Source organism: Theobroma cacao, chromosome 2, assembly GCF_053813885.1.
Source record: "Theobroma cacao isolate CCN51 chromosome 2, ASM5381388v1, whole genome shotgun sequence".
NCBI lineage: Eukaryota > Viridiplantae > Streptophyta > Magnoliopsida > Malvales > Malvaceae > Theobroma > Theobroma cacao.
Window position 1 is genome coordinate 9279914 of NC_142640.1, and position 72089 is coordinate 9352002.

Here is a 72089-nt window from a genome sequence, read left to right on the forward strand (position 1 = left end):
TAAGTGATAAAATCCAAAAGGAAGTAGTAATAGATCTCCACCACAAAAAGTTGTAGCAAGAATATGGAGAATTATGCCCATATGCATATAAGCATACATGTTTTTATGGCTTCAATCTTTGTCCAGAGAATTCTTCCCTTCTATCAAAGCAATGGGGAAAAACTAAATTCAATGCAATGTTTAATCTAACAAAGACCAATGACAATGGCGGTGGCAATCCCAAATGTATTATTCTATGAAAATGGCTTAAAAGGCAATTATACGAATTTGAAGATGACAATGTGACAATCTCTCCTTTCATTATTACTAGCTAGTTCTCAAAACGTGACAAAAAATAGACCTGATTTGAAATCATCATTTATGATTTTGTTGATTTGGAGCAACCAATGTTAATTATCTTGTCAGTCCCTAATTGCACAATCCTAATCCTATTTCAATACAAAAGCCAATGATTAAAATGCCATTGTTATGTAATTAAAGGTGAACCAAAATTTATACAAGTTTCTTAATTAGGTCATTTTCCTAAGATTCCTAATAAAGTCTTACATTTTGTTCAAATGGCTCAGCCATCAAATAACCCCGTTAAATCCTTTGCTTAGTCATCGGTTTGAAAAAACTTTAGTTTTGAATTGAGGTTACTTAGATGTTAACTAATAAGTTATCATTAAATTCAATAACCAACAAGTTAACATACATTTTTAGATTAAATCATTCCAAACTATTATATTTTCAAAATTTGACTTACATTATCAAAATTAACACTTCCATCTGTGGAAAAATTCCGTTGAGAAAGGATAATTTCTATTAGTAAAAGTAATCACCAATAGAATTTTTTGTCAATATTTAGTCGAAAATACTGTAGTCAATAAAATTCATTATGTCAAAAATTGATTTTTTCATCGATAAATCTCTGACAAAATATTCTATTGGACATTTGGTCAATGAAGAATTCAATCTATCAGTAGCATTACTGGTTGGTGTTGTTTTGTTTTCCATAGGTGATTTTCGTTAGTATTTTAATGATGAAATTCTCGACGAAACTCCGTTGGAGATGGTTTGATTCCGTTGATGATAATGTTAATTTTATCAGTACCATTGCCAATAATTCAGTAAGTAAAGCGTTACAATAGTCGATAATTTTTTTGACAAAAAAAAAGACATAAAATAATTTTAAATATTGTAAAATATGTAAAAATATATATTTTTATTAATAAAAACATGAATAGAAAGTGTATTATTTTTATTACAATTAATACAAAATATAAATAAAAAAACGTACAAGTACATTAAAAGTACAAATGGAAAGAAAAATACAAGTATATCTACTAACATAATCTCATTCGTCGTGTATCCTCATTATTAGAAAGGCTCGTCGGCTGCTCTGATGAAGATTTGACATGGACAGCTGACCACATCATGCAATTAAGGACGCTACACTACATGTTCTTTAAATGGTTCTCCATCGGATGCACATTTCCATTCTGTGCCTCTTATGCCTCATGATTTTGTGGAGGATTGGTGTTTAACCTAATGATTGGCATGAGTCTACAACTTCATTGTCCTATGTTTATTATATTAGTATATAAGATCACTTCCGTAGTTGACTAAAAATCTTTCTTGACTGATTAGTTATTTTATCTCTGAATCTCCTTTATCAAATATGATTACATTAAAAACATTAATGGTTTTTTCAATATAATCATATTTGATAAGGGAGCTTGAGAAATAAAATACCCAATCAGCTGACAAGGAAGATCATCAGTCAAAAAGGAGGTGACCTTACATACTAGTACTATGAGAACACAGGAAATGAATTTGAAAACTCATGACAGTCACTACATTCGGTGTCGAAGAAAATGAAAACTAACTTTCTGTAGAAGCACTCATTTCGAATGGAAAACAGATAAAGACTACAAAACAAATCATAGGCTTAATTAGATGATTGTAGAACACCGTGCATAATCTAATTTATTAATGATAAATTATATAGACCTAACCTACCTACTCAATATCATTTAACAAAAAAGGAATTTGTATTGCTCCATAGCTTAAGTTGCTAATCATGTCATCAAGCATACAAATGTCCTCCTATATCAGTACAAAATCCCTATTTGCTAAATAATCCAAACAGGTCAGTCAAGTCTAGGAATCTACAAGTGATGGATTGTTGCGTACTCTCTGAATTCAAACTCCTTGGCCTTAACACAAAGAGAAAGAAGAAAGTTTAGTCTAGACAGCACTAAAAATTAAAAAAATATTATCAATTAATATATACTTAAGCTTTACTTTTCAAATACACACACACACACACACACACACACACACACACACACACACAAACACTTAAGTTTTTATATTCCATAGGAGACTTGGCTAGTTACAATACAAAGAAAATCAACAAAGGTCGTTATAACATCATATTACAACAACAATTGGTAGCCAATATAATTACCTTTTGGCCATTCATGTAGCAATACTAATTTTACCAACATATAGCTTATTTAACAAATTTATTTACCAATTCTACCTACATAAAGTAAACAATATATATCATTAATGAAACACATAACAAGTTCTTGCAAGGTTGAACATTCCATTTGTGTTTAAAATGAATGAACATTCCATTTGTGTACCAAAGCATATAATTTATTAATTTAATTTGGTGCATTGCTAGCTGTACCTATGGTTTTTATGGTGCAAAGAATATAAACATTAGAGGAAAAAAGATTACAAGTGTTAGTGAAACTTAACATTCAACCTAAAAGTACACAATTGAATTCAATTCTAGCTATATATCTAATTGGATAAGGAAGAATTGGATATAAGTTATGAACTAGTTGGCATCATTTGTTTGCAAATTTTGGTAAGTCATTCATATTTTTTCGACATCTCTTCCACATCTTAACTATTTCTTATAGTTTTTTTTGGATAATTTTTGACAATATTAAAAGAGAATCATTTCACAATATGAAAGTTTCTTTTCTTTAACTTCCATCTAGAAATGGCAAACTTATTGTTATTCAACTTACCATAGTGCTTGATAAAGTATATAAAAAGAGTTGACAATGAATGAACTTTTTCTATTGACATATTTTGGATGCATTGAACACCACTTATCTGTTTTAAGGTTGTAAGCTTCTGAATCTTGTTAAACCATCCTTAACCATTTGCAAACCTTTTTTATATATATAATAAGGTCTGGATAACCCTAAGTTTTGCTTAGATTTAATTTTTTCCTTAAATGATCTTAAAAGGGCACTCCTTCACATTGACTTGGTACATACAGGATTTTACTTCCATAGTGCTCCCCACAAATCATTTATTGAACATTGGAGAACAAATCCTATGTATAAACTTAAGTATATTTTACACATAACACTTTAACCCTTTTTTTAAAAAATTTCTTAATACAAATTGGACCATGAAACCAAATTACATAAGAGCAATTTTTCTTAGTGCATTTTAAAAAAGAAACCAAATGGAGTTTTTCTGAGTGCATGGATATTAAATCATGATAAAGAGGAAAAAAGGGCAAAATTATACTTCATAATGGTTGGTGAAGCAAAAAATAAAACCAAACAATTTTTTATTTTGTTGAAAGAATCTTAATTGCGACATGGGCCAGGTGTGCTTTCACACCAATGGACTGTTCCCTTGAGTGCTTGCTTGTGATTGTTTAGCGGCCCAAGCTTTTCAGTCGTGACCTTGGGCAACTAGGGAAGGGCAATTTTGTGATGGGGGGTGAAAAGGGAGGGTAGGGGGATCGGATTATGGCCAAAGTGGTCGGCAGCATCAAGGGTGGGGGAAAGAAAGAAAAGAGCAAGAAAAAAGCAGTTAGGGCAAAAATGGGAAAGGGATAGGGGGAGCCTAATCGAGCCCCTTTATATTTTCAACTTACCAACAAAATTACTAATGAAAATTTCATTGGTAAAACAATTAGTAACTCAAAAATTTCTAGAATAATTTAACCAATGGAATTACATCAATCATATCATCGGTAAAACAATTACTGATGAAAACTCCATCGGTAAACTAAGTCGATAATATTATTTACTTACAAACTGACAACTCCGTCAACAAAGTACGTCGGCATTAGTAAACATCAATGGAAATGGTTGGTTAGCAATTTTTAGACGTGTCCTACTTATTGCGCGCTATCACATTACCGACTAATTACACCTCCATTGGTAATTCTTTCGATTCATTCCGTCAACATTATTAAATACCAACAAAAACGGTTGGTCAACAATCTTCCTGCCTTTCCTACTTATTGCGGACTAACCAATTTCTAATGAAAAGTATTTCGACGGTAAATTTTGTTGCTAATACATTGGTATTTTATCAACTATGCACTTAACAAAGTTTGGTTGATAATTAGTCGATATAGCCGATGACACATTACTGATGAAACCCCAGTTTTGTAGTATTAATTTCAAAAAATATATTTTCATATGGCATATTGGAAAGCGGGGATCACTTTAATAATGTATATATGTGTACAATCTCCATAAATATTGTAAGTCAACATCTCTATGTTAAGTGATAATTAATATGATTTCTTTAAATAAATAAATCATGTTTGGCATATAAAAAATAAAAATAACTATTTTAGTGTTCAACAAACAAAGGTGATTAAGACTTAAAGAGTAATATTCTCATTAGTAGATTTAGAAGAGATAATAGTAATGGTGATTGATTAATGAAAATTCATCTCTTTTAATATAATTTTTGTGAGCATTTTAGTTTTTCTTTTTTTTTACCAATCTAAAATATATTCATGCATTTTTCTATTACCAATCTAAACTATATTTTTTGTATAATTGTTTATTGTTGTTTCATTTTATAATTTTATTCAAAATAGGCAGAAAAATTCTAGTCGCTCAATGCTTTGGTTAATTTATGCTGCTGAAGAATAATGTAGATATTTTTGCCTACAATTTCAGCTCCAAATATAGTTCTATTAAGTCACATCTAATCCATTTTGCTGACTAAAAAGTGTAGATTAATGTAGTGGTTACGATTGATTGGTTTTAATTATGGTTACTCTTATACCCATTTGAATAATTAAGCCATGATTACAAATTACAAAGAAAATGGAAATTCCACTTATACACTACCCTCTCTTAGTTATTCATGGAGGTAGTAAATTTTAAAAGCCTGATAAAAAACCTAATCAGGGCTGAAAACGGATGGGCCTGGACCTGAGCAAGGGTGTATAATTCGTAGAGGTCTGCATATTGGATCTGTCTGTGGCCCCATTAAGGGCCATGTCCAAAGCTACTTAGACTTGATATTGATGGGCCTTAATGGATCTGTTCAGCCCATTGCACTCATTTTCACTCTAATTTTCTGATGTTATATTTTAGAATTTGAAACCTGAAATCTGAACTTGCTTTTTATATAAATAAATTGCTATTATTATATCTCCAAAAATTCATCAGACACCAAATATTAATTTGAGTCATGACAGAAGATTAGATGAATGGTTGAATAATACACTACTCAAATATTTTATTTCTGCCAAAACAATTGATCAATGAGTCAGTCATTACAGTACTCAAATTAATGATTGGTTTCAAATTCAAATACTAATATCATTTGAAAATTGATGTCCGCCACTAAAAAGATGGGCTCAATACTTTATATTTGGTTTTATCAAATTATGTAATTAGTTCTTATATTTTTTATATAAAATTTAAATTATTTAGTTCTTGAATAATAATTTGTTTAAATTGAATCTTTATATTTTTTAATTTATTAATTTCTATCCAAATTATAATACCGTTAAATATGTTAATGTAGTGTTTCTTAGAAAAAAAAAATCAACTAGGGCTTTTCTAATCAACAAATATAAGCAGATTCCTAATTCTCACAAGCCTCCCAATGATACCTGCAAAAATGAGACATGTACACAAAGAAATCGGGAAACTTAAAGAACAAGAGACAAAAATATTGATAGATCAGTTTGCGTCTTTTGGTTTTTATCAGGTTTTAAGCACATATCCGAATTCCAATCCTTATAAAACTATAATTGATGTCAATCCCAATAGAGTGCTTCAACTATTGGACTCTGGCTTTTGTTTTTCATATAGGTAACAACATGAGATACAAAGGACAAACATTTAACTCCCACAAAAATGATCCAATATTACAATATATGATACTGTTCTACGTGCTACAGTATATATTGAAGCTTGTATGAGATTTTCTTGCTACAAAATAAATCAAAACCCTTCAAGATATTGTAACACTTTTTAGATTTTCTATATATATTGATTATGTATCAAGACAAGATTGTCTTTAAATTTTGATTTTGGGTGAAAATCACTATGCTCCTGATTTATACTTAAAAATTAATGGAAGGTCTGTTAGCTTATCATTGTTTTTGTGTGGCATCGCTGCTGTCATTGTCCACTTCAAAACTCAATTAAAGGCATTAAAATAGTTTAAATAATGCATGGATGATCCAACAACATCTGCTTTAATTCTATCCCACCACAAAACAAAAGAGTGTTCAAGGGCGTTGGGTCTTGTTCTTTTCATGCTTCCCATCTATTTGGATGAAAGCCAAGAGAGGAGGGCATTTCCATTCCGTCCGATGGATGAGGCTAGTTAAATAAAAACTTAAAATGAGTAAAGTTTCCAACAAAATCCCGCAGTTCCATTGTGCAATAAAAATCCCACCTAGCTATTGGTCTCACCAAAAAGCACAAATGGATGAATGATTTTTTGGGTTTTCCTTTTTTTGTTTCGTTGTATATCGTGTGAAATAAGTAAGTGGATAAGTGTTGGATCCCTAATCTTTGAATGGGTTGTAAAGAAGCTGGTTTCCGATAAACACTGTAGATTACTATGAATCAGGGAGACAAGACATTTGCACGAACATAGAAAAAACTTCCTTTTACCTGTAAAAGAATGGTAATGTCGAGATCACAAGATTTTGGTTGGATTGTCTCGGAAAAGTGACAGAGACTCGTCCCCGGGTGCAGCACAATCACAGCTCTGCAATGACAAATAATTCTGCAGAGATGTTTCTCACATTCATGAAGTTTCAAATCAGAATAATATCGCCTTCTGAATTTTTCTGCTTGTAAGTTTTTTCTTTCGGTATATATAAAGAATAAAAGATCATATTCTAGGATACTGAAAATGAACAACCCTCTTCATCGTATGCATGCTGCTTGCTAATTACTGTGTATTTAGGAAGACGAAATTAGTCACTGTATATTAGAAAATAAAGGAAATGAAAAACATATAGGGAGGTTTTGATTTCTGTGCTGCCTATTAGCAAAAGGCTAAGAAGCTTCGGATTGAGAACAATCCAGTATTTGCTATGGATATAGAGCTACAAGTATAATTCAAGGGTGAATTCTAGCACTTGATTTTTTGCAAATTAAAATCTATATAATTAAGCTTATCATATAATCTTGGACTTCGAAGATACATTGTGGTTAATGCTAGTGAAAGAAAATTCAAGAAGGACCGAGTAAATAATGTATGTGGTAATGCTAGACATACAAAGTTAAATATATTTATTAGGAAATAATGTGGGTAGTAGTTGGTGTCTATATATATAGACATACATTACCTTAATAATCCATTGACTTAGTTTCTCTATGGTTAATTTTTTTTTGTTTTTTTAACTTTGTACTATTTGTCGTTTGATTTTTTTGAAAGAATCAAATACCGGTATAAAATTAATTATTTTTACAAGCTTCCATAATGTCATGTATCATTAATATTTTAATGAACCAACTATTTATTTAACAACTTAATGTATGTAAAATTTGAAGTCAATCCGATATTCCTATTATATCGGTTGAGAATTTTGTCTTTTTTAATATATATTAAATTGTCAAAATTTATTGTATTAAATAAATAATTAAACATTTTTAATAAACTATAAAATATGGCATGAATGATCTACTTAATATATATTTTTAAGTATAATATATTTATTAGGAAATAATGTGAGTAAATAATTGATGTCGGTATATATATATATAGACACATAAATTACCTCAATAATCCATTAACTTAGTTTTTGTATGGTCAATTTTTTTGTTTTTTACTTTGTACTTTTTGTCTTTTGTTTTATTGAAAAAGAATCTAAGTTTATTTTTTTGAAAGGTATAAATTTCATTGCTATAACCAAGGAAAAGAATTTCCTTGTAATTACAACCCGCACTTGCATTTGGCTGTCTGTGACACAAACCAAACCAACCAAAGCAATAGTTACAAGCAAATCAAGAATCAACTCCCAAGAATACCAAAGAATCAAGTTATACCCGTATAAAATTAATTAATTTTACACCCTTCTATAATTTCATGTATCATTAATATTTTAGCAAACCAACTATTTATTTAAAAACTTACTTGTATTTGTTATGTTTGTAAAATTTCAACTCACTCCGATATCCTTATCATATCGGTTTGAGAATATTGCTTTTTTCAATAAACATTAAATGGTCAAAACTTTATTATAGTAAATAAGTAACTAAACATTTTTAATTAACTATAAATATGACATGCATGATCTAGTTGAATAGAGCATGAAATCTTACGATTGGATTAATCAAATATAAATTGTACAAAAGAAATGAAAGAGTATATAACATTAAATTAGTTTTATACTGGTGTTTATGGATCCCTCTTCTTGTTTTTTGTTTTTTCATTTCTATTCCTTTTTTTTTTTAAAAGAGAACAAAAATATCAAACTAAATTAAATATTATAATATTACTTTTAAATTTAACATGTATGAACGGTATATATTTGCCATTAGCGTAGGTTTGGCTTTTGATCTCCTCATGAACGATAATGCTATTACATTTATAGGTAGCTATCTAATTAATTGATTTGTTTTCTTATGAATAACAACAAGAGAGTATGATATTTCTCACGTGAATTTGCAATGTCAAAATCAAAGGGCACTTACTTAATTAGTATCATTGCTGCGATTATTCCTTCCCTATACTACAGCTTCTAAAATAATAAATTTTTGGCTAGAAATTCTTTTTTTTTTTTTAAAGGCAGATATAATGAATTATGAGATAGTGATGTAAATTCAAGTATCAATGAAATTTGGTTTATAAAATATATATATATATATAATGAATTGCTTAGTATTTTCACTTTATTAGAAAAGCAAGTGTAGCAAGGTCCATTTCCTGATGATTCACTAAATGTGCCATAGGAATTGGGATGGAAGGAAAGAAACAACAATTACTTTATGTAAGAAAAAAAAGGTATGCACATATTACAAAGCATGGAGTGAGATTAATTCTTTCTACTGAAATAGTATAGTTAGTTTGTCCAAGTGGGAACAGGTCTAATTTGTCTTTACTCGTGGCATCACGTGGCACAAGCAATCAAACTGATCACAAATATATATCCCTGTATGTGGAAGGATGGGAATGAAAGGTAGCCATCAATCGCAAAACTCAATGAAAAATACCAAATTAACTAAACTATAATTGTTGGGTTTGTCTTAATGGCTTTCCATTAGCACAAATTCGACAAGAAAATGGCCGGCTGAGACAGCTTTCTTAACCTATTCTTTACCCCTCCCTTATATACAGCCATTGCAATCAGTAGACGATGGAGGAATAATTAGCATCTGTCCAAAATAGCTTAGGAAAGCTCTATCAACACCAAAGGTACTCAAGACTCAAAAGAGTGATGGATATTTATTATTTAATTGTTTCCACTAATGCTAAGTTACAAAGAGGAGGAATATGATTCAAATGCAAATTTAGAAATATATATTCCTTCATTCCTAAATTTTGGCCAGCAAGATATATAGGCAAATTTTACAAAAATGTCGGAGAATTTATATTACTAGTACTATAAGGAACACTTTGCTCTCTGCCTCAAAGGATTAGATTTCAAAAGTAGAGCTCATACTACATATCTAATTAAGTCATATAGGTGATTTAATTTGAGGTGAAAATACAAATAGAAATCCCCTTAAAACTGAGATTATTTTGAGAAAATCATGTGCTTTTTTAGTAAAAATATAGAATTTTAGCCCTCAATTTAATCCATATGATAAAAGATTTCTTGCCTTTATTTAGATTCACCAACTTACTGACGCTCTAATTACTTAATTTTACCATTGGTACCATATGCATGCATTTTCAGGTAGCCATGACGTGTACCTAGGATAGAAAAATTCTTACTTACTCATGATCATAATTAATTCACGATGTATTACTTGTTCTTGTCTAGTAACCCAGGCTACTGAAATCACTATAATGCTAAGTTGCTAGCTAACTCTTCGTTCCTCAAAGTTTAATCTTTTTGGCTGCATGCTATATGGATAATCATTCAATAAGGACCCTTCCCTGCTATATATAGGCTTCAAGAAACAGATAACACTAGCTCTCACCTCTTTCTCTCTCAACACTTTGACGCATTAAATACACAAAGGAAATGTATAGATTTCTTTCTCCCAACACCTCATATTTGTTGAACTTGGCAACTCATACCTGCAACCAGATAAAACTCTAGCTCCTCAATTCCATCTTCCAATATCAGCCATACGCGTGTCCAACAAACAACAGAAAATTTGAAGAAAGTGAAGCCACCTTCTCTCGGCCATCATCTTTCTCTCTCTCTCTCTCTCTCTCTTTTTTTCTTTTCTTCATCATCACGGTCATCAAAATCTTCCATGCACGCTGATTCAACAAAACCCCAACTCTTTTTTGTCATCTTATTAGCTTTTCCCCCTTCATCAAAGCCATGAAAACTGAGGTGAGAGGAAACGGAGCATCCATTTCCCTTCAGAACCCTAGTCTTTTCAACACCCCTCAAAGTTCTATAACAGGAGCACTAAGAGGGTGCCTTGGTAGCCTGGACGGCGCATGTATAGAAAAGCTTCTACTTCACTGTGCCAGTGCCCTTGAAAGCAACGATGTGACTTTGGCTCAGCAAGTTATGTGGGTGCTCAACAACGTCGCTTCCTCGGTGGGCGACCCTAACCAAAGGCTCACCTCGTGGTTTTTAAAGGCACTCATCTCTAAGGCATCTAGGGTTTGCCCCACAACAATGAATTTCCATGGTGGCAGCACATTTCAGAGGAGGCTAATGACCGTGATCGAGCTAGCCGGGTATGTCGATCTACTACCTTGGCACCGGTTTGGGTTTTGTGCATCAAATAGTGCCATTTTTAAGGCAGTTCGAGGATACCCTAAAGTTCATATATTGGATTTTAGCATCACCCATTGTATGCAGTGGCCTACCTTAATAGACGCCCTAGCTAAAAGGCCAGAAGGGCCATCTTCGCTTCGAATCACAGTGCCCTCTTATAGGCCACCCGTACCTCCTATGCTTAACGTATCAACCGAGGAAGTTGGTCACCGTTTGGCAAATTTTGCAAAGTTTAGGGATGTACCTTTTGAATTCCATGTGATCGATGACCCTTCTTTCCCTTCATCGGGTGAAATTTTGTCCAAAGAATCCTCTGCTTTTCAGTTCGAATCACTGTTGAGTCACTTGACTCCTTCCGCACTAGACCTTAGGGAGGATGAGGCCTTGGTAATAAACTGTCAAAATTGGCTGCGCTATTTGTCTGATGAGAGAATAGGGAATACTGCACATGATTCTTCTTTGCGAGACGTTTTCCTTGACATAATTAAAGGCCTCAATCCTCGTATTATAGTTGTGGTCGATGAGGATTCTGATCTGAGTGCACCAAGTCTCACTTCGAGGATTACAACTTGCTTCAATTATCTTTGGATACCTTTTGATGCTTTGGAAACTTTCTTGCCCAAAGATAGTAGCCAGAGGTTAGAGTATGAATCCGATATTGGTCAAAAAATTGAAAACATCATCAGTTTTGAAGGGTTTCAAAGGATAGAGAGGTTAGAATCAGGTGCAAAATTGTCAGAAAGGATGAAGAACGCCAGTTTCTTTAGTGTTCCATTTTGCGAAGAGACCGTGACAGAAGTGAAATTCTTGCTAGATGAACATGCTAGCGGATGGGGCATGAAGGAAGAGGAAGACATGCTGATTCTCACATGGAAAGGTCACAAGTCAGTTTTTGCCACGGCCTGGACCTCAACCGGGCTAGAAGATTGAAACAGGGTGTAGACTTCAATGTCTTAAAGTGCTTACATTAAGTAGCTTATTCGGGGGCTACAATAAAAGGGGATGAGGGGGAGATTGATGTTTAGTGGTCCTCATGAATTGCAGCAGAGACAAAACATAGTTGCTTTTTCCATTTTTTTCCACATTGTCAAAAGGCTGCAAGCGGGCATAAGACAAGAAGGAAACGGCAGGATTTTGAGGATAACTTGATGTCATTTATCTTTGTGTTCGAGCTCTAGGCGCACCCTAGCTAGCTTTGGTTCACATGAAAGCTAGGAGAGAAATGTACATATTATCTTTGTATGAGACAAAAACCGTTCCCACTTTGTTTTTCTTTCTGTGCTGCCCCGCTGGCTTCTGTTTCTGGACGCTTGACAGTCACCAGCCAACTAGCCCTTTCTTAATCCCGTTATCATATTCCCTAATTGTCACCATTTTCCACATTCTCTTAAGTCACCTTATATTTATTGTACCTCTTAGTACGTTTTATAGTAATGAATTTTCTATTCATAATTTAGCTTTGCCCCTATCTCTCAATTTCACCGATCAAGAATTATATATATAATTTCCCAACAAGTTTTAATTACTTTGTTTGATTAAAATATAAAAGAAGTGCTTTCTTTGGGTCACAGCCAAAGCCAAGTCTAAAATTTCGCAGCTATGGGGAACTGTGGTTGAATTTGAAGGTGAACATAATCTTAAGGTTTCCATGGAGTTAGGAGGGTGAATCCTACTTTATTCTTTGTACACGAAAAATGAAAAGAATGGCACTCAACGACATTTACTTGTAAATTCTTCTTTTTAAAAAAATTGATTGAATGATATAATATTATAGGTGTAGGATATATATAGATTATATTAAATTACTTTTTATATCAAACTTTTAAGGAATATCTTAATAGATAAAATTTAATTGAGTCTAATTAACTTTGAATTTTAAAAACGAATAGGGGGAATTTGATGAGAGATCATATTATTTTTCATTATCTAATTGAAGATTTAATACAATGTAGGATGTGAGGGATGTTTTCAATGTGGTTAGTGTAAAGAAGGTGTCAATACTATTAACATAGTTATTAATGGGGGTATTAGGAGTTGGTTTTGTTTTGTAAACTAAGGTAAAATTATAATGTCGTATGAAGTTTACTGTTGAGTTGTTCATAATGGTAGATTTGAATCGACAATTACGTAACTATTATTCAATTTTTATATATAAATATTTTTTTTCAAAAAATTGAAGATTTAATAAGCTCATGAAAATATAAAGAGAAAGAAAAGTTATTTTATGGAAGAAATGGAGACAACATTGAAACTTGTGTTCATTGTTCTTTCATTATTATACACCTTAATGGGCAGAAAGTGCTCCTAAATCACAATCAATTAATGATGATAATGATTATCAAGTCCGAGTAACAAATTACATATTGAATTAAACATGTAAATTATTTCGGGCTGTGCGATGGTACCTATGAATCTGTTTTGTGTTGGGTTGAAAAGTTATTTAAGACTTCCTAGGAAACAAAATAGAAAGATGAGTAGAACCAATCAATAAATGTTCAAATATCGGGGGAACAAGCTAGGACCACATTACCTTAACTTGTATGAGCAGTCACCTTCATGCTCAAGTTGTCCAGCTAATAGGCTTTGGCTACACCAAATGTGGAATGTCATCTTACCTCCACATTTAACCAAAGTTTGGACTTTTGTTTTCTTCTGTTTTTATTTTGCTTTTTTCTAAAAAATGTGGTTACTTAATAAAAGATACCTAAAATGAAAAATTGATACACCCCCACAACATATATATATATATATATATATATATATAGAAGCTAAATGTGATACACCATCAATTAGTTCAAGGATTGTTATTTTGAAGTTGGAAAATGGTTAAGGACTTTTACTATCAATAATCTACTTTATTTATAAGTACCATTTACAGTAACTGGCTGGTTCAATGGTGTAGTGGTTCAGCACTCTGGACTTCTAATCCAGCGACCTGGGTTTGACTCCGGTGGGACCTTGTGATGGCACTTGGTCATTTTACATGACTAATAGATGTCTTCAACTCTGAAGATGAGAAATAAAATAAGCTTCTTTTTTGAGGCATTTGATTTTTTTTTTTGAAAGATGAGATTATATTCAAGAAGAATTAAGAATGTAAGTTCTCCTACACAATTCACAAAGTGAATTTGGGTCATACGCCTCTGCACACTTAAAAACCAGGCACATATGCTCAAAATCATAGTATCAAAAGTCGAAAAGGTTGCTTTACATTACCACATCCTTGCAGCTATAAATACCAGGAACAACAAATATAAAAAACTTAGGCTATCGTAACAGAAAAAAGATAGCCCTGCATATCTCATTTTTTCTCATCTGTACAACAATTAAAAGGCCATTCTATTGCATCACTCAAACAAAGGATTCTTTGACTCGGTATCATCCTGCTCAAAACAGTCATTGCCATCACACAACAAACTCCATCAAGCCTCCATTGTCCCGTTTACTTGTCCTTCTGGTGAATCCCTATTCTGTTGTGACTCCCCCAGCACACCTGATGTCTTGTCTTCACAGTAGTTGAGCAGGTTTGTTACTCTATTTATGCCATCTTTTGCTTAATTATCGATCAACAGCCTCGTTACCTTTTCTCAGAAAATGATTGATTTTCCAGTTTCTTACCCGTTTTTTTTTTTTTTTGAAAAGTGGTTGTTATTTATTTGAACTAAAGCAATTATGCCCAACCAAAGTCTTAGACTATGAGGGTCAAAGACTTTAGTGGCATAAAACTCAAGCTTTGACGGTGAAGTTCTTGTACAATTACAAAAAGCCTAACCTGCTCGCAGGAAAGACAGGCGGCTGTAGAACAAAGAAAGCCCCAAGAGCGTAACTCAGTGTCACAAACCAACATAGCACAGAGTTAAAGACAAACAAAAACCAAAGTCCCCGAAAACCTTAAGAACTCGCAGAACTAGACAATTAAACACAGTACGAAAAACTTCCAGCTCGAATCGTCAAAACTCCTATAGGGTCAAACATCATTTGGACTTCATACTTCAGGAGCAACAATCAAAAGCTTAAACAAAAAGGATGACAAAGCGTGTTAATGGGAGAGTAGCTTCAACCGGTACTGCCCTTTGCACCCACTTCATGACCATGAGTATACCTGTCAAAATGGGTTTGACCCATTGGATCGGTTCATTTTTTATCAAATATGAGGTGGGTTGGATTTAAAAATTTAAGTTCATATTTGAACTGAATTTAAATGGGTCAGCTCACCAAATCAGTAGGTTGGGATGAGCTGGGGCGGGCTAGCCCTATGGGTCAAAAAATAAATAATTTTTATTAATTTAATAATTTTATATATTTAATTATATAAGATTAATAATTTAATTATCAATAATAATATTTATTTTATATATTTTAATGCGTTTAATCTTTACTTATCAAATTAATAATTTTAATTTATAAATTAAATCATAAAATAATTTTATTATAAAATTATAAAAATGATTTTTTTGAAAAAAAATAAAAAATGGATTGGCCCAACCCAGCCCATGGGATAGCAAGGGGTGGGCTGGGTTGATGTTTTGATGACCCATATAAAAAATAGGTTAACCTGACTCGGCTTATATTTTTTTAGCCCATAAGGGTTTGGGTTAGGTTGGGCCAAGGCAACCCATATTGACAGGTCTAACCATGAGAAAGCTGAACCATGGTAAGCACACAAAAATTGACTTGAGGAAACCTAAAGCAAAACATATCATGGTAGAATCTTTGGACATTGTTGTTGATTTCTTAGGCAAATGCACATATCGTTAACAAGTAATATAATGATAAAATAAATTATCGTTTCCACAAAGAATTGTTTTAATTCTTACTGTTAATTATTAAAATTAACACACCTTAATTTTATCTAAATAATTAAAATTAAAATTAAAACTAATAAACTAATAACTAAAACTAATTTAAAATATATCAGTAAAATTATTTATTAACTTCTACTGATTATCAAACCTAAGATTATGATATCCCTCAATACTTCATTTGATTATTGTCTCTTTTAACTTAATTTAATGAATTAAGTTGTTAACTTAGAGTCTTAAATTATTTACAAGTTTCTGTCGAATTTTTCATAAAATTAAATCTCTCAATTAATTTACTATATGTCTATGCAAATTAAATTGAAGAAAGATTTATTAAGTTTATTCTCTAACGCTGATTACATATAGCTTATCGGTGTATGTTTACTCTATATGCAAATCAAATTACCTAATCAATTAAGTGCATTGATCATACGCTATTCTATTCAAGATCTACCTAAATCTCTTTCGTCAAGGTTTAGCTTAGATTTATAATTTAATCTAATTGGTGATTAGGCAATTAGAAGTATTAAGAATAGAATAAAATAAACAACTTAAATTCATCAAACATAAGCAAAAGAGAGATCAATAAATTAAACTACATATTAAGTTCAATTATAATATTAGATAAATGAATTAGTTCCTCATCAAGTCACACATCATCATCAAATAAAATTTAAACATCAAAAACAAAACTAAGAAAATAAGAGAATAATAAAAAGATAGAAAAACCCAAGAATTATATTCTTGATTTCCAAATCTCTTTGAATCCTTCAAATTTTTCTTAACTTTAATAACTTTATGACTTGATTCTTAGCTTTCAATCCTTATATTTTAAAAGTCCTCCGAAAGGTTGTTTTTATAGGACTTTAAAGTTAGGCCAAGTTGGATCAAGAAAAAAGTCAATTCCAATCAAAATTTCCTTATTAGACTACGTGAGTCGCGGTATCGATCAATTAATTAGTAAAAATCATAATTGCTCTAAGTCTGCTGCAGTACTTTAACTTTAACAAGATTTTTAACCGCCTTCTAGGCCGAACTGGCAAATGGGTAAACATAAAAGTTGTAGATTTTTTCTCTTAGCTTTTTAATGGTCCAAGAATCATCTCATTTGGAGTTCTATAAAGAGAGTTATGATTAAAATATCAAAATATATGCAGTAAAAGTTTGCACTTCAAAAGTGCTCTCTTTCTTTCATTAAAATTCTTCCTTTATTAAACCTACAAAAACACAAATAAATTAGTAACAACTTATCTTAATCACATTAACACCAAATTAATCATAAACTTAACTAAGATTAGATTGACTCATCTAAATTAACTAATTTAAATTTATTTAAATAAAACCTACTAATTTTTTTACATTACAACAAGAACTAAGTTAAACTAATATCAAAATTAAGTCAAAATAACTCTATATCATAGAGTTATCAGACATAAAAAGAAAGCACTGGTGAACCAGGACCAAAGAAGACACCCTCAAGATCTAGGGGAAGCCATCGTTAGAGGGTCGACAAGGAAGCACATCAAACCTAAAAGGAGAATGTCACAAAAATCCTTCCATCACCCATCCACCACAAGGGCATCAAAGACAGTTTGTGAACCACCCAATGGAGTATCCATTTGTGTAATCTCCATGAAGCACAACTAGGGTCTTGCACCCACAGTACTGCGTTCTTCAAATCACTTTCAACAACAAAAGAATGTAAAACTATTTACACTCGAACATTTGACTCATTAGTTGGTGTATAATCTTCTTGTTTAAAGAGTAAAATTTTAATCTCCTTCCCCCAAGTATGAAAAAAAAAAACCCAAAGAATGTAAAACCAACCATTTAGAAGCTGAAAAAATTAGAAAAACTTCCCTTATAGCCATAATCTCGGCTGTGTTTGAATCACTCACCCTATAGAGTTTGAAAACATTACCATAATGTCTCCCTTTGTTCCTCAACACTCCCCTTATTTCAGCTTACCGGGGCAATCATTCACAGCTCCATCTACATTAAACTTTAATTCTCCTTCAGCTAGACCATTTCCATGGCACCCTTGTCTACTTTTTTTTTTTTTTTACTTTTAATTACTGTCCCTGCACTGGGTGCCCCAAAGGTGTTCAAGATCATACTATATTCCAAGGGCCATTTTGCATTAGTCCAAGTGACAACTCGCAGCTTGTTATGGTGTAAATTTGATCGGGTCCCATACGTTATGTTGAAACAAGCTCATTCCTAGACATCCATATATATGCACCGTACTAAAGCATAATAAAATATTTTCCAGATTCTTACGTTCCTTAATAATGACATTATTCCATGAAAAAACAAAAATATCCATATCATTTGGAAAGACCCAGACCACATACCATTCTCTACACCACCGAACTCATATTCCCCAAAGACACATAGCAATTAAGAAACCCATATGTGGCATTTGATTAACCTCTAAAAATCAGAATCTAAAGCTTAAAGACTATCAAAAAGAAACAGAAATGTCTTCTAGTTTAAAACAATAGCATATTATTAAGAATTGAAAGGCCGGTCCTCTTTTCTTTCTATCTTTTTGGACGTAACGCAATCTGTGTTAAAATTTTTGGAGTAAAAGCAAGAAGCATAACCATTAACCAAATGTTCTTAACTTCTTTCATAAAACCCAGTAATACTATCCCATGTTTCATCTTGAGCCCATATTCAACATAATTTTGGGTTTATCATGAGTCCACGCAAATTTCAACGGTGAGTACGTTGTTATAGGAGTATAAAATGGACCTTTTGATCCATTGCAAAGGAGCCCAACTTATAAAAATCATCCTAGCAAGTGCCGGCAAGCGCGCAAACCAATTAACTGAAAACAGTGTGGCAGGGTTGATGGCATAGTTTATTCATATTTGCATATTTCTAATTATAACTTTGAAATCCTTGTGTGAGTTTTTTAATTAAAATTTGTCTTTTTATATCTTTTCAAATACATAGATATATGGAGTCTTAACTAATTTTTTCAGAAACCAAATCCAAATCCACTCTTTCAAATTTATGATTCCAAACATATAATAAATTTTACAAAGTAAAAAATTGAGTTACTAACCAAATCGATTACCCACGCTACGCTCCTCTTGAACACGTATGACATAAGCTAAACAATAGCTACTTAAGATTTCCGTTTTCCTTTTTATTATCACAACCACATGAGTTGCTGCCGTTTCGTGATCAAAGCTTGGCCAGCTTAACCACATCCTCCTGGAAAAAGGGTCTTTCATATTTGTTTAAGCACAGTGGAAAAAGGCTCTACTGCCAGGCTGAGGTTCAAGCGATGCTCCTATCCTTTAATTTGATGAGCAATAAGAAAGCAAGAGAGCAGAACATCACTGAAAGACACCAAGGGGGCTGGAAAACTTGTTGGGCGGCCACTGCCACGGCCACCCCACCACAAAGAAAGGAAAGGCTCCTTTTTGTGTCGTCCGTTGTATCCATAGAAATCCCTCTAGGTGTTTTTAGGAAGAAGATCATTGACGTCCAATGTAATAAATCTGCCAATCTAATGATGATATCATTCAGAGAACTTACATAATCAAAAGAAAAATTGACTCATTTAATATGGAGACAAGTGGCAAATAAAACGACAGCGTTCCTAGTTTGCTTTGGAAACCGAATAGATTATTGGTTAATGATTATCCTAAATCCCCATCGCTCATCGGGGCTGTAAAGACCAAAGGCGCATCAAAATGCCCATCCTTTTCCATAAAATGTCAGACAGAAATACCCCCTCTAAAGTCGATTGGTTGTTTTTTTTCCTTAAAGCTGCAAAAAGGAAATTCGTTAACACAAGTTTGATAAGACTTATGAATACACTATATATCTTATCTAAGACTTACCCACGCATTCTCTCTAATCTCTTTTGGTGCCTACCAACGATGCTCAAACAGTAAATTGGAAATGCTTGTAAGGATAAAAGAGTCATTATGGTTTTATGACTCACGTGACACCCGTTTACTTGTATCCTTCTTTCTAGCGCATGAACGTAACAGTTGTGCGGTGCCCTCACGCTTCATACCCAATAGTCATGGACAATATACAATTTGAGTGAAACTACTTCAAAATCATCCCCAAAATATGTACACCAACCAGCCTTAAAACACTTCCTTTTCATTAGATAGATTGTTTAGTGGGTAAGATGTACCAAATTTCATAAGAAATTAAAAATAATATATTCGATATTAATTCATGTGCACGAGATAATGATCATTTGAACTTGATAACACACATATCTGCAAAAGATGGTACACTAATCTTCAAAGCAAATGAACTTATCATAAGTCAATCCCTCAGATAGTATCCAAATGCCCGTGACAACTATACAATTTGTCAAACTAAAGCATTAGAACATTATTTAAATTATCTAATTAACATGCTGGATCTCAATTAGTCAACCACTCTGAACTTCTCATTGGATAAATTAAATAGGGTGAATAATGTACCACTCCAACTCAAAATAGAAAAAAAATTGCAATCAAGGAAGAAAATCTTTCAAGGAGAATCCAAACAAGATTAACAATAGTGAATAGGGGAACAAACAAAGGGCAACACGTCAAAACAGTGAACATGATCCACTGTCCGAACTACAGAGATGAATCTTTCCAGTGGGGCCCACCCCCTGTGGGACCCATTTAGAAGTTGGTCCACCACAACCCTGGTGGAAAAACTGAAAAGGGTCCAAATGGGCAATTCAGTCATTGCAAATTACTACAAGAGTAAGGAATATGTTATTACAAGTATTATAATAAAATTTATATTATGAATATAGAAAACTTTGCCTGGTGGGTGCACGGGTCTAGAGGCCGGCAGCGGGGAAAATGGAACAAGAGAGAAGGAAAGCCAGCCAAAAAGCTTGAGTTCTAAGCTTTATGAGAGGGTCCTCCTCTCCCAAGAAAAATCATTATTCCAACTTTATAATATTTAAATGAGAGGAAATAATTACTATATTATTACATAGAAAGTACTTTTCTTTAGCGAGAATGTCAGGTTGAGGTCACAAGACAACTGTTTTTAGAGTCCCTCCCTCTTTATTTTCTCTAGTTAAATCACTGGTCTTATTCTTATAAAAAAAAAAAAATCACTGGTCTTATTCTTATAAAAAAAAAAGTCCCTGGTCTTATTATTATATCTCTTCCCTGTCTTTATACACCCTTGAACTCTTTTTTAGTTTTTAGAGTCTTGTCTTTGTTATCCCAGTTGAGAAGCCACCACGTTGGTGCTGCACCCATTTTGATTACTATTCCCTCATTTTGCAGAACCAAAGTCAGTTCAGTGACTGTAGAATCACTTGTTTCTGTTTGTCTTCTTGCCCTTCTGAAGAATATGGTATATGACTTAGTGTGTTTCTCCTCACTTCCCTTTTGGCCTCCTCCTTACATCTCTGTCTCTGTTGGGTAGTTAAAAAATCTTTTCTTCTTCTTTTTTTGTTTTTTAATTTCCTTGATCCAAGTTCCAAAAACGAAGAAAAGACTCTTGATTTGAGGTGGGTTTATTTTTTTTTCTTTTTGGGTCATGGCAGTTTGCTGTGATCTTGAGGTGGATGTTAATGGAGAGGAGACTTTCCTGGTGGACAAGGTAAGTCTGTTCTGTACCTCTTTTTTTCTCATACTTTGCTTATAAAATTCTATTTTTTAAGAAAAAAAAACGGGAACACTTCTGTTTTTCTGAGGGTTTCTTGCTCTCTCCAAAATGCAAGTTTATTATTCACTCTTGCTGTGTTCCATTTGATGTGATCCACATTGAACAAATAAAAAAAATTGATGTGCTCTACTGAAATCTCCTTATTCTATGCAAGTGTTCTTGTGGTACTCGGTTGCAAATGTATGTTGTGTTTCAGTGCATATTCATTGGCTATGATATGCTTTTGTTTTGTGTGTGTCTGTTTTTGTAGTGTGAAAAAGGTGGAACTTACATGATTACAGTTTTCATAATTTTCACATTCTCTTGTAAATTTTCTTTGTAGTCTGTAGTATTTACAGTTGTACCTCTAACATTTAATTTCCCACCTGCACTGCAGCACTGTGGGGCAAAAGTTCATAGCTCTTGTTCTTCTTCTTCTGGAAATCACCATGTCCACGATTTTTACGAAAGTGTGTAGGGCTTTCTGTTTTGTTTTCATTTTTCCCTTCTCATTTATTGCTGTTGTTAGGGTGCTTTAATGTTTCATGTCTAAATTTGTTCTATTCGCCACTTTTGCTGAGAAGGACTGAGGGTTGCTTTCATGGCATTGATTACTGCTCATTTCCCTTCTTTGCTGGGGTGATTAGTTGACATCCTTGCAATTTATTACCCTCACTCAATTTATTACTCTAATAACGACCTCTCATCCGTCTTTTTGCTGTTTTCTTGGTTTAGATACTCCCTTCTAATTTCACTCTCCCTTTTTTTTCTCTCGGTAAATGCAGTGAATTTATTCTCCCTTGCCCCAAAATTGAGTTCATTCCTTTTGTGGGTTTTTCTAAGCCCTGGAAGATTCTTATCAGAAAGTGATAGGGACTGTCTTTACAATAATTCCTCATTGTTTGTTTGTTTGTCACCTTTAACCTGTCCTGTTTTGTATTTCATTCTCCCGTTCTTCTCAGCAACCAAATTCCTGTTTTCGTATTTTTCTTTCCCTTTTTATTTCTGTTGTTGCATTGTTTCGTGGAGAAATAACTCTTGGGTAGTAGACATTCTTGATTTATCCCCGCTAGAGTTTTATATTTTCTTAATTTTGTTTTTTGCATTGTTGTTGTTACCACCACGTCATCTGATTCTCTTCTTGTCTGGTCATTGCAGAAAATTGTTTGTTCATACTCGGGCAGGTTGACCAAATTATTTGGTGAATCCACAAACGCCAAGAGAAATAAAGTGGTATTCCATGACTTTCCAGGAGGGGCAGAGAATTTTGAGCTTATGTCAAGGTTTTGTTACAACAAGGGAAAAATTGACGTAAATCCTTCAAACATTTTATTTTTATATTCTGCTGCCCAATTCATGGAGATGAACAATTCTGTATCAGGAACCTGTAATCTATTAGAAAAAACCAAGAAATCCTTTGAAGAGATCAGCTATTGGACATGGCCTGATCTTTTGGTTGCTTTGAAGCATTGCCAAGATTTACAGCCGATTGCAACTTCCTCAGGTTTACTTGAAAAATGCTTGGATTCACTTGTTGGGAGGTTGGCCATATCCAGTGAAGCAAGTCCTTGTGCATCTACATCTTCTCCAGATAGCTCAGGGTTTCGGCTTTCCTGTGATAGTAGAAGCACTGAGAGTTTGAAAAACAGCTTCTCTCGAGCAAATTGGTGGTTTGAAGACCTTTTAGTTTTGAGTCCCGATTTAATTGGAACGTTGATAGAATTGATGGTCTCTCGAAAGCACAATCATGTAATGATTAGTCGATTCCTCTTTCATTACCAGAAGTCAAAGTTTTATACTGCCTCATCTGATGAGAAATGTAAAGTTTTAGAAATTGTGATTGATATGCTTTACACTCTTGATCCAATTTCTATTTCATGCAAGAGTTTGTTCGGGATTCTTCGAGTGGTGCTGAGTTTGAAGATAAGCAAAAGTTGCAGGAGCAAGTTGGAGAGTATGATAGGTTCTCAGATGGACCAAGCAACGTTAGATAATCTGCTAATTCCTTCTCCCTGTGGCTCAACTTATTTATATGATGTGAACCTTGTTCTTAGGTTCCTGAAAGCATTTCGGCATGGAGGAGGCTGGCAATTATCTCCAATGCGAATGAAGAAGGTTGCTAGCTTGATAGATCTGTATATAACAGAAGTAGCTCCGGATCCTTGTCTAAAATCGTCAAAGTTTCTAGCCTTGCTGGTGGCCCTGCCGGATTCTGCCAGGGACTCTTGGGATGAATTATACCACGCCATGGACATTTACCTGGAGGTAGTACTTTGATTTCCTTTAAACAAGTTCCCTAGAAACGCGCAGCATATGCACTTGAACATTTTGTAATTTCCTTTTAAACAAGTTAATCTGTTCTGACATCTTAAAATGCTACTAGAAACTGTAATTGAATTATTAGCAGCCCAAAGATTTGCTCCATAATAGTATTCAGCGTATTTGGATTAAATATGGTTTTTGTAGGTGCATGCAGGGTTGTCTGAAGACGAAAAAATGAAAATATGTTGTGCACTGAACTATGAGAAGCTCTCTACAGAGGCTTGCATACACCTTTCTCAGAATGCAAAATTTCCATCAAAAAGTACAGTGCAAGCTCTCATCTCCCAGCAATTGAAGCTTAAGAACTTACTACAGGGCACTAATAATACTAAGCTTTACACAGATTCCCCCTGTACTTTCAACGACATCCAAGCCAAGGCTAAGAAAGATGAAGCCACTAAACAAGTTGTTCTCTACTCTGGGAGACTAGACATATCAGCTGACAACGAGATGCTCAGAGCACATTTACAACGGATGCAATGGAGGGTGGTGGAATTGGAGAAAGTCTGCAAGAAAATGCAGACCCAGATGGCCAAAATCATGAAATCTAAAGTATCAAGCCGTAGTGCTGCAAGACCCCTGCCTAGGCTCTGTTCATGAAAGAAATTTTGCATAATATTTGTATCTGTTAATTATTTCCTTGTCTATGTATAGCATTGAGATATGATTTTTCATATATATATATATATATTTTTTTTTCTTTCTTTTCTGCATATTCTGAGGTGACTAAGAATGTTTTCTTTGCTAGAGAATGGGATCTTGGTTTGTACAGTTACAGAAAAGAGAAAAAACTTTTTTGTGTGCTCTTTCATGAATAGTATCTCCAATTCTCTATATTGTCATGTGTGCAGGATAGGTCTCCATGGTTGAGTCCTTTTCCGCAGTCGCTCTCACACTGGGGCAAATCGTAATGCAAGCTGGCAAATGGCTTATGGGTGCATGGCAATTGGCATAATCTTTTCCAATACCCAATAACGATAACGGATAGTTCATAGTTGCTTTGGTGGGGTTACCAAAAAGTGAGCATGTTCATCAAACAACATTTGTAGTAAAAGTCTTAAAAAGGTCCTTCATTAAATCGTTCTAAACTTGAATTATGGATGTCTGTTTTTATACAACATTTTGGCAATGACTGGGTCTTAACTTGAATTAGTTTCAGAACCTCTTACTTCCCATTAAGCTCAGTGGTTCAATGCCAATAAATTTGTTTTTGTCAACAAGCAGTCAGCTAAGAGACCAAAAGAAAACCACATTACTCCTCTGATTCTGAAAAAGGTCGCTTCAGTAGTTGACTTGCCTCCTTTAATTTTATGAGCGGGACCAAGCATTTAACAGTACATGCAGCCCCTTTCCTTAAAGGAAAAGATAAAATTAAATAAAAAAAAAAAGTCATGATCAAATCGACAATGTACTACTCCAAAAATCTTCTGTCGACTTATGATTAAAATTTGGAGATTATTTGCTTTTGTACTATTTTATATGTTTTACTAGTTGACTCCGATACTAATCTATCAACAGGCAAACCCGATGAACCAAGTAGTACTTATTAAATAGTTTAGCCATCTGATTTTTATCTACTTATTAAATAGTTTCCTTTTCCAGTTGCTTATCAGAGATGCGCGTATCCTAATCCTACCAGGAAAAAAAATGAAAGAAATAGGTGGTTGTGTTTTGAAGGCTTTGACAACTGGAGAACAACACATAAAAAAGAATAATCAGACAAGGGACATATAGAAAACCTGGCCTTGTGACATACTGAGTAATTTTCTATCTTGATTAATTCGGGGAAGAAAGGGGTGGATGGTAGGTTAATTAGTAGCCAAACAAGGCAACCCTTCTTTTTGCGTTGAACCCTTTCACCCTTATTTAATTCATTCAATTTTAATTTTTAAGTGATCTATAAATAAAAAAAAATTGAAAATGAAGGTAGTTTAATTTAATTTTTAAGTCATATGTTCACCACGTTACAATCCCAGGTAAAAGATTACCAAGCCGCTAGTGGATAGCAGACGTGATTTTTAATGATAAAAGAAAATGGAAAATGTTGTGCAAGACGTAGCCAGTGCCATTTCCACTTAAAATATGTGGTCTGATTTTGGAAAAATGAAACGACAAAAGGGTCAAGCTGTCATGGAATTTCCCTTACTCTTACTGTTTATAAAACATCACTTGCATCCAATAAAAATCTTTTATTCTTATTGAAGTATTTCACTTAGTGCTTCTTTCATAATTTTATTTTACATATCTTTTAAATTTTTCTTATCAGATTTTAAAATTTTAGATTTAAAATTCAAAGTCTAGAGTTTAAAATTTAAGATTTAAGAATTAAAATTTTTAATTAATAATATAGAACTGAATACTTCAAGGACCATCAAATTATAATATATATAAAATCAAGTACTACGTAGGAGAAGAAGATTTCTATTCACCTATACTTTAGTTTTTGTAATTAAAATTGTTGCGCATATTTGCGGGTCCAACGGCAGCCAATGCTATTAAAACCACACATCTAACGTGGGACTTAGCTGAACAACACGTAGTGGCATTTTCAACACGAGCGACCGACAATGCTTTCCTCTCCCAATTTATTACTGCCACTAACTTGGAGTCGTAGAGAGAGACCACAAAGGACGGGCTCCAAACATTTATTACGAAACAATTCGGGATCTATTTGGATATGCGATATTTAAGTTCAGATTATTTTGAGTTTGAATAAAAAATAAAATTAATAATTATATTTTATATTTTCTAAAAAAATTATAAATTATATTACTTTAATTTTTAATATAAAATTCGAGTTATTTTAAATTGTAAGATGAAATTTTTAAGTACGAATCATTTTAGAGTAAAGATTCTTTTAATTTTGAATTTTTTTTATTTTTTATCAACTCAAGTATGAATAGATGTAGATTTGAAAAAAAAATTTAACAATTTTTAGATTGAAGTTCATTCTGATTTAATTTGTCACGAGAAAATACTTCATTAGAAGTAATATATTAGGATAACGTGTTTGGTTAAAAGCGATTCTGTTTGGAAGAGAACAAGCTGTAATAAAGGGTTAATGTTGGTAGAATCAAGAGAATACCATTAACAATTAAAAGCATCATTTTGCTTAAACGCCACTCATCTTTAATTTTCGATGCATTCATTAATAATTAAAAACATCCTACGTTGTTGAACAGACGGTAAGTATTCAGAGATGAGCAGTGAAATTTTTTTCTCAGCGCAGTAGCAGTTAATCAACGTAGTTAACAGGATTAATTACCACGTCCAAAATGAAAATGACTTTGGAAGCAACAAAGTTTTGACCATGGAATATGGATAGTAGTCTACCAGATTCATGAATGCCTAGTTTTAACTTTCGTCTTAACGATTGTTTTACCTTTGTATGCATTTTGACTTACCTACGAATACATATATATATATATATATATAAAAGTTGAAAAAAAGGAGTAACTGATAATATATTAAAGATTTAAATGTGTTAAAGTATCTTTTTCATATATCTTACTATATCGATAGTACAAAGAAATATTTATACGTTAATTTGTTGATTTTTTTTAATTAAAAACTATTTTACCCTTTTCTTAAATATTATTTCCATCACAAAAATGAATTCACTTGACTTGTTTAGGCATTTTAAGAAGTCAAAAAATTAGTGTATATGTATATTTCATTATTTAAATAGTAAAAACGGATGTCCGTGTAATGTAAAAATTTTAGGGCTTTAATTAATCAATAATCTAAATTGCACCAATAATGGTGGGCTGGGCTTTATGCAGAGTTACGTAAGCTTTCGATGATATCACTGGTTGGGCTTAATCTAGGCTACAATAGGGTCGAAGGACAAAACTTAGGCCCTTTCTTCCTAATATTATTTTGAGTAAATTACACATGTATCTTTTTTGGTATGATCTTTTTTCACATAATACCATAAAGTTATTTTTTTCGTACATAAAGCTTTATGTTTTAGTTCTATTCCCAAAGGGGCTAAGGATGTTAAAGTTTCAGTTAGTTTTTTGTAAACAGATAATAATATCCTTTGTTTTAACCCTTCTGTATTTAAGGTGTTTAATTAAAAAAATATTTCAACTTTTGGGTTTCTTTTCTACTTTTCTCTCTTTCTCTCTCACTTTCTCATTGCCCAAATAGAAAAGAGATTGTTTTCTTCTTTGAATTCAAAAGGGGTTTAAAAAATTCAATCATTATTTTTGTTTTTAAATTTTCCTCTCTCATTTTTTCTGTTCCTTTAATTCATTTTTATAAAATATAGTTTCTTTAAATATTGAATTTGAATTAATATAATGATTGCTTTTATTGTTACTTTTGTTAAGAGAATTTTGATCGATTGGTTCGTTTTAGAATTGTATTTGATTTTATTTTTGTTTGGATCATTATTAGTATTAAGTTATTAGTGTTTGTATTCAAAATTTGTAAAGGAGGATCCAAATTCACATGCTTTCTTTAAAAAGGCCTCAATTGATTCTGCTCAAATAATTTGTTCTTTTTTTTTTTCATTTTTTGAAAAACATAATCTTGTACAATTATGTAGGAACTCATAAATTTATTTAAGTGTTAGCAAAAAAGATTCTACCTAAAAAACCATTTCTTCTTTTTATATGATGCCATTCTTAGACAAACAGTGAAGTAGAAGTCATGTATATCAAGCACCAAAATTATAATCGTAGTCCCAAACATGGTTGTTGTTCTTTTGTAGTAATATAGCATTCAACATTTATGATATGCATAAAGACTTTGGTGCTACTCATGACAACAAGAGGCAAGTTGGCCTATTTTGAAAAAAAAAAAAAAAAGAAAAATTGAAAAATCTTTGCTGAAATATTTTTAATTAAATAAATAAAATATAAAAAGATTAAAACAAATGTTTTTTTTTATAATTGAGAGAAAGAGAATTCAAACTCTGCTCTTTTAGACAGAAAGATCATGTCTCAACTAATAAGTCAAATGCTCAGATGCAGAGATTAAAACAAAGGTTATTATTATCTGTTTACAAAAAACTAACTAAAACTTTAACATTGTTATCCATTTTGGAATAGCATTAAAACACAAAGTTTTATATAAGAAAAAATAATCTCAGGGTACTATGTGAGAAAAAGTTATACTGCAAGAGGTGTATGTGAAGTTTACCCTATTATTTTTCTTCACACAAAAAATACTTTTTTATTTTTATCTTACATAAAATATTAAGAAGCTAAAATATCAAAAGGCATATTTTTGCAAGATCGTTTTTTTTCTTTTATGAAAGTCAAAGGTGAAAATTGAAACACAAAAACACTTTGACATTTGACTCTATGTATTTCGTGGTTCTCTTTACTTAAATAGTTAAGTTTCAATCTTCCATTCGCTAAATAAAAAAAAATTAAATCATAAAAGAATACTCCATATATCTATTATGTAACAACCCAAGGCTAAGCATCACTGGTTCAATAATTTTTTGGATCTAAATCATTTGATCTTTAAAAACTTGAACTCAAGTTGCTAACAATAATTGATTCAGACTTTTAGATATGTCTTAATTACCACATTTACACTTGACATACAATGAGGTATCACAATCCCATTCACTTAAATCTTTGATGTTTTCGACAATGCTCCACATCACAATTTCAATTAAAGTATCACTCAACAAGATCAAGATCTCACTAGCACAATGTGGAAATCTACACTAAGTTGACATATACTTTGACACCAATTGTAACGACTCTGGATCCAAGCATCATTTCCTAGCAACTTTTCGAGTCTAAATCATATAGTTTTCAAAAGTTTAAATTCAAATTGTTAATAGTGATTAACTTAGATTATTATATAAGTCTTAATAATTACATTTATATCTGATATATGAGATGAGATATCACATATTGATACGAAATAATTGTTCATGTCCGTTTTTTAACAAAATGAGCTGAACTTTTGTTAAACTAAAGTTGTTTATACCCAAACACTAAATATAACTTGAGGTGTAAGGGTGAGTTTTTGGTTTTAATGTATTATAACTTTTGTTTGGGTTTAGACGAATTGCGGGGAAAATCAAAGAATAAAAAATAGAGAAATTTTACTTTGTTAATTCAAAATCGTTTAATGATTGAGATAGAATTGACTATACGATACTAGTTGTATCTTTCTAAATTTATCAAAGTTTTATTTTTATTCTTAATTTCTTTAATTTATGACAATATTTCAACACTTTATCATACATGTGGACACCTAGTTTATGTTGAAAAAAAGTGAACAAACCATGGAAGAAGAAAAAAACTAAAAGACAAAAGTTACTAAATAAACAATGAAGCCTTTATAATGAGAAAATGTATCACTCAATGCATCTTATTGAATGAACTAATGTGCCTTTCATACGCTTACAAGATTAGCTAGCTTTCTTAGTTGTTTTGAAGGATATCTTACTCAATACTTATTTGATAGCAACTAAACATAAAGATGGGAACAAAACAATTTAAATTTAAAAATAGCCAAATACTAGACTCTTTTAACCTACAAGGTGAAAGACTTATTTGACTTCATTTAATAAGGGATTTTGAATCATTCTTCAACATTCCCCCTTGATTTAAATCTACGAACTCCTATCTACAATATGAAGTGATTATGCTTAGCTTGAGGGAAAAGTTGGATAAAATGTCTGCAACTTTCTCAACTGTACCACACGGCTTCAATGTAATTGTTTCTTTTGTTACCCAACTTTGAATGAAGTGATAACAAATGTTAATGTGCTTGGTTCTACTATGCAAAGTAGGATTCTTTGTCATTGCAATAGTTGCTTCGTTGTCATAGAAGATTTCTGTTGCACCAACATATTCTTGATGAAAATCAGAAAGTAACCTTTTTAGTTAAGTTGCTTGACAAGCTGATGAAGTTGCTTTCTTGAACTCCAAGAAATTTCTCCAGAACCAAGGTTGAGTAAGTTTCCTAAAGTGTTTTTTCAGTCATCCAAACAACTTGTCCAATCACTATCAATAAAAGCAGTTAATCTAAAATATGATTCTTTGGAGTATCAAATTCCAAACTTAATTGTCTCTGCAACATATCTCAATATTCTCTTAGCAACCCCACAATGATGCTTGGTTGGATTATGCATAAACCTGGATACAACACTAACAAAAAATGCAATGTTTGGCCTTGTATGAGATAAATAGTTCAAGCCACCGACAAGACTTCTAAAATACCTTGTATTAGCCATTGCAGTATCATCATCAAGATTCAACTTTTCATTCACATTCATGGGTGTGGCTGCCACTTTACAATTTACCATATTTGATCTTTTCAAAAGATGCATTGCATATATTCTTTGTGAAATAAAAATTCCATTTTCAACTTGTTTCACCTCAAGACCAAGAAAATAATGCAATAAACGCAAATTTGACATCTCTAACTTCTTCATCATACAAGATTTAAATTCACCTACAATAGACTCAAATGATCCCATATAAATCATATGATCTCATATAAATCATATCATCAACATAAAAATAAACCACCAAAAAATCATTTTTACATTCCTTTTTAAAATAGAGAGTGGGCTCATTTTTACTCCTTTCAAATCTATTTTGCCAAAAATAAGAACCAATTTTTCAATACCATGCTCTTGGAGCTTGCTTCAATCCATAGAGTACTTTTTCAACTTGTATACTTTATCTTCTTTGCCACTAACATCAAAACCTTTAGGTTGTGAAACATAAAATTCCTTTAACAATTCACCATTCATAATGATAGATTTTACATCAAATAGGTAAGCAGGCCAACCAAGTTGAGCAGTTAAGGCTAAAAAGTTCTTACCATTTCAAATCGTGCTACTGGAGAGAAAGTTTCTTCAAAATCAATTCCTTGTTGTTAGGAATATCCCTTTGCAACAAGCCAAGCCTTGTGCTTTTGTATGCTCCCATCTGCATGGTATTTTGTTCAATATACCCATTTGAGTCCAATGACATTTTTTCCATCAAGCAAGTCCACCAAATCCCAAGTTTGATTTTTTTGAATTGCCAATAGCTCTTCTATCATTGCATTGCACCATTCTTGCTTTTTTTTTTTCTAGCTTCCTAACAACATACAAGATCTGATGCAAATAAAGCAAATGCACAAGTTTTAGTAAATCTCACTCAAGGATCTGAATTTCCTTAGTGGAGTTTCACTTAAAGAGTTAGAAGATGAGGAACCATTGCTTTTTGGAGTAGATGAGTTGCTATTGTTAGAGGAGGTTGAATATAAATTTGTTGGTGTTAGATCTATAGGTGGAATCACTTCAACTTTGAAATTGAATTTGTTGGTGTTGGATCCATAGGTGGAATCATTTCAACTTTGGGAATTTGATCATGCTTGTTTTGATCTTCACTCCATTCCCATTTTTCATCTTCATTAAAGACCACGTTCCTGTTAATGATCAACTTACCATTAACAAGATTATATAACCTATATACCTTGGATTGAGAACAATAACCAATAAAAATGCATTTCATAGATTTCTCATCAAGTGTTTGAGCTTGTGATTTTACTAAAGCATAGGCTATACAACCAAAAACTTTTAAGTGGCTTACTAATGGCTTTCTAACTTTCCAAGCTTCATACGGTGTTTGATTCAAGACAAACCTTGTAGGAGAAATATTAAAGATGTACACAATAGTTGCAACTGCTTCTACTTAAAATTGATTTGGAAGTTCTTTCGTTGTAAGCACTCTTCTTGCCATTTTAACTATTGTTCTATTTTTCTATATAGCAACACCATTTTGCTTCAATGTCAATGGTGCAGAAAGCTCCCCGCGAATTCTATTTTCTTCACAAAATACATTAAATTCAGTTGAAGGAACCTCCCTTCCTATATTCGTACGAAGTGTCTTTATGTAATTCCCGCTTTACTTCTCAACAAGAGCTTTAAATTTCTTAAAGTTAGAAAAAATCCTTAAACTTTTATTTTAAGAAGCAAAACTAAGTTATCTGACTGAGATCATCTGTAAAAAGTAAAAAAATATCAACTACCACCAAAAGGCTCAATACTTATAGGTTTACATAAGTCAACATGCATTAATTCAAGACAGCTAGATGCTTTCTAAGACTTGCAAATATTGGAAAGGATTTTTTACTTTTCTTTCCATATACACAACCTTCACAAAGTTCAATGTATTTAAGTTTAGGCAACCCAAAAACCATTTTTTGACACAACAACTTCCATCCATTTATATTTAATAACCATAACACAAATGCCACAATTTAGCTTCACTACGTCCTTGAGCAATCAAGGAAAAATCTTCAATACTTAAAACTTGAAGTGGGAACATTTTATTACTAGCCATTTTAATAGTAGCAATAGTTTGGTTTATTTTTTATTGTTCATAATGCATGGCCTATTATCAAACAAAATATAATACCTACTAACCATTAACTACCTATTACTTAAAGTGACTGAAATGTCTATTGGAATGGTTACTGAAGTAAACATCGCTACTGTAACAAAACATTCAGAATGGTGGTTAGATTTTGATGCTACTATTTATGTTTGTAATGAAAAAAGGCAATTCAAGAGTTATGAAGAACTCAAGATATCGGAAGAAATTCTAACGGGGAACCATAATTCTGCTAAGGTTCTTCGCAAAGAAACAATTGAGTTAAAATTTATTTTAGGGTAGAAATTAAGTTTACTTAACGTATTTCATGTTCTTGAAATTAGAAAAAACTTTTATTTGCACATTTATTATGTAAAAATGGTTTTAAGGTTGTACTAGAATCTGATAAGGTTGTGGAATCAAAAAATGCTATATTTGTTGGAAAAGGATATTCCTGTGATGGAATGTTCAAACTCAATATCAATGAAATGAATAATTATTTTGCTTATATTGTTGAGCATTCTTCTGATGTATGGCATGCTAGACTAAGTCATTTAAATTTTTAATCTTTAAAATTTATGTCAAATCATGGCTATATTTCATGTCAAAAATTTTTTTTGAAAAATGTGAAATTTGTGTTGAGGCAAAATGACCAAGAAATCTCTTCTGAAAGTTGAAAGAAAATCAAAATTATAAGAACTTATACATTTTAATATTTGTGACCTAAATGGTTTACTAATAAAGGGAAGGAAAGGTATTTTATAACATTCATTGACGATTATTCTCACTTCACTCATGTTTGTTTAATGAAAACAAAAGATGAGGCATTTGACAAATTCAAGGAATTTAAAATTGTTGTTGAAAATAAAAAAGAAAATAAGATAAAAATTCTTCAAAGTGATGGAGGAGGAGAATATTTTTCAGACTCATTTTCTTTATTTTGTAAAGAAAATGGAATAATTCATCAAAGAACAACTCTGTATACACCTCAACATAATGGATTAGCCGAAAGAAAAAATAGAATGTTAGTAGATATGGTAAATAGTATGCTGTTAAATGCAAAAGCTCCTTTTAACTTTTGAAAGAATGTCATATAAGTAATAAAGTTCCTTTAAAGAAATTATTTATGACACCATATGAATTAAAGAATAATGGTAGAAAACCAAATTTGAATTATTTTAAAGTGTGGGGTTGTATACTTATTATAAAGTTATGGATCCTTATAAAACAATTAAGACCTAGAGGCATCAAAAGTATTTTTGTTGGTTATACACAAAATTTAAAAGCATATAGGTTATTTGATTTAAATTTTAACATTATAGTTGAATCTATATATGTTGATTTATTTGAAAATAAATTTGTTTATAATTTTGTTAATTTTGAAAAAGAAAAACAAATTGAATTGGCTTCAATAGTTGATGAAAAAAAATGAAATTAATGAATTTATTGAGCCAAGAAGGAGAGACTTTGATTATTTTTCTGCAGATTCAATTATTTTTCTAGTTTAAGGATATAGAACCAATATACTAAATAAAACACCAATTCTACTAAATGTAGATGAAGACCCCAAACTTTTTAGTGAAGCAATGTCTTCAAAAGATGCAGCCTTTTGGAAAGAAGCTATAAACGATGAAATGAACTCAGTAATGTTTAATAATACATGAGCCTTAGTTGATTTACCTTCAAGTTTTAAACCAATTGGATTTTAATGGGTGTTTAGAAGAAAATATAATACCGATGGTTCTGTACAAACCTTTAAAGCAAGATTAGTTACTAAAGGTTTTAAACAAAAGGAAAGCATAGTCTATTTTGATACATATGCTCTAGTAACTAGAATAACATCCATTAGAACACTTATAGCATTATTTTCGATCTATAAGTTGCATATACATCAAATGGATGTTAAAACAACTTTTTTAAATGATGATTTAAAGGAGGAAGTATATATTGAACAACCAAAAGGTTTTATACTTCCTGAAAATGAGAGAAAAGTTTGTAAATTGGTTAAATCACTTTATAGGCTATAGCAAGCTCCTAAACAATGGCGTGAAAAATTTGACTCATCCATATTGTCTTATGGTTTTAAACATAATGGCGTTGACAAGTGTATTTACTTAAAATTTACTAAAGATTATAGAGGAATAATATGTCTTTATGTTGATGATATGCTAATATTTAGCAATAACATGATCGGCATAAATGAAACAAAGAAATATTTAACCTTTGTATTTAAAATGAGGGATTTTAATGAGTTTGATACCATTTTGGGTATTAAAGTGAAGAAATATAATAATTGTTACGTTATTAATCAAAGTCACTATATTAAGAAATTGATCAATAAATTTAAACATCTCAATATAAAGGAATTTAGTACTCCATATGACTCAAGTATGAAAATGCATGAGAATAGAGACCAAGTAATTGCACAACTTGAATATACTAGTGCTATTGGAAGCATTTTGTATGCTATGCATCACACTAGGCTAGATATTGCATTTGCAATTTGCAAATTATCAAGACTAGGATGGTGTCAATAGCTACGCTACGGAAAAGATCACAAAAAATATAAATTATGTTGGAGTGAATTTAAATTTGATGCATTCAAAAGAGTTTGTAGGGAAAGTTATATTGTATTACTGAACTGCATGAATATATGGTTCTTGCTAGTAGAGGAAAGATAAACTGGTATTAACTGAAGATAGTTATTTGCTTCGATTTTAATTACCTGGAAACTTGCACCTACATATATGGTTATAAAACAGTCCTTATCCCAAGAAGACAATAATTCTATCAAAGATTGTTAGATGTATAATAAAATATTAAGAAATGAGAGAGTATATAACCTGTATTATTGACAGATTAAGATAAATAGTTGTAGAATATAGAACATCAGTATAATGTAAAAATCTTATCAATAGAAAATAGTTACTAATTTCTAGCAGTATCTGTCTTTCATATATAAAATGAATGGCTAAAGGTTGTCAAATTCAGTTGATTTGTTTATTCAATGATGACTGTGTGTTATGTATATTGAAAAATGAATAGACTTTCTTGACTTTTTTTTTTCGTTTAATGAATTGGATGGGTAATTATTAGAATTTAAACATTTATGTATAAAAAAGATGTGTAAATACTATGAATTTAGGTTCATGCAGAATAAAAGGATATTGACAAAAAAAATATTAAATTGTAATTGATAAATATTAAATAAATCTATCCTTTAAGCATTAAAAATTAGAAATTATTATTTTCAAGTATTTTTTATTGAAATAAATAAAAGTAAAAAAAAGCTCTTCAAATGTCAAAAATTACGTAATTTTGACATAAGATATACAAAAAAAAAAGATAATCTAATTGAGAATGACAAGTGTCAATCAATTAACCTAATCAGTTATCCTACTTTTATATATATTATAGATATACAAGTAGGCCTAGTAAAATTCAATGGAAAGCCATTGGGAGAGTTCTTGGATATTTTAAAAGAACTAAAAATTTTGTCTTTCATTATTCAGACTATCTAGGAGTATTAGAAGGATACCCTAATGCAAGTTGGATTACTGGTACAAATGATAATGAGTCTACTTCAAGTTGGATTTTTACACTAGGAGCTGGTGCCATTGGTTAGGCATCTAATAAACAAATTTGTATCTCACTTTCAACAATGGAGTCTAAGGTTATAGCTTTAGCTACAGCAGGAAAGGAAGTGGAATAGTTGATAAATTTGTTATTAAATATAGAGTTGTAGCCACAACCAATGCTAGACATTTTCTTATATTGTGATAGTGCTGTTATAATGTCTTGAGCATATAGTGATATCTATAATGAAAAATCTAGACATATTAGTTTAAGACATGATTATATTAGAGAATTAATCTCAAGTGGGGTAATTATCATAACATATTTTAAATTTGCAAATAATTTGGCAGATCCTCTGAAAAAAGGTTTACCAAGGGATTTGGTAAGTAAAACTACAAAAGAAATGGGTTTAAGACCCTTATTAGACACAAATAATGGGAACCCAACTTTTAATTAGTAACCTCTAATTACAATGTTTGCATTTTGAACATTTAGTTTATTGGTTGGTGCATGATTCTCCTACCTAAAAGAAAGAGTTTGAATCCCCCTTCTCCTAATTATATAAACAAGAAAACCCCTCTAATTACAAAATTCAATGGTTAAAAATAAGTTATTGTTATGTGTCTGTAATGCACTATTAGAAGCCATTCCTTAAAATCTTGTTTGAAAATAGTGCAGTCCATTGCATATAAAGGTTAAGTTTATACTCTTAATAGAGTTTGAATATTATATTATAGAAAGAAAAATGTCTAGAGCAACAAGGACGGTAATGAAAACTCCACCTACATAAACATAAAGAGTGGTGCCGCATCAACAACAAGAATTTAGGGGATTCTCTTGTAAATGTTTATTATGAACAGGATAAGCACACGACCATTATGGTGCTAAAAGTGAATGACCATTTACAAAAATATATATAAATATTATGTGTTATGTATCTTCAATTCTAACACTAAGAGTCGAGGTTCAATCTACGGACATCATTTACTTCGTTAGGGTTCTGAGATACATTCGCTAATTGATGGTTCAAATCAAGAGATACAATCAATCCATTACGTATAAAGGTTGAGTTTATACTCTTAATGGAGTTTAAATTTTATATTATAGAAAGAAAAATGTCTAGAGCAATGGGGATAGTAATGAAAACTCCACCTACATAAACATAAGAATAAACATAAGAAGTGGTGCTGCTTCAACAAGAAAATTTTGGGGGATTCTCTTGTAAATGTTTATTATGAATAGGAAAAGAACGTGGCCATTATGGTGCTAAAACTGAATGACTACTTACAAAAATATAAATAAATATTATTTGTGATGTATCTTCAATTATAGTGCTAGGAGTCGAGGTTCAATCTATAGACACCATCTACTTCATTAGGGTTCTAAGATGCATTCATTAATTGATAGTTCAAATCGAGAGATATCTTATTGTATGTGTAATATCTGTTTGTGTGAAAGATAGAAATAAATAAATATATATTATTAAAAAAAAAACAACATTTCAAACTTGTGGGGCATTATTAAGTAGTTTGTTAATTTCAGACTTATTAATGAAAAGTTGTAACTAAAGAATTATAAATACTTATCTTATTAAAATATCACTTTTTAATGGTTATATTATGAAAGGTTATTAGATATAACTATTGAATAGTTGTATTATTAAAGAAAACAAGTCTTTTCATATTATTTGAAGAGTCATATTATGAAAGGAAACAAGTCTTTTTATTTAAAAGCATATATATTGGGTTATTACATAAACAACGTTTTTATATTATCATTTTCACAATTCTAATAAGTGTATTAAGGATTTTGTTATATCATGGAGGTTGAGAAAATACCTTAAGAAAAGTATTAATTCACGGCTTCGAAGTCAGATTCTTTTTTCTTCTCAAAATTTCTTTTTCATTCTCAAATATTTCTAACAAAAAAGGTTTGAATTCAGGAAGAAGAAGAGCACGTGTGTTCCATGTGCATCATTTAAAAGAGTGCTGCCGTTTGTTGTCTTATCTAATGTCGTTCTGATGTGCTTTTCTCTTTTTTACTTTACCCATCCGGGTGTTTGGGATTTTATTTACTTTTCATTTATGTTGTGTCGTTTTAGGTGGTTATATGCCTAAGGGTCAATGTGCTGTCATTGAAGAATACTTGCAAGGTTTCCATTGCAATATTCCTTTAGTCTATTTAGAATGCCAGGTGTTCTATCCTGATTTGTTATTTACCTCATTTCTCTCTCCTCAGAACTATATATATATATATATGCCGTTTTGCTTAATGAAACGGTGCGCGACACCAGTTTTCCTTGTTCATTTTTCTCTCTCGTCTCTCTTTTAACTTTCTCCCTTCATGGTTCATAAACCAGCATTTGTTGTTCAACAAAATTTCTAGAAAACATCTATATTTCAACAGCGCTGCTCTTTCATTTTGTTGATGTTCCATCAGAGATTTTGTTCTCTTATGTTTCATTTTAGTTGGCTGTGATATTGGGTGGCTTTATTTTTCTGCCTTGAGTTTTTGCCTTTCTCTTGCAATGTTTCTGCTGCTTCATTTTGTTCGTTGCTGGTGAAGGAATCGTTTTCTTTTGCTGCATTCCAGTAAGGCTGTGCCGTTGGGTTTTACTCCGTTAATCCTTATGTACAGATGTTGGTGGGGGTTCTTATCAGGTTGTTGAACTTAATTTTGGTTTACTATCTTTCTTGTCAAAGCATTCCAAAATTAGCTGCTTTTTTGTTTTTCCTCCAGGGAATGTTTTATTCCCTATTCATTAATGAATGCCATTATTTTTTTTAAAAAAAAGTTGTATAATTATGCAAAAAATAAAATGATTAAACATATTTTAATGCAATGTCTTTATCCCAACATATCTAACATCTTGGAAAAATTATGGTATGTATTTACGTTACAGACTAAAAACTATAAGTATAAAGTATAGTTGGGGATTTCAGTACAATTAATCTCTTCCTCCATCTGCCCTTTTTATTTTTTAACGCGGCAATAAAGCCGATTGTTGCAGTTTTTCCTAATTGACTTCTACGATAAGCTCAAACACATACAAATTATGAAATTGCTTTCTCCATGATAGGGATGGGCTCAATTATCAATGACACAACTCGATTCTTAGATCTACTATCTGGACATCCATGTGCATCTCCATGCTGATATGTGCAGTGGGAAATCCGAACTAGATTAATAGCTGTTTCGACAAAATGTTTTGCAAAAGGGGAACCATCAATTTGGGCTCTGTTCAATTTCTTCCAAGATTTGTCAATCAAATTAGTTATGTGTTGGCGAGCCAGTGCCTCCGAACAACCAGTTCCCTTCATGTAGCATGTTATTGAGTTTGCGCTTTCGCCTCTCTCTAACTCATTCTGTATTACAAAAGAAAACAAGCATTTCAATTAGAAACGCCAGATGAAATTTTAGCAAGAAAATCAGAGTATAGTCGTCTCTGCTTGTATTGGTAATATAATTAGCATACCTTCAGGGTAGCTAAATCATTGCAAAGTCGAAAAATAAGGGATGGCAAACGAAGGAGATCATGGTACTTTTCTAAACTTTCTAGTGCCTGATTGGTTATATTTGGACTCTGTAGAAAGTAGGTATGAACTAGTAACAGATGCCCGGAAGCAGACACCCATGCAGTTTCAAGATAGTCTTGGAATGTTGGAGTGTGTTTGCTGTAGGACCATTTTGCTTCTTGTAGGAATGCTTTGCATAAATCAGCCCACTGAAAGAAAAATGGAAACGTTAGTACTGTAGAAGTAATTCAACCCTTACCAACACCAAATCAGCAACTACAATAGCAAGACAATATTGCATCAAAAAGGGCAGATAGAAAATAAACCATTGTGCAAAATCTCAACAGAAAACTCAGCAAAGGACTGTTGGAAATTCATCAAGCAGCAATCAGTCATTGATCTTGTTTTCTTATTTTATTGTCACCGTTGGAATCTCCTCAACTTTGTCTATATAAATACCTTGAAATATGGATGTAGAAATACACTGAAAAACAAATACTTCAAATTTTGTTAAATTTCTTCAAATACACAAGTGATTGAGTAACAGAAAGCGTAAAATATTTAGACTTCGATTATGTATCATACCGCATTTGTTAAGTATGGGAGGACGTTTTCTCCATGGTCTCTAAGAGTGTCATAAGCCATCTCATTTACACAGTTATACAGTGCAAGAAAACATAATTTCATATAGTCTGGAAGATTTTCCACAGCAGATACATCCCATCTGAAAAGTCAAGAAATTAATATTTGAGTAGCGAATAATAGGAGATACTAAATAAGATTGGAATCACTTTAAATTTTTATGTTGAGAATAGAAAAAGAAAAACCGCAAACCTTTGAACAGCGTCAGTGAATAGCTCTAGTTCGTCCAAAGTTCCATAAACATCGTAAACATCATCGATTATAGTTATGAGGGAAACCACTTTGGTTAGATCTTTACGGCAATTGCTGAACTGAGGTTCAGGAACCATCCCAACCGACCAAAAGAAGCATTCCATGAGCCTGTCCCTCGCAAAATTCAACTTCCTTGCTAGTCCCATATCCATCCACCATCTAGTCCGCGTTGTGATTGTCAGTGAAATTGCAAGTAAAACATTATTTGAAAAGTTTAGGTTGCATTTGTTTGACACTTTTGTTATTATTCATTTGTAAATAATGCAAAAAGGCAAATAATGAAAAGCAAATAGTCAAAATATCAACAAAAATTATAGCTTTACTTTCCTTATTAATCGTCTTACCTTGACATATCTTGAAGATCTTTTTGGAGCGTTGACTGCACCATGTTGAAATCCAGCTTAGCCAATTCAAGTAGTGTATGGTTTGCACCTACCTTTTCGCTATAAGCTTCGATGTGCCAACGAGCTTCCAGCCTGCGTACTCTTCGATGTAGCGGTAGCTCCAACGCGCGGCTCACCTGTTCTGATAAATATTTGTCCTGATTACACTGTAGATCCTTGAGATGCATTCGTGTAAATGTGAAGGCTTCCTCCATGATATCTTCTCCTTCAAAGGCAAGTTGTGAAGCTTCATACAAACTCAACATTCCTTTTACATCCTTGCAGAGGAATTCCATGAAATTTCCCTTGTGGTCCTTGAAAGCTTTAAAGACATCTGCCTTCAGGCAAGTTTGATCGAATTAAGGACAACCCATGAAAGAGATCGTTCTCTATTAGTAGCTTGGAATGATGCGTAAGAATAATTGATCGTCTTTTGCAGGTGAAATCTGTCTATCCTTAGCAAGTCCGTTTAAGGCTATGCTAACCACACAATGTTTAGTGGATTTTTGGGGAAAAGACAGAATTTGGATGGCGTGTGCTGTTCACAGGAAATGGCTTCTTTTTGTTTAGCCATTCGCCTGTTTTTGTATCGATTCATTAGTTAAAAATTATATGCTTTTCAAAAAAATAATAATAATAATTGATCGTCAAATTTTTGGTGGACGGTATAAAGGAGTTTAATGTCGTTTTGGCCTTATAGAATTAAAAAGAAAGAAAGATACCTTTGTCTGTAGTAACTTTGTATTTTGGCCAAATATATTTTTTGTGAGCTAGTTATCATCTTAGCTCCGGTACGAAATATTCCACCTGCATATCAACAACGCTTACCTTGAGAGACCTCGTAGCCGTGTTGCCTGAGGAGTCTGAACCTTAGAGCTGCTGCATGCAGATTAGTCTCTGCTGCGACGCCGCAATCTTTTGAAGTGACAAATTTCTCAAGGGCTTGACTGATATCCATCTCAAAACGGTGCTCCAACCCCAACCGCTGGATGTCATCAATCAGTTCAAGCAAGTTCAATGGCTCTGCATCTTCATCATCAAAAGCTAACCTCAATTCCTGCTCTAACTTTGCCGCCTTCTCTTTGTATGAAATATCCTGCAAAATTAGCATAAGATAAGCTACAAAGAAAGAGAGGGAGAAGGTGCTGGCACAAACAATGATCACGAGTCTGAGGTTAATATAGTTACGGTATGTTCATTCTTTAAGGACTGTAGGAAATCGTAGCTCCAAATAGGTGGCTGGTAATTTGCTGAACGTCTTTCATGTTCTGGCTGAGAAAGAGAAACTTGTGTGGTCGATGACACAGCACAGCAAACATGGCAAGTACTCTTGCGAGAGCGAGGATCAGATTCGACTTTCTGAAGAAGACCAGTGCTAGGGACAATGATTTGCTTAGGGTTCAAACAAGGCATGCTGAAGAGGTTGGGTGCCAAGGCCATAGCTATTGCTATAAAAAACTTAATTGCTAAACTGCCTATGCGAATGCGAGCCTGGTCCTTTTATACTACTAGAACATTTGGTTAGATCGTGTAGGACCGAGGGGAGGAGGTTTCTAGTTGCGTCCTGACTTTTTTTTTAAGGTTATTTCATTGATTGAAAGGGAAAGCTCCCAGAAAAGTACAAAAGATGGTTTAAGATTTGTGTGTCAGCAGGAAACACAAATTAATTTCAAACCACAAAGCCAATATCAGATATGACAAAACCCCCCATTCATCTCCCAACGTTTACAAAAATAAAATCCCAATCCCTATTTCTGTGAACAGCACTATTTACACTATCAAAATCCCCCCAGTACTCAGAAAATAACCATTCAATGAGCCAAGTAGTACCACCCACGAAGTTCCACGGAGATTGCACTATTGAAGCTTAGCCAGCTGATTTTTATCTGCTTATTATGTAGTTTCTTTTTCCAGTTTCTTATCAGAGATGGGCATATCCTAATCCTACTAGAAAAAAAAAAAATCAAAGAAATAGGTGGTTGCATTTTGAAGACGTAGCAAGTGCCATTTCCACTTAAAAAATGTGGTCTGATTTTGGAAAATTGAAACGACAGAAAGGTCAAGTTGTCATATAATTTATCCTATTGTATAGACGAAGTTAACTAATTTTTGTTGGAGGATCAAAAACAGAAAACTAAAGATTAAAAATTTAAAAACTAAGGATTAATATTTGATGCATTAGCAGTGCATAATTTCTATTCACGACCATCAAATTCTGACAACTCATTAACGATGTATTATTTTGAAGGAAATAAAAGATTGATAAGGTCCCAAAACGGCATCAGATTTTAATATCAATAGTTTATTTGCTTCAAAATAATACTTCATTAATGAAGTGTCAAGATTTGCTATCTTAATAGTATGTAAAAACTATACACTATTAGTGCATCAAATATTTTCTCAAAAATTAATGTATTGAATTTAACCAACAATTAAAAAATTGATAATAGAACATAATTTTATACCCTCCTAAAGTTCAGTGCTTCCTATGGTTTGCAGTCCTCAATGCAATTCCTACGAAGGCTTTTCTCTTCTCTCGTGGTGTCCATTTTAACACTGATCAGTTGCGGTGCGTTTGGTGCAGTCTTGCTGAGGAAACTTGTTCACACATCTTTCTCACATGTAACTTTAGTTGGCTCATTTGGGGCCTTGTTCTTCAATGGTGGGGTGTTGCTTGGTGTGTTCCTCCCACCATTTTCGACTTTATTCAAGCTTGGTCTTTTTGTCTGTTCGGTGGCAATGTCTCTAAAAGATGGATGATCGTTTGTGGCACTACTTTATGATCATTATGACTTGCACGTAATGAATTCGTCTTTAATTCCAAGATTTGGGATGGCCTCCAAATCCTTTTTTTCATTAAGTTGTGCTCTATATTTTGGATTCGAGCATGTGAAGGTGATGATGCCATTGATGAAATCGGTTGGTGGTCTGATCCACGAAATTGCTTGTGTCAGAGAACCCCCTTCCACCTTTGACCTGGCGTTTTATGGTCACCACCTCCCACTAGTGAGTTTAAATTCAATGTTGACGGCTCAGTCAAAGGTCAGTCGTGACCTGCTGGTTGTGGTGGGGTCTTGCTCAACTTTGACGGTTTTGTAGTAGGATTGTTCTTCACTCCACTCGGTTTACATGACTCCAATTATGCGGAATTGATGGCCATCTTACATGCTCTTCGCCTTTTTTCTATCTCCACTTATACCTCCTCCCATTTAATTATTGAATCGGATTCAAGGGTTGCTCTCTTCTGGATTAACTGTGTCGAATGAAGACCTTGGGATAAATGGCACATTTTCAATGAGATCGACTCATTCATTGAATCCTTAGCCAAGTATGGTGTTGATGTTTTTGCTCCCTTCTCTGCTTGGTGGTGAGCCCCGTAAGGTGCTGAATGTTTCTTACGTTGCTGTCTTTCTCTATGTTCCATTTTCAGTCTTATCTTCAAGCTCTCTCTTTATGTTGATGTTTTCCTCACTATGCTGCTTCTTTTTAGTCTTTTTGTCCCAAAAGGTTGTTAATTGTTGCCTGCAGATGCTTGTACTAGGTAGCCTTTAGACTTGCATTCACTGTAGTTTCAGTGATTTTAATGCAAATTTATTTTGGCTGAGCAAACAAAAAAACATAATTTTATACAACATGTAAATCAAGAAAAGAAACACTTACAATAATCTTTTAAGAAAATTGTGTTCGATCATGTTTTCTACATTCAAATTCATCAATTATTGATTATGTACTAAAAATTCTATTTCTTTAAGATTGAGTTTTGGATGTTTTGATTCATATTGCTATTGTTCATGAGTTAAAATATTAAGGCTTGGTGACTCAAGTGTAAGAGAATCATTGTATATTTTCTTTAAAAGAATTTGTCAATTATTTTCATCTTACTCATACTTTAATCAAACTTGAAAATAAAATTAATTAAGTCAACATCCAATATTTTTATTTTATTTCTATTTAAACTTATAATACTAAATATAAAATTATAATGTATAAAATATAAATAATTAAATACGATATACATGATTAATAATTTCTTCCTATATAATCAAGATTATTTAAAAACTATATATTTAAGATAATTTTCTTTCGACTAAATATAAAAGGTAAAGCATATAAAAAAAATATACTTAAGATAATTTCTTCTTATATAATCAAAATTAATAAAAAAATGATACATTGATGAAATTTTAAATAACAGTACAATAATATAGCTTATATTTGATAATTATATAATAATTTATTAATTTTTAAAAATTAAAATCATAAAAAATAAAATTCACATAACAGAAAAAAAAACAAACATGACAAGTAGAAAATAGAATCCACATATGATGTAACAAAAAAAGAAAAAAATATAATTAATGGTTCGTAAAATTTGAAGAAAAAAAATTTATAGAAACTTATAATATATGAGCAAATATAATGAAAATAAAAAAAATAAAATAATAATCTAAATTGAAATAAGAAAACAAAAAAAACTTTAAAGTTGAGTGAGGCATGTAGGATCGTTTTGTTATTTTTTTATTTATATTAATTATTAAATAAAAAATTATTTTGAAGAAACTATTAAAAATATATAAAAAATCATAAAAGGTTTATATGATATAAAATAATTTTAAAAATTTTAGAGAGACCATATCCGCCCCTGCCTTACTGTTTATAAAACATTGCTTGCATCCAACAAAAATCTTCTATTTTTATTTTAGTGTTTCACTTAGTACTTCTTTCATAATTTTGTTTTATATCTCTTGAATTTCTCGTATCAGAGTTTAGGATTTTACATTTAAAATTTAGAATCTAGAGTTTAGAATTTAAGATTTAAGAAATAAAATTTTTAATTAATAACATAAAAGTGAATACTTGAAGTAACATAAAATTATAAAAAAGATACAAAATCTGCTGCTGTGTGGCTGGAATGCTCTGGTTGATTCTGCTTCTCCGATGTTCTGGTTGCTGCTGCTTTTCTCTGTTCTTGCTAAGGTTGCTACTGTCCCCTGGTCTTGTCATTGCAGCTCTGCTTTTTCTTTGATGAGCATAATCGGCTTGTACAGATTTTTTCTGGGTTTGTTTTTTTGCAAGGATGTGGGAGTTTCTGGGTTGCATTGAGAGTTAAGACTAAATCTCTGTTGCAACCAGGGACGGTTTTGTGGCTTTGCTTTTTTTGCGTTTTGGCTTTATTGTTTTGGTTGCTCTTCCTGTTGAGGTAGACTTTATATGTTTGCAGGTCCAACGGCAGTCAATGGTATTAAAACCACACATCTAATGTGGGACTTAGTTGAACAACACCTGGTGGCATTTTCAACACAAGCGACCGACAATGCGTTTCTTTTTTTAACTTCACCATGGAATATATACCCTTAATCGTAAACCCAACACTTGCTTGTTGTATCTTTTCATTTTAAAAAGTTGAAGAAAAAGAGTAACTGATAATAATATTAAAGATTCAGATGAGTTAAAAGGATCTTTTCCATATGTCTTACCATATCGATACTACAAAGAAATATTTATATGTTAATTTGTTGATTTTTTTTAAATTAAAAATTTTTTTATCCTTTTGTTAAATACTATTTCCATCACAAAATGAATTCACCAGACTTGTTTAGGCATTTTAAGAAGCCAAAAAATTAGTACATATATATTTCATTATTTAAATAGTAAAAACAGATGTCGGGGTAACGTGAAGATGTGGACAAGTTAGGGGCTTTCATTAATCAATAATCTAAACTGCACCCAAAATGGTAGGCTGGGCTCTACGTATTCTTAGGTAAGCTTCCGATGAAATCACTTGCCAGGCTTAACTAGGCTACGATAGGGCCGAAGAACAATAATTAGGCCCTGCCTTCACAATATTATTTTGAGTAAATTCCAAATACACTTTTTTTTGGTATAAACTTTTCTCATATGGTACCTTGAAGTTATTCTTTTTGCATATAAAATCTTATGTTTTAATTCTATTCTCAAAAAGGTTAGCAGCGTTAAAATTTCAGTTGATTTTCGTAAATAGATAATAATATCTTTTGTTTTAATCTTTCTGTGTTTTATGTGTTTAATTAAAAAAATATTTCAACTTTTGTATTTCTTTTCTACTTTTCTCTCACTCTCTCACTGCCCAAATAGGAATGTGAGCGTTTTCTTCTTTGAATTCCAAACCGGTTTAAAAGATTCAATCCTTATTTTTGTTTTCCAAATTTCTTCTCTCATTTTTTCTATTCATTTAATTCATTTTTATCAAATATAATTTCTTTGAATATTGAATTTGAATTAATACAGTGATTGCTTCTATTATTACTTTTGTTAAGAGAATTTTGATTGATCGGTTCATTTTAGAATTGTATTGATTTTGTTTTTGTTTGAATTATTATTAGTATTGGGTTATTAGGGTTTGTCTTCAAAATTTGTAAGAGTGGATCCAAATGCACATGCTCTCTTTTAAAAGGCCTTAATTGATCTTGTCCAAATAATTTGTTTCTTTTTTTTTTTCATTTTTTGGAAAAATAATCCTATAGAATTATGTAGGTAGTTATAAATTTATATAAGTGTTAGCAAAAGAGATTCCTCTTAAGAAACCATTTCTTCTCTTTATATGATGTCATTCTTAGACCAACTATGAAGCAAAGTCATGTATATCAAGCACCAGAATTATAATCGTAATTGGAAGCATGGTGGTCGTTCTTTTGTAGGAATATAGCTATCAACATTTATGATATGCATAAAGACTTTGGTGCTACCCATGACTACAAGAGGTAACTTGGTCTATTTTGGAAGGAAAAAAAAGGTAAAAAATGAAAAATCTTTGTTGAAATATTTTTTTAATTAAATAAATAAAATACAAAAGGATTAAAACAAAGGTTATTATTGTCTATTTACAAAAAACAAACTAAAATTTTAACATTGTTACCCATTTTGGAATAGAACTAAAACACAAGATTTTGTACAAGAAAAAAATAATCTCAAGGTGCTATGTGAGAAAAAGTTATACCAAAAGGGGTGTGAGTGGAGTAATAACAACAAAAAATGCAAGCGTGTAGTAAAATGATTGATTTGGACATCTCCAGATGAAATGCACCACATAATCGAGCAAGAAATCAAAAATCATTTTTAAGTGTTAAAACTAAGAGCACCTGGTGTCAGCCACAGTAAATCATTAGCCCTCTACACTTCACTTAAAAGAAGTGTTTGGTATGAAAGAAGTTACTAACATTTCTTGTAATGTGAGTAATAAAATTACTGTATTTGGTTTGAGAAAAAAATCAATGTAATGTAATATTACATCGCAATCACATTACACTTTGTAAAGGAAATCACATCATCATATATAATGTTACTTTACCACTTACTTGGTAAACTAAAAAATTTTGATTTATCCAAGGGTCTTCTTTTTTTTTTTTTTACATGAATTTAATTAAACGTAATAAAAGAATAAAAACTTATTTGAATTTTCTTAAAGAGTTCAGAGATTTTTTTGAACATTATATCAAGAATTTTTCAAACACATATAATTTTGACAAGTTTTTATAAGTGCTCTTGATCATTTACCTTTTTTAATATCTTTTACAATATCAATTTTCCAATAGACCTTTTAACTTATTCCAATCTGAATGCCTTTTATGTAGTTGCACCTTTTCAATGTTTTTTTTTTAATTTTTTTTTTCAAAATTTTTAATTAGTCAACAGAAAGCAAAATTCATAAAATTGCTAAAAAAAGGGACCTTTACCATTGATGAAAGCTAGAAGTTTCTTTAACCACGTGTTTGGTTAAGAGGAATGGAATAGTCACTCCCTTTATTCCTAAACCCCCCTCTAATAATTTATTTGCTTCACAGGAATGACCATTCCTAAAAAAACTGAATAACCATTACTGAAAGGACCTTGGTAATAGCTATTCCAAGGGTGGGAAAATAGACCAAAAATTTTGTTGGATAATATTACCCTTAAATAAATTTAAAAATTACCATCATATATAACATACATTTTTTTCATTTTTCAAAATTTTTTCTCTACCCATCTTCTATCTCTCCTTTTCTCTCTCTAAAGGCGGCACCAATGTCAACTGCAAGAGGTGCTGATCTGGTGCTTCCCACCATATCTTGATATCTTGTCACGACCCGGAACCTCCCTCAGGCCCATGACAATCGCCGCGACGTCCCGATTGACACTCATTATCCGGAATGCCAACCGGAACCCCACAAGGCTTACATATCAATTTCTTTCCTTTTCTGTGAGCAATCATTGTTAAATATCGAGTTTTTAGAGAATATATACTATTTTAGATAAAAAACAATCAAAATAAAATTTTCGCCACACAGGGGTATTTTGGTCATTTTTTTCTCAAAAATTTCGAAACTGGCTAAAACGTAATATACAAGTACAAAACGCATAATTCATATTCAAAATGAGTTTAAAAGTCTAAAATCTTCATTTAAAGCGAAATTACGGTTATTTGAATATAATAAGAAAATAAAAAAAATATTAAGGAAAATATTATATTTTCTTATAAAACAATATTTATAGAGTTATACGTGAATAATTTTTATAGCGTAAAAGCTAAATAAATTTATACATACTGAAATACAGTAAGCCAAAATATTTAATTTAATTTACAATAACAAGAGGGCCCCCGAATAAACAAAAGTAAAGAGGACTATGAACCTACGGTTTGGAAAATGCAAATCCAATGGTAGTCCTCGATGAGATTAGCTATCTACAGTCTATACTGAACCTGAAATGGGTGGAAAGGAGTTGGGTGAGATTTTACAATCCCAATGAGTAAACAGACATTATCATAAATATCTAAAAGCGAGTAAAATGGAGGCAAGTTTAAACAACAAATTTCAACCCATTTCATAATGTTTTCAATTTATTTCTTAAACCATAAAATATTTGTAATTTACCAAAACAATTGTTAAGGCTTATGTCTTTTATTAAAACAAGGCTCAAGCCAAAACTAATCCTCGGGGATACCTTGGTCGAGGCATCTAACCGAGTCCGCCAAGGGTGTTAAAATATTCACACGTGAAACACATTTTTATTTTTAAAAATCAGTCGTTCCTTGGCGTTGGCCGAGTTACACATTCACGTGGGGGTTTGACGTGAAGTGAGCTCTAATACTACCCCGAGAGTTACTTCGCCTCTACAACCAGAGTAACTATATAACTGGGTTTACCGTGCCCCTCTAATAGGCAGTCCATGGAAACCCGTCACTGCAGTGACTAACCCACCAATTTTAATAAAATTTCGACAGTATAACGTGGCTTTTATTTATTTATCTAGCCTGCATAGTAAAATCAACTTACATAAATTTTCCAAATGCACTCACAAAATATAGCCACATATACTCATTTCTCATAAGCCATTCCTAGGAAAATATATATTTTTCAAGTCAATTTGCAGCCTCTAATTACTCAATTTCGTAATCAATACAATATATTTTTATTTGTCACATTTATTCCTAAAACATCAAAAATCCCTTTTTAATCTCGTTCTCATTTCATAAAATATATAAAGGGCATTTAAAATAAACTCTAGATAATTTACAATAATAATAAGTTTACTCACCGTTTGTACAAACTAAAAGCTTTCTAAGCGCCCTGATCACTACTCATCGGGTACGACTTCTTTGCCTTTTTCGGAAGGCTCTCCTCCTCGACACATTACAAAAATTTACACAATTCATCACATTGATGCTAAATCACTATATAATTAACTTAAATCCTATACTAATGCATGGTACGAAATGCAATAGCCTAAAACGGCTTAAACGCGGTATTAACCTATTTTTGGCACTTTGCTCGATAAATTGCTAACGCGCTTCATTTTAGCTCTAAATCATCCCATTCTCTCTCCAACATTTCTAACCATTAAATATCAGCCAATAACCTTCTAAAAACAACAAAATCAGCTCACTCCCTTCCTTGGAAAATTCGGCCAAAAATGGGACATTAAGTCGGTTAATTTTCTACTTTGTTTTTCTATCACGTTTAATCGTTTTTCATCATTTTCTCTTCATTTTCCTTAGAATAAAATCAATTCATCACCATTGTACAGCATTGAGAATCCAGCCAAGAGTGGGTATTGTGAAAATTTAATAATTTCTTGCCCAATTTAATTTCTAAACACATTTAACTAACTAAAACTATCAATTTAACTAAAAATCAAAACCTAAAAATTTCAATTTCTCTCCCCTAGAATTTCGTCCAGCCCTTGATATCACTTTTTGATCTCTCTCCTCAAGCATGCTAAATGGAAATAAAGGCATAGGAAAGGTAGAAATCAAGCTAAAATTGAAAAATCTTACCGTTAGACGCGTAAATCGTTGAAAACCGCGAATTTCCCTTTGAATTTTCTTGTTTCTCTTTGGTTTTTCTTTTTTTTCTTCCTTTCCTCTCTATTTCCTCTCTTGTTCTTCCTTATGGCCAGCCAGCACTTAAAATTTGGGTTTAAATGGGCTGATTTTTCATTAAAATAATATTATATCATTAAAAAATACCACATGTCACTTTCCCATTAGCCCATTTTTAAAATTTCATCCATTTATTTCCAAATTTTCACCATACACTTGTCTCATATATTCATAGCTTAGATAAAATTCTCAGACTTATCCAAAGTCCGGTGGAGTAATTTTTGAAATTTACACTTTTGCCCCCGTAAAAGTGAAAAATTACATTTTTACCCAAAAAATTGAAAAATTGCCCATAGACATATTTTTCATCCCTTATACTCATACCATTCTCCAATTTATCAAATTTGATCTAAATTCTCTCAAAATCTCAAATTTTGTCCGTGGGTGGTAAAATTACGATTTTGCCCCTACACTCTAGAAATCACCAGAATTAAACTTTTTCACTTCCTATCATTAAATTATACTCCAAATAGTTAATCTTGGTCAAAAATTTCACTCCATGATCAAATTATTATCTTAGGTGGCAAAATAACGATTTTGCCCTTGAATATCAAAATTTCTAATTTTACCCCAAATGAACCCTCGAACTCCGAACAATCATTTTTAGTCATTCCTGGACTATAAAATATTAAATTTCATCCTACAATTCCTATTTGAACTAGTTCGAGGTTAAATCAACTCAAGTGTACCATTAGGTACAATACCGAGTTTTGTCTATTCTTAGGTGTTTTTCCTAGCATAATAACATACTATTCAGTGCATGTATGTCATGACATGTATTTATAGGGTGTGGTTTTACAATTCTACCCCCCTTAAAATAAAATTTTGACCTCAAAATTTCACTTACCAGATTCGACAAATAGATACGGGTATTGATTCCTCATCTGATGCTCTACTTCCAATGTCATTTCCTCCATTCGAGCATTCCTCCACAATACTTTTACCATTGGAATGCTCTTGTTCCTCAGCATTCGACCCTTTCGATCTAGAATACGTATCGGCTGCACCTCGAATTTCAAATCTTCATGCAGTTCAATCGGTGGTGTCTCTAGAATGTGGGAAGGATCGGGAACATACTTTTTCAACATTGAGACGTGGAAGACATTATGGATCCGATCTAACTCTGGGGGTAATTCTAACCGATAAGCCACTGGTCCAATCCTTTCAATGATTCGGAATGGTCCAATATATCTCGGGTTGAGCTTTCCTCTCTTCGCAAATCGAATCACACATTTCATTATCTAATAAAACACCATAATTTATCATGATAATATAATCAATAAGATTTAATACTTCAAAGTATTCAAATTATTACCTTTCCAAGGAGAAACTTTAAGAAAAACTTTATCATCGATCTCAAACTCCAAGTCTTTTCTTCGTTTATCTGCATAGCTCTTCTGCCTATCTTGGGCTACCTTTAGCCTCTCTCGTATAACCTTGATCTTGTCATTAGTTAGCTCGATCAATTCCACACTCACTAACTTTCTTTCACCCACTTCATCCCAACAAAATGGAGTACGACATTTCCTTCCATATAAAGCTTTGTATGGTGCCATACCAATGCTAGACTGAAAGCTATTGTTGTAAGCAAATTCCACCAATGGCAAATGTCTGTCCCAACTCCCAATAAAGTCAATGACATAAGCCCGTAACATATCCTCCAAGGTCTGGATAGTCCTCTCTGATTGACCATCCGTCTGTGGGTGAAAAGTAGTGCTAAATTTCAATTTGGTTCCGAGAGCTTCTTGAAATTTTGGCCAGAATCGAGAAGTGAATCGAGGATCTTGGTCTGACACTATAGAAACGGGAACTCCATGTAGCCTCACAATCTCATCTATATAGAGTTGAGCCAGCTTCTCAATAGAGTATGTACTATGGACAGCTAAAAAGTGAGCGGACTTAGTCAACCGATCTACGATCACCCAGATTGCATCCTTTCCCCTCTGTGTCCACGGCAATCCCAAAACAAAATCCATAGTTACATGCTCCTATTTTCACTCGGGAACAGGTAAAGACTGAAGTGTACCTGCTGGCCTCTGATGCTCAGCCTTAACTTGCTGACATACGAGACACTTTGCTACGAATTCTGCTACGTCTCGCTTCATACCCGGCCACCAATAATTCTCCCTGATAGTCCTATACATCTTGGTGCTTCCGGGATGTAATGCATAGACAGATGAATGGGCTTCTTCCATGATTCCTTGTCTCAACTGGTTTCCCTCAGGAACACAAACTCGATCTCTAAACATCAAGACGTTATCCTCTCCAAATCTGAACTCACTGACTCCCCCATCGGTCAGTTTTTGAATTTCTTTTCTTAACTCATCATCAGACCTCTGAATGTCCTTGATCTGATTAAGTAACGAAGGTCGCACAATGAACTTTGCCAATAAGGATCCATCATCACCATTTCTCAACTGGACCCCAAGAGATTTCATCTTTATTAATGCTGAAAAATAACAACTCTGAAGTGCTGCTAAAGACGATGAAGACTTACGACTTAAGGCATCAGCTACAACGTTCGCCTTTCCCGGATGATAGTCTATCACCAAGTCATAATCTTTTATCAACTCCAACCATCGCCTTTGCCTCAAATTAAGCTCCTTTTGGGTGAGCAAATATTTTAAACTCTTGTGATCCGTAAATATCCGACAATGCTCACCATACAAGTAATGCCTTCAGATTTTTAAAGCAAACACCACTGCTGCTAACTCTAAATCATGGGTAGGGTAATTTGTTTCATGCCTCTTTAGCTGTCTAGAAGCATAAGCCACAACTTTTTCATCCTGCATCAATACGCACCCCAACCCCAACTTTGAGGCATCACTATATACTACAAATCCCTTACCATTAACAGGAAGTGTTAAAACGGGAGCGAAGGTTAATCGGTTCTTTAGCTCCTGAAATCGATTCTCACAAACATCATCCCACACAAACTTAACTCCCTTACGAGTTAGATGAGTCAAAGGAGCTGCTATTAAGGAAAACCCCTGAACAAACCTCCGATAATAACTGGCTAATTCGAGGAAACTACGAATCTCCGTCACTGTCTTAGGTTGCTCCCATTGTAAAATTGCCTCTACTTTCTTAGGATCAACATATATTCCAGTTCTCGATACTACGTGTCCCAAGAATACCACTTCCTGTAACCAAAACTCACACTTCGAAAACTTTTCATACAACTGTCTTTCCCTCAAAGTTTGTAATACTATACGCAAGTGGGCAGCGTGCTCATCATTATCTCTCGAGTAAACCAGTATGTGATCAATGAACACAATAACAAACTTGTCCAAGTAAGGGTGAAACACCCTATTCATGAGATCCATAAAAGCTGTCGGTGCGTTAGTTAACCCGAAAGGCATGACCAAGAACTCATAATGACTGTACCGAGTCCTGAACGCTGTCTTGGGTACATCCTGTTCTTTAATCCTCAACTGATGATACCCAGACCTTAGATCAACCTTGAAAAACACTGTAGCTCCCTGTAATTGATCGAAAAGATCATCAATCCTCGGTAACGGATACTTGTTCTTAATGGTCATTCTGTTAAGCTGTCGGTAATCGATACATAACCGAAGTGTACCGTCTTTCTTTTTCACAAATAAAATTGGTGCTCCCCACGGAGATATACTAGGGCGTATAAAACCCTTGTCCACCAACTCTTGCAATTGTACTTTCAACTCCTTCAACTCTACCGAAACCATTCTATATGGAGGGATAGAAATAGGTGCGGTACCCGGAAGTAAATCAATAGGGAACTCAAGCTCTCGATCAGGAGGCAGTCCCGGTAAATCATCAGGAAATACATCAAGAAACTCACTTACTATCGGGACATCCTCTAACTTAGGTTCCCCCTTTGAAGTATCAATCACGTATGCCAAATAAGTCGGATACCCTTTCTGCATTAATTTTGAAGCTTTGATGGCCGAGATTACACAGGACGGTAATACTGGACGTTTCCCTACAAACACAATCTCTGCTCCCTTCGAATTTCGAAGAACAACTTCATTTTGAAAACAATCCACGTTCACTCGATGTGCAGTTAACCAGTCCATACCCAATATTAGATCAAAATCCAGGATCTCTAGAGGAATTAAGTCACCCCTAAATTCTTCCTCGCCTACCCTTACCACACAGTCTCTATTACAACTATTTCTAACTAGCTTTTCTCCTAAAGGGGTGTGAATTACAATTTCTTCCTCTAATGGTGACAGGTTTCTATCAGCAATTGATGCAAATGTGGTGCTCACATAAGACCTATCTGAGCCAGAATCTATCAAAACATAAGCATCTTTATCAAATAAAGACATAGTACCTGTCACTGCTCTAGGTCGGACCTGTGCCTCATCTTCCGTCACAACGAAAACTCTTGTCGAGGTACGAGTCTGTGGTCTCGAAGGTGGATGTGTCGGGGTATTACTCTCCACACCGGACCGTATGGCCACTCCCTGTCTCGGTGGCAACCCAGAAGAATCTCTATTCTGTATATCAGTGCGAGCTGGTGAAGATGATGCAACTACCGTGGCTTGTCCTAACCGTGGGCAATTACTCATAATATGACCCGTCTGTCCACATTGGAAACATCTTGTTGGCTCTCTACATAGCCCACTATGATAATTCCCACAATTTTTGCATCTGTCAGAACCTCCGAAACTCTTCCCAGAACCAGTCATAGCAGATCTGCTAAACCTCGAAGGTCTCTGTTGTGATGGTGGAAATGGAGGTCGAGGAGATGTCACAGAAACAGAAGTAGTACTCCCTGAAATCGCTGAGTCCTTACCTTTTTTTACTAGCTGACTAGAAGACATACCAGGATTCTTCTTTTTTGCAAACTCAGTCCGAATCCTCCTATTCTCAGTCGCGAGCTTCTCAGCTCGTAAAGCCATCTGTACCACCTCCTTATGCGGCTCCCTACCAGTCACTGTCATCCGCTCTCTAATCTCATTACGGAGCCTTTCCTCGAAATAACTGGCCTGATCCTGCTTAGATTTCACCAGATCCGGCACATATAACATTAACTCGTTAAAACGAGTCTCGTACTCCTCTACAGTTAGATTCCCCTGTTTCAAACTCAAAAATTCTCTCTTCTTTTCTTTTTGATGAAAATAAGTGAAATACTGACCATCAAATTCCCTGAGAAAATCGGGCCACGTCTGAGGAGTAGTGGAACGGGATTTCACTGAATTCCACCAAGTACGAGCCCTCTTCTCTAATAATCTCGTAGCCACCATCAGCTTCATGTCGTCGTCTAATCTCATATCAGAGAGAGTCTCTGAAACCTGATTAATCCAGTCCTTTGCCACAGTGGCATCCAACTCACCCGTGAAAGACATACAACCGTGCTGTTTAGCCTCCTTTAGCTTCTTGGAAATGGATACATCTTGTACCGATGGTGGAACTAAAGGAGTAACTGGTGGTACTATAGGTGGAACTTGACCAGTCGGAGCTCCACCAGCCATTGCGGTAAAGAAAGCTGCCAATGCCTGTGCTGCCTCAGTAGGCATGGTGGGAATACCCGTAGGTGACGGAGGAGGTGGAGGATGTGGAGGACTATCGGCCTGCTCAGCAGTAGGTGCTGCCCGAATGGTAAACGCAGCCGATTCTTCCCTTACTGCATCTAGCTGACGACGTTGGGAACGACCTTTTTCCCTCCCAACCGATCTAGTGAGAGGTGGGCGTCCGCGTCGAGGAGGCATAATAATCTATAAGAGAAAACGAGCAAGCTTAGGGAACCTTAGGCTCTATATGAAAATGCATGCATTCTATTCAACCTAACTTAACTTAATCCGGGGCCACACTGATATTGTAATTTTTTTAAAACCACTTTAAAACCAAAAACTTTTATCTTTAAAACCAAAAGCTCTTATCTTTAAAACCAAAAGCTCTGATACCAATAGAATTGTCATGACCTGGAACCTCCCTCAGGCCCATGACAATCGCCGCGACGTCCCGATTGACACTCATTATCCGGAATGCCAACCGGAATCCCACAAGGCTTACATATCAATTTCTTTCCTTTTCTGTGAGCAATCATTGTTAAATATCGAGTTTTTAGAGAATATATACTATTTTAGATAAAAAACAATCAAAATAAAATTTTCGCCATATAGGGGTATTTTGGTCATTTTTTTCTCAAAAATTTCGAAACTGGCTAAAACGTAATATACAAGTACAAAACACATAATTCATATTCAAAATGAGTTTAAAAGTCTAAAATCTTCATTTAAAACGAAATTACGGTTATTTGAATATAATAAGAAAATAAAAGAAATATTAAGGAAAATATTCTATTTTCTTATAAAACAATATTTATAGAGTTATACGTGAATAATTTTTATAGCGTAAAAGCTAAATAAATTTATACATACTGAAATACAGTAAGTCAATATTTAATTTAATTTACAATAACAAGAGGGCCCCCGAATAAACAAAAGTAAAGAAGACTGTGAACCTACGATTTGGAAAATGCAGATCCAATGGTAGTCCTCGATGAGATCAGCTATCTACAGTCTATACTGAACCTGAAATGGGTGAAAAAGAGTTGGGTGAGATTTTACAATCCCAATGAGTAAACAGACATTATCATAAATATCTAAAGGCGAGTAAAATGGAGGCAAGTTTAAACAACAAATTTCAACCCATTTTATAATGTTTTCAATTTATTTCTTAAACCATAAAATATTTGTAATTTACCAAAACAATTGTTAAGGCTTATGTCTTTTATTAAAACAAGGCTCAAGCCAAAACTAATCATCGGGGATACCTTGGCCGAGGCATCTAACCGAGTCCGCCAAGGGTGTTAAAATATTCACACGTGAAACACATTTTTATTTTTAAAAACCAGCCGTTCTTTGGCGTTGGCCGAGTTACACATTCACGTGGGGGTTCAACGTGAAGTGAGCTCTAATACTACCCCGGGAGTTACCCTCCTCGCCTCTACAACCAGAGTAACTATATAACTAGGTTTACCGTGCCCCTCTAATAGGCAGTCCACGGAAACCCGTCACTGCAGTGACTAACCCACCAATTTTAATAAAATTTCGACAGTATAACGTGGCTTTTATTTATTTATCCAGCTTGCATAGTAAAATCAACTTACATAAATTTCTCAAATGCACTCACAAAATATAGCCACATATACTCATTTCTCATAAGCCATTCCTAGGAAAATATATATTTTTCAAGTCAATTTGCAGCCTCCAATTACTCAATTTCATAATCAATACAATATATTTTTATTTGTCACATTTATTCCTAAAACATCAAAAATCACGTTTTAATCTCGTTCTCATTTCATAAAATACATAAAGGGCATTTAAAATAAACTCTAGATAATTTACAATAATAATAAGTTTACTCACCGTTTGTACAAACTAAAAGCTTTCTAAGCGCCCCGATCACTACTTGTTGGGCATGACTTCTTTGCCTTTTCCGGAAGGCTCTCCTCCTAGACACATTACAAAAATTTACACAATTCGTCACATTGATGCTAAATCACTATATAATTAACTTAAATCCTATACTAATGCATGGTATGAAATGCAATAGCCTAAAACGGCTTAAACGCGGTATTAACCTATTTTTGGCACTTTGCTCGATAAATTGCTAACGCGCTTCATTTTAGCTCTAAATTATCCCATTCTCTCTCCAACATTTCTAACCATTAAATATCAGCCAATAACCTTCTAAAAACAACAAAATCAGCTCACTCCCTTCCTTGGAAAATTCGGCCAAAAATGGGACATTAAGTCGGTTAATTTTCTACTTTGTTTTTCTATCACGTTTAATCGTTTTTCATCATTTTCTCTTCATTTTCCTTAGAATAAAATCAATTCATCACCATTGTACAACATTGAGCATCCAGCCAAGAGTGGGTATTGTGAAAATTTAATGATTTCTTGCCCAATTTAATTTCTAAACACATTTAACTAACTAAAACTATCAATTTAACTAAAAATCAAAACCTAAAAATTTCAATTTCTCTCCCCTAGAATTTCGTCCAGCCCTTGATATCACTTTTTGATCTCTCTCCTCAAGCATGCTAAATGGAAATAAAGGCGTAGGAAAGGTAGAAATCAAGCTAAAATTAAAAAATCTTACCGTTAGACGCGTAAATCGTCGAAAACCGTGAATTTTCCTTTGAATTTTCTTGTTTCTCTTTGGTTTTTCTTTTTTTTCTTCCTTTCCTCTCTATTTCCTCTCTTGTTCTTCCTTATGGCCGGCCAGCACTTAAAATTTGGGTTTAAATGGGCTGATTTTTCATAAAAATAATATTATATCATTAAAAAATGCCACATGTCACTTTCCCATTAGCCCATTTTTAAAATTTCATCCATTTATTTCCAAATTTTCACCATACACTTGTCTCATATATTCATAGCTTAGATAAAATTTTCAGACTTATCCAAAGTCCGGTGGAGTAATTTTTGAAATTTACACTTTTACCCCCGTAAAAGTAAAAAATTACATTTTTGCCCAAAAAACTGAAAAATTGCCCATAAACATATTTTTCATCCTTTATATTCATACCATTCTCCAATTTGTCAAATTTGATCTAAATTCTCTCAAAATCTCAAAATTTGTCCGTGGATGGTAAAATTACGATTTTGCCCATACATTCTAGAAATCACCAGAATTAAACTTTTTCACTTCCTATCATTAAATTATACTCCAAATAGTTAATCTTGGTCAAAAATTTCACTCCATGATCAAATTATTATCTTAGGTGGCAAAATAACGATTTTGCCCTTGAATATCAAAATTTTTAATTTTACCCCAAATGAACCCTCGAACTCCGAACAATCATTTTTAGTCATTCCTGGACTATAAAATATTAAATTTCATCCTACAATTCCTATTTGAGCTAGTTCGAGGTTAAATCAACTCAAGTGTACCATTAGGTACAATACCGAGTTTCGTCTATTCTTAGGTGCTTTTCCTAGCATAATAACATACTACTCAGTGCATGTATGTCATGACATGTATTTATAGGGTGTGGTTTTACATATCTGGTCACGGGAAGCATCGAATTTGGCATTTCTTGGCTAGATCCAGTCACGAAAAGTGCCAATCTAGCTATTTAGTGACCAGATTTGGCCACTAGAAGTGTTAGATCGACCGTCCATTGTGCCGACCACATCTTTAGTGGCTGGCCAATGAAAAGTAAGAAAAGACAAAAAAATGAAAAATACTAGAATGGAATGAGCCATATAAAAAAGAAAAGCTAAAAATTAATATTTTATATTTTAAAATTAAATTAAAATTTTATAAATTTTTAATATTTTAAAAATAAAATAATCATATATTATAATAAAATGTATCTTTGTCATTTATGTAACACCCTCGATCTTGATGTTAGCCATGCATGATGCTGGACTAACTTATAGTTGATGAGGACCTCAATGTGTATGTTATGAATCTACGGAATGCCTATGTCTATAGAGAGAAATGATCATGATATGTATGAGTGTTTAAAAGCTTAAATGATGTTGTGCATATGCTTGGCACATGAATGATATAGTGCATATGTTTGGCACTAAATTGAGTATGATATGTATGCAAATTATGCCATGTTAATTGATATACTATGTGACATAGAGCATGAATGAGAGATTGGTATGTATGATGGACTTGTGTGTTGATTTAAGTGAAATATGAATGATTGGAGGTTGTGGAGAAGATTCGGAATGAGTTTAGGCTTCAAAAGAACCAATTTTTATGAATTTGGACCTTAAAAGTCGATCCTAGTGCATTGCGGATTGAATAAGTGACGTAAAGTTTTGGGGTAAATAATAGCGCTGGCCCAAGATCGAGTACAAAACCATTGTAGTCGATCCTAAGGCAGGAAATGGGAGCAGGGTTAAACAATTTGGTCCAAGATTGAATCCAGGCCTCCCATAGTTGATCTTAGACCGTCAAATTAGTTAAATTTGAGGCTTAAAAGCCCCAAAACAATAAAATCACTCTTTTTCTCTCTACTCCTTCATTCTCCACCCATTTCATCTTAACTTTCACACCTTTCAAACCCACTCAATCTCAATGATAAATTATGGATTCTAAGCATTAAAGGAAGGAGATTTTACCTTTTAAAAGCTTGGTGGAAGATTTTTCTTTCTCTCTCTATTACTCAAAACTGTAACTCCCAAATTGATTTTTGAAGCACTTGGAGTTAAGGGGAGTAAATGCGAAGCTTGGGAAATGCTTCTAGAGGTAAGATAAAGCATTATTGTCAATTGATTTCCAATTTAAATGGATACTAACTCATATTTAATCTTGGTCCAACTTTGAAGAAAAATTACCCTTTTGAGTTAACCAAATATTTGGGGTAAACAATAGCATAATCCCACTTTTAAGGTACGGATCAGCTCATTTTTGAATGATTTAGGCTAATTTGTTGATATGCTACGGGTTTGGCTATTTTTAGAAAAGCTGAAAATAATCTAAAAGCTAGGATTTGACTATAAAATTAAAAGTTTTGGCATAGAAAATAATGCTCATATATTGTCAATGCTAGATGATTATCAGAATAAGAATGATGCTCAAGTACCAAGTTGCATGAATTGAAACTAAGGCATAAGTAAGTTACAAGTATTAGTGCTGACAAAGAACCCTTGAATTAAGTGCGAAACTTTTGTGCATAGGAGCATAATGACTAGAGTGCATGTATGCTTTGATAATGAAAATGCAATGAATTATAAATGCTATATATAAGCTATAAGTAAGTTTAAAGGTATAATTCATAGATTAGAAATTGCTTAGGAATGATGTGATATCGATATGCCTAGAAGGATTATGCATATGCTAATGATGTTAATACAAATATGTACATGATGAATACATCTAGAAATGTTATGTTTAGAACAGTGAAAGTTATGAGACTTATATAATATGCCTAGAAGGAATATGCCTAGGCTAGTGAGATGATAATAAGTATATTTGATAGAAGTTCTGATTGATGAATAAGAGCTGTCCATGGATGATTCTGGACAATGTTATGATGTTGATTATGTATGTCCCGTCCATGGATGGTTCCGGACGATGATATGCTGTGACATGTATGTTCTGTCCATGGAGGAGTTCCGGACAATGGATATTATGAGGTTGAGTGTGTCCATATCTTTGTGACCATGTATGATGCCGACAAGGATGGTGGTTTTGTGTCAGTTAAAATTCTACTACGCAAGTATATGTATAGAATATATAGTATATAAGTAAGCAGAGAATTGATATAAAATTTTACTAAGTACTAAAATTAGAACAATTTAATCTTATCCAAATAATCAAATTCAAATAACTAAATTAATTAATCAAAACTAATTAACCAAAATTTATAATAAAATGAAAATCAAAGCAACAAAATAATTGGGTATAAATCAAATCAAACAAGCCTAGGATTACAATATCCCTTACACTTTATCTAAATCTTAACTCTTTTCCTTAACTTATTTCAATGAGTTAAATCGCTAACATAGAGTCTTCAATTATTTATAAGGGTTTTTCGACTCATCTTATAAAAATATCTATTTTAACCAAAACATTATATCCCTATGTAAATTGAAATTAAAATAGACTCATTAAGTTTAGGCTTTAATCTGGCCACATAAGGCTTATACGTATATCCTTATCCTATACGCAAATCAATTAAAATGATCATATACTATCCCAATTTTAGTATACACTAAATTCCCTTTTCCAAGTTTGTTTAGGTTTCTAAATCAATTTAATTGATGATCAAGCAATTAAAAGCATTAAGAACAAATTCGAATAAACAATTCAAATCCCATTAAAGATAAGCAAGAAAGAGATTAAAAATTTAGATTACATGTGAGTTCAATTGCAATCCTAGAAAAATAAATTTCACTCATAATATCTAATAAAAACTTCACCCAAAGAAAATTAGCCATTAATCCAAGTCAAAGAAAATAAGAAAAACACAAAAGTAAGGAGAGAAAACTAATAGTTGGAGCTTTGTCATCTTGATTCTCCCTCCAATTCTCTTGTTCTTGTCGTAACGTGCGGGTCCAGGAACCAGGCAGCCAAACGTGGGCGAAAATAAAATATCTAGGAGTCGCCACCAATCTTTTTTTTTATTATTTTAGGTGTGATTGGTCACCTATTAATTTAGTTCTAATCGACGAAGTCCTAAATTAATTTTAGGTTCGTCGAAAGAACGAGAACTGGTCTACAATTTTTAGAGATAAGTTCGGGAATGCGGTTACACACGGAGAAGGGTTAGCATCTCCGTAGTGCCTATTCCACAAACGATACCATTTAATCTTAAGTTATCCTATTATAGCTTACTTTTGATTTTATTCTTATATTTTCTCAATCCTTGCTTATTAACTAATTTTTATCAAGTTGACTGATTAAATCTTTTATTCGGTTTTACATATGCACATGATGCGAGCGTAAAATGATGTCATGATTTGTTCGTTTTAAATAATGGGGTCGGTAATATTTTATTAGAAAATCATTCGAAGACCATCCCAACGTTTTGGTTAAGTCTCGAAATTTTTCTCACCTAGAGATATCCCCAGAAGAACTCGTCTCTACAAGCTCCTCGGGAAAATCCCATCATCGAAATTCTTGCCCCATTTGCAAGATAAATATGGCATGCTATGACAGTATAAAATGATGATATCTACATGACTATGTTTGTTAATTAGTTGGTTGGTAATAATAACATGTTTGATAATTTAAAGTGATTTATTGCCTTATATATATTTATTATTATTATTTTTATGTATATTATTTTAAACAACAATTGTTCGGACTAATGGGTATCGGAGTATAGAATTCGAATTTATCCCAACGCTTCGATGAAAATCCGTCTCGAACTCCGTACTTAAGAAATCCACCAGAAAGAACAACTCTTTGCCCCCTTTTAGGTAAAATCTTTCAAATAGTCATTTCATTTTTCATAATTTTTATATTTGTATCATGTTGTTTATATATATATATATACATATTATATTTACAAGTATCTAAATATATTTATAATATAAATATTTCTTTCTTTTCTCTCTTTTTTTTTTCTTTTTTATTTATTCTTCTCATTTGCTTATTATTATTATTATTTTAAAAAAAAACTATTATTAGTTTTGTTACTATTTATTTACTTATTATATATATATATATATATATATGTTCTTCTAAATTATGCACCTCTGCTATTATTATTTTTTATTATTACTATCATTATTTTTATTATTTTTTGTTTATTTTGATTTTCTAACATTAAAATAAGCATTCATATATATATATATATATATATTTCTTTCTCAAGAAAATAAATACATTTTATTTAAGGAAGATGTGCTAGTGTCAAACCCTGCTCTGTAAAATAATTATAATGTCATTCACATGCTCGATAGAATGTTTGTATATTTAGGAAGTTCGAGAAATCATTAAAAGACGATATTGCCCCTAATGGTACCATTGAGTCGATTAAGCCTCGAATTAGTTCAAATAAGAATTTTAAGGTGAAATTAAGAGTTTTATAGTTCAAGGATGACTCGAAACGATAATTCGGAGTTTGAGGATCAATTCCGAGTCAAACCAAAATTTTCACTATCTAGGGATAAAATCGTAATTTTTCCACCCGCAGATAAAATTTGAGATTTTGAGAGAATTTAGATCACATTTGACAAATTGGAGAATGGTATGAGTATAAGGGATGAAAAATATGTCTATGGGTAATTTTTCAGTTTTTGGGGTAAAAATATAATTTTTCACTTTACGGGGGTAAAAGTGTAATTTTTAAAAATTTACTCCACCAAAACTTTGGAAAAGTCTAGAAATTTCATGGAAGACATGGATAAGTGAAGAGGATTGAGTGGTAGAAAAAGAAAGTAAAAAAGATGGCTAGAAAAAAATAAAATAATAAAATATTTAAAAGGTAAATAAAATAATAATATTTTATTAAGCCTATTAAAAGGCTTGAAAATTCCAGAATTCTTCATTGGGAGGGTCAGCCAAAACCAGCAGGAGAGAGAGAGACATAAGAACAAACCCTAGAGTGAGAAAATTCAAAGAAAAAGTGTGATTTTTCAAGGAATCAAGTATTTAAATGTATGATTTTTCAAGCTTAGCTTAAGATTTATCATTTCCATGCATTTTTCCTTATTTTTCATGGTTAAATTATGTGTTTTGATGATGAATTCAAATCTGATCATATGGGTTTAGAGAGAGAAAGTTGTTAGATTAATTTGATTTTGAACTATGTTAGTATTTTGTGTTAGTTTAGCATGTTTATGAGTAAAAAAATAAGAAAAATATTCATTTTCTCCATGAATTTCTCTAGGCCGAATCTAGCCAATGGTGTGTGAGGATGAGGTTGACTTTATTTTAAGAGAATTAGATGAAAAAATGATGAATTATGAGGTTGGAAATTAAATGAGAATTTTTTGTGCAAAAAAATTAAAATTTTTACCCACTAGGAGTAAAAGCGTAATTTGTGGTCCGAACTGATAAATTGGATCACATTCACAATGATTGAGGTATTGTGGATATAATTGGATAATTGAAATTGAAATGGATGGAATTGGAGTTGAATTGTAGATTTTAGAAATTTACACCGTGTATAGGCGAGTTAGGTCAGACACTGTAATTAAGCGATTGTCCAAACATTTCACACCTTATCTAGTGCATACGCATGGATAAGAGCCCGAAATAATATATATTGATTTGACACAAATTATTAAATTTTTTGTGTCATGTATTGTGGATAGGTGGTGAGCTATCTGATACGGATAAAAAACTACACCCGAGGATCGAGAAAAGGAGTATATCTACTCCTAGTACAGTGAATAATCTTACTATCATCTTAATTATCTAGAGTAGATTTATTTAATTGTATGATTTTATGAAAAAATGGTTTAATTGGAAAATTATTGTGTTTTATGGGAAAATGGGATTTTATAAAATAATTTTATAAAATTTTTGAAAATTTAATAATGATTTCAAAAATAGAGTAATTGGAGACCTATACTATGATTGTGTTGTTTATCCATGATTTTACATTAAATGGCTTATGATAAATCTGGGTATGACTGGTTATTTTTATGATTTAAAGAATATGTGAACTGTTTGATTTGCCTTGAATGTGTTAAGTGAGTCATGTCATACTATTATGATTTTATTGGTTGATGGATTATAAATCAATTAAGATTCTGAAGATAAGTAATGAAGACTTACCCAATCATGGCAGGCAAGCATGAAATGGTCAGCTCCAAGGCTTCGATTCCAATATAGATATTTCTGTGCTATAAGATTAACATAGTCTACAACTGTCCTTCTTATGGGACTAAAATCACGCGAGTCACGCAGATAAACAAATCGGACCATCTTTGCTACACCAAATGGGAGGTAAAAAACATGAGCTTTCTCGGGATCTTTGGTTTGGAAGTTGCTATCAACATCCATCTTATGGATGAAATTTCCCTCCATGGAGTATATGCTCTTGCAAGGACCATCATGAAACACTGGAGGCTCCCCTTCTTTGTAAACAAAGATCTTGAATTGTTTTTCCATCTCTAGGTAGCTCCTACAATTAAAAAGAAGCAAAAAAAAAATCAAGGGAATTAAAACAGCATGTGCTCAGCAAAGAACCTAGGTCCAAATCACACCATATGGTAATTGATTTTGAAGCATGTTCATATCATATTGCGCACTACTGTCAGCCTTGGGCCTACTAAATTTTGGATACCCCCTCAATTTTCCATATAGCAGGCCCAACTACCCTTGCCCCAGTGGCCATTTCACATGTTTTTTCTGCCTCAGACTAGAATGGGGCTTCCTGGCCCCCTTTTGCCCTCGACTTTGTACCTTCCATGGGGACCTGAAACCGACGTGTCCATGCACTAGGCCCGCGCAGCCTCTAAACACTGTTAGTAATTTTGATTTGATTGGGGGTTCCTGCGCGTCCTTGTGGCTCCTAGTCTTTGCGTATGGAGACCCAATACTCAAGTAAATCATTCTTATTGCAACATTTAATTCAGTGACACATAACTAATCAGACAAAGAAGAAGAAGAAAAGTATAACAGAAAGAGATATGTTAACGTTTTCATGATAAAATTTCAGTTCAACTAATTTGGCTCCATTCATTTTTCTGATTGCCCTTTAATAATTTCTAATTGATGTTGATTTTTGTTATTAATTTCTATACTTTTCTCGATTCCCTTTTGACACGGCCGAGCAAAAACTGATCACATCAAGGTCTTTTTCATTCTTTGCTAAAGTTAGTGAAATAATTTCCAAGTTGGAATAAGAATAAAAAATGGTACAGAAAAGAAAATATATGATGCGTTCCTATTGAGTCTAATTAGCAGATCGGTACCTGTGAAAGGCCTTGGCATCCCAATACATAGGTCCTATAGGGACATAATCGGGGTCCTGCAACAGACTGCCATTTTTAGCTTCTTTTATGGCGGCTCGAGCTCTTTGTAGACCTGCTTCAAGCTTATCCAATTTGGTCCGCACTTGTCTACTTTGATTCAAGGGAAGAGCAATGGATTCATTCCGGGGTGTTGTAGTGTTCTGAATCCCGGTCATGGATGTATTTAATCTATCTGAGTCGGGAATGGAGATATTTAAGCTCTCTTCCTTTGTTTCATTCTGTTCAATTCATTCAACGTGTGAGTCACATAGGGCCAAACATTAATAAAATCATATCTGTTTTTTATTTGCTAGATAAACCAAATCAATAATACTAAACAAAGTATAGCAAACAATAATAAGGGACTCTGCCAAGCATGTTTCAAAAGAAAAATAAAATTGAGAGAGAAAGCTAGCTTTGACCAGCCACCTTAGAATGCCACAAGACTTCAAGAACTGAGGCATCTACTTAAGGATTGAAATTGTAAATTTTAGATGACTTACTGTAATCTGTAATCGATCTAAACTGTTATGCTCAAGTTCTTGCGACTTACCAAAATTATAATTGTAGTCCCAAACATGGTTGTTGTTCTTTTGTAGTAATATAGCATTCAACATTTATGATATGCATAAAGACTTTGGTGCTACACATGACAACAGGAGGCAAGTTGGCCTATTTTGGAAAAAAAAAAAGAAAAATTGAAAAATCTTTGCTGAAATATTTTTAATTAAATAAATAAAATATAAAAAGATTAAAACAAATGTTTTTTTTTATATAATTAAGAGAAAGAGAATTCAAACCCTGCTTTTTTAGACAAAAAGATCATGTCTCAACTAATAAGCCAAATGCTCAGATGCAGAGATTAAAACAAAGGTTATTATTATCTGTTTACAAAAAACTAACTAAAACTTTAACATTGTTATCCATTTTGGAATAGCATTAAAACACAAAGTTTTATATAAGAAAAAAATAATCTCAGGGTACTATGTGAGAAAAAGTTATACTGCAAGAGGTGAATGTAAAGTTTACCCTATTATTTTTCTTCACACAAAAAATACTTTTTTATTTTTATCTTACATAAAATATTAAGAAGCTAAAATATCAAAAGGCATATTTTTGCAAGATCGTTTTTTTCTTTTATGAAAGTCAAAGGTGAAAATTGAAACACAAAAACACTTTGACATTTGACTCTATGTATTTCGTGGTTCTCTTTACTTAAATAGTTAAGTTTCAATCTTCCATTCGCTAAATAAAAAAAAAATTAAATCATAAAAGAATACTCCATATATCTATTATGTAACAACCCAAGGCTAAGCATCACTGGTTCAATAATTTTTTGGATCTAAATCATTTGATCTTTAAAAACTTGAACTCAAGTTGCTAACAATAATTGATTCAGACTTTTAGATAGGTCTTTATTACCACATTTACACTTGACATACAATGAGGTATCACAATCCCATTCACTTAAATCTTTGATGTTTTCGACAATGCTCCATATCACAATTTCAATTAAAGTATCACTCAACAAGATCAAGATCTCACTAGCACAATGTGGAAATCTACACTAAGTTGACATATACTTTGACACCAATTGTAACGACTCTGGATCCAAGCATCATTTCCTAGCAACTTTTCGAGTCTAAATCATATAGTTTTCAAAAGTTTAAATTCAAATTGTTAATAGTGATTAACTTAGATTATTATATAAGTCCTAATAATTACATTTATATCTGATATATGAGATGAGATATCACATATTGATACGAAATAATTGTTCATGTCCATTTTTTAACAAAATGAGATGAACTTTTGTTAAACTAAAGTTGTTTATACCCAAACACTAAATATAACTTGAGGTGTAAGGGTGAGTTTTTGGTTTTAGTGTATTATAACTTTTGTTTGGGTTTAGATGAATTACGGGCAAAATCAGAGAATAAAAAATAGAGAAATTTTACTTTGTTAATTCAAAATCGTTTAATGATTGAGATAGAATTGACTATACGATACTAGTTGTATCTTTCTAAATTTATCAAAGTTTTATTTTTATTCTTAATTTCTTTAATTTATGACAATATTTCAACACTTTATCATACATGTGGACACCCAGTTTATGTTGAAAAAAAGTGAACAAACCATGGAAGAAGAAAAGAACTAAAAGACAAAAGTTACTAAATAAACAATAAAGCCTTTATAATGAGAAAATGTATCGCTCAATGCATCTTATTGAATGAACTAATGTGCCTTTCATACGCTTACAAGAGTAGCTAGCTTTCTTAGTTTTTTTGAAGGATATCCTACTCAATACTTATTTGATAGCAACTAAACATAAAGATGGGAACAGAACAATTTAAATTTAAAAACAGCCAAATACTAGACTCTTTTAACCTACAAGGTGAAAGACTTATTTGACTTTATTTAATAAGGGATTTTGAATCATTCTTCAACATTCCCCCTTGATTCAAATCTACGAACTCCTATCTGCAATATGAAGTGATTATGCTTAGCTTGAGGGAAAAGTTGGATAAAATGTCTGCAACTTTCTCATCTGTACCACACGGCTTCAATGTAATTGTTTCTTTTGTTACCCAACTTTGAATGAAGTGATAACAAATGTTAATGTGCTTGGTTCTACTATGCAAAGTAGGATTCTTTGTCATTGCAATAGTTGCTTCGTTGTCATAGAAGATTTCTATTGCACCAACATATTCTTGATGAAAATCAGAAAGTAACCTCTTTAGTTAAGCTGCTTGACAAGCTGATGAAGTTGCTTTCTTGAACTCCAAGAAATTTCTCCAGAACCAAGGTTGAGTAAGTTTCTTAAAGTGTTTTTTCAGTCATCCAAACAACTTGTCCAATCACTATTAATAAAAGCAGTTAATCTAAAATCTGATTCTTTGGAGTATCAAATTCCAAACTTAATTTTCTCTGCAACATATCTCAATATTCTCTTAGCAACCCCACAATGATGCTTGGTTGGATTATGCATAAACCTGGATACAACACTAACAGAAAATGCAATGTCTGGCCTTGTATGAGATAAATAGTTCAAGCCACCGACAAGACTTCTAAAATACCTTGTATTAGCCATTGCAGTATCATCATCAAGATTCAACTTTTCATTCACATTCATGGGTGTGGCTGCCACTTTACAATTTACCATATTTGATCTTTTCAAAAGATGCATTGCATATTTTCTTTGTGAAATAAAAATTCCATTTTCAACTTGTTTCACCTCAGGACCAAGAAAATAATGCAATAAACGCAAATTTGACATCTCAAACTTCTTCATCATACAAGATTTAAATTCACCTACAATAGACTCAAATGATCCCATATAAATCATATGATCTCATATAAATCATATCATCAACATAAAAATAAACCACCAAAAAATCATTTTTACATTCCTTTTTAAAATAGAGAGTGGGCTCATTTTTACTCCTTTCAAATCTATTTTGTCAAAAATAAGAACCAATTTTTCAATACCATGCTCTTGGAGCTTGCTTCAATCCATAGAGTACTTTTTCAACTTGTATACTTTATCTTTTTTGCCACTAACATCAAAACTTTTAGGTTGTGAAACATAAACTTCCTTTGACAATTCACCATTCATAATGATAGATTTTACATCAAATAGGTAAGCAGGCCAACCAAGTTGAGCAGTTAAGGCTAAAAAGTTCTTACCATTT

General features: G+C 32.6%; 2 protein-coding genes and 2 pseudogenes across 5 annotated transcripts; 2 read left to right on the forward strand and 2 right to left on the reverse strand.

The window, feature by feature from the left end:
- The first annotated feature begins 10416 nt into the window (after positions 1-10416).
- Positions 10417-12605, forward strand: LOC18608552 (scarecrow-like protein 32 pseudogene; annotated as a pseudogene).
- An 8475-nt stretch (positions 12606-21080) lies between these two features.
- LOC18608553 (Phototropic-responsive NPH3 family protein) lies at positions 21081-24719 on the forward strand. Of its 3 annotated transcripts, XM_007043317.3 has the most exons (4): positions 21081-21546; positions 22750-23856; positions 24058-24175; positions 24257-24719. In XM_007043317.3, the coding sequence occupies exons 1-4, from the start codon at positions 21484-21486 to the stop codon at positions 24511-24513; spliced, it is 1545 nt and encodes a 514-aa protein (XP_007043379.3). In that variant the 5' UTR covers positions 21081-21483; the 3' UTR covers positions 24514-24719. The 3 variants fall into 3 exon arrangements, with proteins under 3 accessions (XP_007043379.3, XP_017969971.2, XP_017969973.2); XM_018114482.2 differs by having other exon boundaries at positions 21085-21546; positions 24058-24719; XM_018114484.2 differs by lacking the exon at positions 21081-21546 and adding an exon at positions 22442-22633 and having other exon boundaries at positions 24058-24719.
- Positions 24720-39700: 14981 nt separating this feature from the next.
- On the reverse strand, positions 39701-43106 carry LOC148764000 (putative terpene synthase 12). Its single transcript, XM_088803768.1, has 7 exons — positions 42814-43106; positions 42454-42721; positions 41587-41959; positions 41183-41401; positions 40934-41072; positions 40309-40557; positions 39701-40198 (listed from the first exon to the last, which is right to left on the reverse strand). Exons 1-7 carry the CDS (start codon positions 43063-43065, stop codon positions 39887-39889), a joined length of 1812 nt encoding a protein of 603 aa, XP_088659894.1. The 5' UTR covers positions 43066-43106; the 3' UTR covers positions 39701-39886.
- Positions 43107-67183: 24077 nt separating this feature from the next.
- LOC148764001 (putative glycosyltransferase At5g03795 pseudogene) lies at positions 67184-68655 on the reverse strand (annotated as a pseudogene). The gene is made up of 2 exons (XR_016024614.1): positions 68359-68655; positions 67184-67565 (listed from the first exon to the last, which is right to left on the reverse strand). The product of XR_016024614.1 is annotated as a putative glycosyltransferase At5g03795 pseudogene (transcript).
- Positions 68656-72089: the final 3434 nt, after the last annotated feature.

What these genes read in the sequence shown, in the direction of transcription:
- LOC148764000 (XM_088803768.1), bottom strand. Translation starts at nt 43,065, where the DNA reads ATGGCCTTGGCACCCAACCTCTTCAGCATGCCTTGTTTGAACCCTAAG. An exon ending in CGGCTACGAGGTCTCTCAAG is followed by an intron (nt 41,960 to 42,453) that starts GTAAGCGTTGTT and finishes GCCTGAAGGCAG; the next exon opens with ATGTCTTTAAAGCTTTCAAG. An exon ending in TTCACTGACGCTGTTCAAAG is followed by an intron (nt 41,073 to 41,182) that starts GTTTGCGGTTTT and finishes TTGACTTTTCAG; the next exon opens with ATGGGATGTATCTGCTGTGG.
- LOC18608553 (XM_018114482.2), top strand. Translation starts at nt 21,484, where the DNA reads ATGGCAGTTTGCTGTGATCTTGAGGTGGATGTTAATGGAGAGGAGACT. An exon ending in AGACTTTCCTGGTGGACAAG is followed by an intron (nt 21,547 to 22,749) that starts GTAAGTCTGTTC and finishes TGGTCATTGCAG; the next exon opens with AAAATTGTTTGTTCATACTC. An exon ending in CCATGGACATTTACCTGGAG is followed by an intron (nt 23,857 to 24,057) that starts GTAGTACTTTGA and finishes TGGTTTTTGTAG; the next exon opens with GTGCATGCAGGGTTGTCTGA.